Source organism: Ceratotherium simum, chromosome 33 (assembly GCF_057802395.1).
Source record: "Ceratotherium simum simum isolate JZ-2026a chromosome 33, ASM5780239v1, whole genome shotgun sequence".
NCBI classification, from domain to species: domain Eukaryota; kingdom Metazoa; phylum Chordata; class Mammalia; order Perissodactyla; family Rhinocerotidae; genus Ceratotherium; species Ceratotherium simum.
In genome coordinates, this window is record NC_141932.1 from 17535510 (window position 1) to 17607598 (window position 72089).

Consider the following 72089-nt stretch of genomic DNA (forward strand, 5'->3'; position numbering starts at 1 on the left):
CTTTCGTGAAATTGGTATCTTTGAAGAATACAGGCTAGTTAGTAGAATATCCCTAAAATTTGGGTTTGATGCCTCATGACTAGAGTCAAGTTAAATGTTTGTGGCATGAGTACTACATGAATGATGCATACTTCTCAGTGCCTTACAGCGGGAAACATGATGGATTTGTTTCATCTGTGATGTTACCTTCGATCGCTTGGATAAACTGGTGACTCCTCAGTTTCTCCACTATAAAACTGCTGTTTTGCCTTTGAAATTAATAACTAATTTGTGGGGAGATCTTTCGGCTATGTAATAACTACCCCATTATAATCTTTCACTTACTAGTTTTAGTGTTCATTGGCATTTGTGTCTGAATCAGTTCTTTACAGTGATGATTGCAAAGCGATGGCTTTCTTACTCCATCGTTCCCTCTGTGTTTAGCAGTTGGCATGCTACTGTGAGAAGGGCCTTCCCTTCTCCCCTTTCTCTTTTCTCTCTCTACCTGTCTATCATCAGTATGAACCCTTGTTATCTAGTATAATAAGATAACAGGTTTATCGTGTATAGTCTGCTCCACCTAGAGTCTATAAAGCCCTGATTCCTTTGAGTGGGGAATGGTATTTAGGAACCAACAGCTGGGTGCTATGTTCTCATTATTATTGGGATGTCAATCCTTCGTGTATATATGTGTGTGTGTACAATACTGATAACCTTCAATTTCAAATGTCCGTTTGTTTTTCTAGTCTCCCTAGCCCATGTTTACTTCTTTCTCCAGTACTCAGAAATTGGCTCCCAGTATCATCAATTTGTTAGCTCATTTGTTCAGTCCTCCAACACACAGCATGTAGTATGAGTTGATAAATAACATAGCTGTGAAAACTAAACCTGGTTGTATTCAGGATCTGTTTACAGGTCTGTTTCTCTTTAGGCCAAGTGTATATAGACAAAGTACTTTGTTTAAAAGTTACTTTGCCTAGTTCCTTTGTATCTCCATTCAATCCAATTATGTTACTCATTTGAAATAAAGTTAGATTCTTTTTTTATGTTTATATTCTCTTTCAGGATCCCCTCTCCCCATCTTTTGACTTATAAAAAAATGGGAATTGGATAAACTTAAGATCAAACTATAATTCCACAATTAGCCTAATATATTTTCATTTGTATTGATTTCCTTATAGACATTTACCTCCTTAGAAATATACAATAAGTTGTTTTATCTGTTCCACATCCTTCATGAAATTAATCCTTAATGACTGCATTATATTCCTTTGTGTAGGTATGCCACATCAATGGAGAGATTATAATACATGGTGGAAATTGGGTGGATTTACAAAAGCTAGGCGACTTGTAAATGGATATTTGTTAAATTCTTTGTATTTTTCTTTATATTTGAAATATGCCAGGAATTTAAAATATATATAAAATCTAAAGAGAAAGAGCTAGTGAGTATAGATGTCTAGGGTCAGAGACAGTTTACCACCAAGCTCTGCAGTTGATGTAGTTGCTTTGAGACTTGGACAATTTATTTCTACCTGTAAATGAGGCATTCTTAACTACTATGAAATTGCAATGAAGAAAGTTGTTTTTTTCTCCTTTAAGAACTCAAACTCTTTCAAATGTCTCCTGTTTTCTCTCTCACACTCCTTGTACCACTAGGCTTGGACATGGGGTAGGTGTCTTTCTTGTTTATTTCCTCTTCCAAACTATTATCTCTCGTCTCCCTAAAATCTCCCTCACCCACATTAATTTTTGTGTCATCAAACTACCCATGATTCCTTCTTCATACAGTCATCTAGTAGTATCTGTTCATTCTTCCTTGTTCTTTGAGGATTTTATCTCCAGAACCAGCCTTATTCCTCTGTCACTACTCTTGTCACACTACTTGCAGAGTATTGTATCCACTTCTAAAACCTGGCCTCCCAATTCCTTGACCCCTATGCCACCAATTACCTTGTCTTCCACACTACCTCAGCCCCTGGCTCCAATGGGAACATCTTACTACCAGTAAACTGAAACCCATCTATAATCTCAAGTTCAAACACTCTAATCACCAAGTCTTATTTTTCCAGGTTTTACCCTCATTGTTGTCACTTTACTAATGCTTTGAACTCACAAGGACCTCAAGTCCATTGCTCCTACCACCTTTTCACTCTCCTTGACCTCTTCATGTCCTCTTTGCCAGTCAAGGTATTTCCCCTATGTCTGGAAAGGAGAGCAGACTTCCACTTATGTCCCGTTGCCCAGAACTGTACCTCGTGTCAACCTCTAACAGCAAGGAATACTGAGAGAGTGTTGATTGTCCCCAGTCTTTGTAGAAGAGGCAGGCAAGAGCAGATTTGATTAGGGATATGTGCTGGAAGAAGCAGTCTGCATTGTGTGGTTCAGATAGGCTGTGGCTTAAGTGAATTTTAGCATACTAGCTCCAACTCCAATTTCTGCCTTCCGCTTAGGAAAAACATTGCAGTTCTGGTGAGACTAGGGCTGTTATAGTAATAATGCCAATACTCTTCAGATTTTTAAAAAATAATTTTAGACTTTGGAAGCTGATCAATTGCTAGAACAAGTTATCTGTGAAACATTTCATGAGTTGTCATGATTTAGTTGGGAAACACTGCTTTAGAGGTCCATTGCTTAGTGGGATAGACATGTAAACAACCATATATGAAGAATGCAAAAATGATAGAAGTATTTTAAATCTGCTGACCAAGTAGTTCCTATTGCACCAAAACTCCAACAGATAGCAAGCATAAATTCTAGACCAAATATTTAAAAAACTATCCAAAGGTAGTGGAGAGTGAACAAAATCAGGCAGATCCTGGGGATAGGTCAACGTTTGGAAGAACAAAATGACACAGTCGGTTTTCTACTTTTTATGGCTTTTACCCTGAGAGCAAATCCAAGTCTGCACTATTTAGGGCAGCTAAGACTCTGATGGAAAAACCACAGGCTTTCCAAGAAGAGAGTTCAAGGCCTATACAACTGCTGTTGGAAAATGAGGTGTGCAGGGTATCCTGGAATAAGAGAGCCAGAGAGGGGAAGCCACAAATTCTGTATGTAAGCACTTCCCAAATGTCTGGCTGACTCCTCAACTATATAGGGCAGAGGAGACTTACAGCAACTAAGCCAATACTAACAACTGAATTGAAATTTGAGCTGCCACCCACAGAAAAGAAAGAATTTTAGGTTTGAGTCCAGCTAAATTAACTGCTTGCTTAATAAAAATGTAAACAAAAAAAATCAATACTCTTTGGAGAAACATAATGGAATCCAGAGTTTCCTCAAAACAGTCATTTGTCACTTAATAATGGGGATACATTCTGAGAAATGTGTTGTTAGGCGATTTTTTCATTGTGTGAACATCATAGAGTGTACTTACGCAAATCCAGATGGTATAGCCTACTACACACCTAGGCTCTATGGTACTAATCTTATGGGACCACCATTGTATATGCAGTTTGTCATTGACTGAAATCTTGTTATGCAGCACATGACTGCATATTAATCACAATGTCCAGGATACAATCCAAAATTACTAGATATATGAAAAAACAGGAAAACAGGGCCCATTCTCAAGAAAAAAAGAGATCAATGGAGATAAGCCTGAGATGATCCAGATGTTGGAATTAGTCATTTTTAAAAGCTATTATAACTGTGCTTAAAATGTAAAGGAAAAGATGCTCACTGTGAAGGAAGAGATAAGAAATCTCAGCTGAGAAACAAACTCAAAAAAGGACCAAATGAAAATTCTAGAACTAAAAAATACAATATCTGAAATTACAAATTCACTAGATCACTGTAACAGCAGGATGGAAATGACAGAGAAAAGTGTCAGTGAACTTGAAAATAACTTGGATGAAATGGGCCAATTCCCTGAAAGACACAATCTACCAAAACTCACACAAGAAAATATAGACAATCTGAATAGGCCTATCTCTATTAAAGAAATTGAACCAGCAAGTAACCATGTTCCAAAAAAGAGTGCACCAGGCCCAGAGGGTTTCACTCGTGAAATCTACCAAACATTTAAGGAAGAGATTGTAGAGAATTGGTATTATCTCTTCCAGAAAATAGAAGCAGAGGGAACATTCTATGAGACCAGTATTACCGTAATAGCAAAACCAGATAAAGGCATTACAAGAAAAAAAAACTGCGGGCAAATCTCTCTCATGAACACAGATGTAAAAATCCTCAACAAAATATTAGCAAATTGAATCCAACAATGTATGAAAAGAATTATACACCACAAGCAAGTGGGCTTTATTTCAGGTATGCAAGGCTGGTTCAATATTTGAACATTAAAGTAATCCATCACATCAACAGGCCAAAGAAGAAAAATCATGCAGTCATCTTAATAGATGAAGAAAAAGCATTTGACAAAATCTAACACCCATTCATGATAAAAACTCAGTAAACTAGGAATAGAGGGGAACTTCCTGAACTTGATAAAGAACATTACACAAAAACCTACAGCAATATAACACTTAGTTGTGGGAAATTAGATGCTTTCTCTCAAAGATCAGAGACAAGGCAAGGATGTTGACTTACACCTTTTCTATTGAACATTGTACTGGAAGTCCTAGCAAATGCAGTAAGACAAGAAATGGAAATAAAAGGGCTGCATCGGGGCTGGCCCCGTGGCTTAGCGGTTAAGTGCGCGTGCTCCGCGGCTGGCGGCCCGGGTTCGGATCCCGGGCGCGCACCGATGCACCACTTCTCTGGCCAGGCTGAGGCCGCGTCTCACATACAGCAACTAGAAGGATGTGCAGCTATGACATACAACTATCTACTGGGGCTTTGGGGGAAAAAATAAATAAATAAAATTATATTAAAAAAAAAAAGATGCATCTTGGGAAGGAAGCAATTAAACTGTCTATTCACAGATAACATGATAGTTTATGTAGGAAAGTCCAAACAACTGATGGAAAAAAACCTCCTGGAATTAGTAAATGATTATGGCAAGGTACAGGATACAACATACAAAAGTCAGTTGCTTCCCTATATTCATTGCTATGAAAAATTGGAATTTGAATTAAAAACAAAATACCAATTATGGTAATAACTCCAAAAGTGAGAAATACTTAGGTATAAATCTAACAAAATATGTACAAGATTCATATGAGGAAAACTATAAAACCCTGATGAAAGAAATCAAGTACCTAGATAAACATATTTCATGTTCATGGACAGGAGGACGCAATATTTTCAAGATGTCAGTTCTACCAATTTATAGATTCAATGCAATCCCACCCAAAATCCCAGTATGTTATTTTATTGACAAATAAATATTGGCAAGTGAATTCTAAAGTTTATATGAAGAGGCAAAAGACCCAGAGCAAACAACAAGAGAAGAATAACGCAGAAGATTGACATTCTTTGATTGTAAAACTTACTACAAAGGTACAGTAATCTAGATGGTGTGGTACTGGCAAAAAAATAGACAAATAGATCAATGGCAGAGAATAGAGAGCCCAGAGATAGTCCCACACAAATATAGTCAACTAATCTTTGACAAAAGAGCAAAGGCAATAATATGGAGCAAAAAATAGTCTTTTCAACAAACGGTGCTGAACAACTGGACATCTCCATGTCACACACACACAAAAATCTAGACACAGACCTTATACCTTTCACAAAAATTTACTCAAAATGGATCACAAACCTAAATGTAAAATGCAAAACTATGACTTCTAGAAGACAAGAGAAGAGAAAATCTAGATGACCTTGGGTTTGGCAATGAGTTTTTAGATACAACACCAAAACCACAATCTATGAAAGAAAAATAAATGTTAGACTTCTTTAAAATGGAAAATTTCTGTTCTGCAGAAGACACTGTTAAGAGAATGAAAAGACAAGCCACAAACTCAGAGAAAATATTTGTAAAACATGTACCTAGTAAAAGATATGCATCCAACATATACAAAGAACTCTTAAAAGTCAACAAGAACAAACCAACCAACTTAAAAATGGGCAAAAGATTTGAACAGACATCTTACCAAAGAAGATATACAGAAAGAAAATAAGCATATGAAAAGATCTTCAACAGCATGTCATTAGGGAATTGCAAAGTGAAACAATGAGATACCACTACACACCTTTTAGAGTAGCTAAAATCCAAAAAACTGGCAACACCAAATGCTGGTGAGAATGTGGAGCAGCAGGAATGATTTTTCATTGCTGGTGGGAAAGCAAAATGGTACCAGCCTCTTTGAAAGACAGTTTGGCAGTTTCTTATCAAGCTAAACATAGTCTTACCGTATCATCCAGCAGTCATGCTTCTAGGAACCTACCCAATTGGGTTGAAAACTTATGTATACTCAAAAACCTGCACACAAATGTTTACTGCAACTTTATTCATAATTGCAAATAACTGGAGGCAAGTAAGATATCCTTCAGTAGGTGAGTGGGTGTACAATACATGGTACACATACAATGGAATAATACTCAATGATAAAAAAAGAAACGAGCTATCAAGCCACCAAAAGACATAAGAGAACCTTAAAAGCATACTGCTAAGTAAAAGAAGCCAGTCTGAACAGGCTACATAATGTATGATTCCAACTATATGACATTCTGGAAAAGGCAAAACTCTAGAGACCATAGAAAGATCAGGGGTTTGAGGGAAGCAAGGGGAAGGATGAGTAAGTAGGAACAGAGAGGAGTTTTAGTTCCGTGAAACTATTCTGTATGATACTGTAATGAGAGATACACGCCATCATACATTTGTCAAAACCCATAGACACCCCTGTGCGGCAGGAAGAGTAGACTCCCGTAGTTAATAATAATGGGTCAATATTGGTTCATCAGTTGTAACAAATACACCACACTAATGCAAGATGTTGATAATAGGAGAAATAGGTGGGAAGGAGGGAGGAGGGAGGGTGTATGGGAACTTTCTACTATCTACTCTATTTTCCTGTAAACATTCTAAAAAAATGAAATTAATTAAAAATACAATAACAAATAAATTCAATAGATTACTATAACAGCAGAATGAAAATAACAGAAAAAAAGTGTCAGTGACTTTGAAGATAGATTAATAGAAATTATCAAATCTGAAGAACACAGAGAAAAAAGATAGTCAAAAAATTGAAAAGAGCCTCTGAGACCAGAAGGATAATCAAAAAGCGTAACTTATGTGTATTTACAGTTCCAGAAGGAGGGGTGCGGGGAGTAAGGCAGAAAAGAATTTAAAAAAATAAAGACCAAAAATTTGCTAAATTTGGTGAAAGATATAAATTTACAGATTCAAGAAGCTTCTTGGATATGTAAGGACAGGAAAACCAGACCTACATACATTGTAGTCAAACTAATGAAAAATCGAATCATCAAAGCAGCTAAAGAAAAATGATATTGCAGAGAGAAACCAGGATTCCAATGATAGGTGACACTTCAAAAAATGTCACATTACAAAAAATCTAGGGCAGAAAAGAGAGCAATATCTTTAAACTGCTAGAAGAAGAAAAATCAACACAATTCTATATTCAAAGAAAATGTCCTTTCAGAATAAAGGCAAAACAAAGATTTTCAGATAAAGGAAAACAGAGAATTCACCGCCAGCAGAACTGCACTAGAAGAAATGCTCAAGGAGTTCTTCAGGCTGAACAGAAATGACACCAGAAACAGATCCCCAGAAGTAAGGAGGAGCACCAGAAATGGTAAATATGTGGATAAATATGAAATACTATTTTTCTTCCTAATATACATATGACTGATGATGCAAAATATATAATGTATATAGATGCAATACATATAAAAATACATTATTCATTTTACCTGAAATGACACAATATTAACTCTAAGATGACTGTGAAAAGTTAAGGAAAAACATTATAATCATTAAAACAACTTTTAGTTACATAATGTAAAGAGATACTGCTAAAAATGCCAACAGATAATTAAAATCGAATGCTTAAAAATATTTAATTAGTCCAAAAGATATCAGGAAAGGAGGGTCAGAGGAACAAAACACAGGGGAAAAGGTAACAAATAGTAAAATGGTAGCCCTAAATATAACCACATAAAAATTACATTAAATGTTAATTGACTTTACAAAGGCAAAGACTGAATGAATTAAAAAGTAACTATGCTCTCTTCAGGAAACATACCTTAAACATCGAGAGAGGTAGGTTCAAGTCCATGGATGGAAAAGTCCACATGAACAAGAGAAAGCTAGAGCAGTTATGTTAATATTAGATAAAGTAGACTTCCTCACAAAGACTTTTATAGAGCTAAAACAGAGAATTTTTACAATGATAGATCAATACAGCAGTAACACATAATTTTTAAGTGTTTACGTGACAAATCACAAAGTTTTAAAAAACATGAAGCAAAACTTATAAAATTAAAGGGAAAAAATAGGAAAATCCACAATCAGAGGTCAAGATTTTAACCTCTGTCTCAGAAACTGTTAGCATTACTAGGCAAAATCAGTGAAGAGAGATACGAACAACATCAACCACCTTGAACTAATATTTATAGAACATCACACCCAAGAACAACAGAACACACTGTTGACTGTTAATGGAGGGTTTAACAGAATAACTTTGTGACAAAAAAGGAAACTCTATTAATCTGGGCATGAATTACCTGAGTCATTTGACATAAAAAGACCCAAATTGTAGTTATAGTCCTTTGGCACATTATTCATGTAATAATTTGAAGATTAATAACGTTTGTTTCTTTTAAATCATTTTGACAGTTTATCTTGACTAGATATTCCCAGAGTGTGTGAATTGCAACTGAACGATATTTTTGATAATCAATCTCAAAAGTTTCACAAGAGAGGGGGAAAAAAAGAGGAAATGGAACAAAAATAGGGAGGGGGGTGTTCCAGCTTCAGACAATTATGCAATTATACTGTAAAAGGCTAATAATGTTCTCTCTGAGAGGAGAGGGAAGAAAGTTTAGATGTAGAAAAAGATTTGGACATAGACCCACTCAAAAGAGGGTGACATACAGCTGGTTTTGAGAAAGCACAGGCCCCTGATAATTTTGTCAATCCATACAATGAAAAAGCTAGCAATTATTAATTTCTGAAATACAGAAACAAAGGAGCAGATGTCTTCCACGTTAAACAAAATGCTCTCACTTCCAGGCAGAAAAATCTCATGAGTATATCTTTCCTTCACTTTGTTCTAAGGTGTCTCTCAAATGAACAATCTTATTCATGGTAAAAAGTTCCCCAAGGTGGCCACTGCAATTCCCAATTGTCCCTCATGAAATGGCGCCAGTTAGATGAGAGTACAAGTTAGCGTTATAGTGAGGAAACAATAGAGGGGGCAGGTGGTGAGCCTGGGTGAGCAAGTTTACATAGAAAAGACCCCATGAGATTTGACCAGTCTGTAAGCATGGTACTTATGTAACTTCGTGTCTCTGGAGCTTAGCCCGGGGCCAGTTACCACCAATCAGGGCAGATAAAATTAAACAAAGCAGTTCTCAGGGACACAAAGACCAGACAAAGGAAGAAGTTATTACAAGGTTGTGATGGAGTGACCTGAAGCAAAGTTTGTGTCCAAAGGACTTTGGTCTGAGACCTTCTGAACTTCCCAGTCTCTAGCGCAGCTTGAGAAAATGTATTGGACCTGTGTTCATTCTCTGTGAACTAGCAGACAGACCACAGGAGCAGATGTTAGAAGAGTAGAAAATTTCAGCAAGGAACAATTCCAATGTTATCAGATAACTACAGCAAAAAACCCCAAGGGACCTTAATCCTAGAAAAGCAAAATAGACCCAATGCAAAGGGTCAATGAAATCTCAGAGCCAAGTTCTGCATGAACTTGCCTTCCAGGCATAGAAAGGGCAGCACCTTGAACACCTAGGAAGAGACAAAAGGGGCTCATATACACACACTATTATTGAGTAAAGAGTCCTGGTCCAAGACAGTGGGGCTTCAGTGGAATTACAGTGACTCTCCATTTCTGTCAGTGCCCCCTAGCCAAAGACCACCAGGAACACTCTTGCTGTGTAGCTGAGCAAGTTAGTTTTATTGCTCACTGCAGCAACGTAGAGCAAACACCACAACCACAGGGTACCTCAGGAAGAGATGTGGATTTTGTTAGGTGATGTCGGGCAGGGGGTGTAATTCTTTGATTGGGTGTATTAATAAATCTTACGTAGAAGGAGGGAAAACTAGACCCAGGCTAACAGTGTAATTGGTAAAGAAGCCTTAGTCACTCAGATCAGCCAGGAGAGGGGGCTGGTTGGTCATTTGCGTTGCTGGGATAATCATGTTTTGTCCCTGTTGAGACATGATTGCAGAGTGGTCTTGTTTTTGCCTTGACGTGGCATGGTAACAAAGTGGCCTTGTACGATGTTGATTTTCTGTGAAACTGCTTACGTCCAAAAGATGGCAGGAAAATGCAAACAGAGGGAACAAACAGAAATAAAATGGTAGACCTAATTATAAACATGAAGGAAATCCCAAATATTTCAATAAATATAAACAGTCTAAAAACACAACAATTAAAAGACAGAGATTGCCAGAATCAATTTTTTTAAATGACACAACTATATGTTGTTTACAAGAGAAGCACTTGAATTATAATGATACAGGAAGGTTAAGGAAATGCAAATTAAAGCCATGACAAGACTCCTCTATACACCTAGCAGAATGTATAAAATGAAAAACACTGACAATATCAAGTGCTAATGAGGATGGGGAGGAACTGGATCTTTGATTAAAAGTTGCTGGCAGGAATGTAAAATGGTACAGTCACTCTAGAAAGGAGAGTTTGGCAGTTTCTTTAAAAACTAAACATACAACTACCACATGACCTGGAAATTATGCTCCTGGGAACTCATCCTGGAGAAATGAAAATGTATCCACATGAAACCCTAAATACAAATGTTCATAGAAGCTCTATTTATAATAGCCAAAATTCTACTAAGAGAGAACATATTAGGGGTTGGGGTTGGAGGCAGTGTCTGACTATAAGAGGATACCACAAGGTGGTTTTTTTTTTTTTTTTTTTTTTGCTGGGAAAGATTCACTCTGAGCTAACATCTGTTGCCAATCTCCCTCTCTTTTTTTTTTTTTCTCCCCAGAGCCCCAGTACATAGTTGTATATTTTTAGTTGTAAGTTCTTCTATGTGAGCTGCTGCCACAGCATGGCTACTGACAGACAGGTGGTGGTGTTCCATGCCTGGGAACCAAACCCAGGCCACCAAAGTGGAGCGCACCAAACTTTAACCACTAGGCCATCAGGGCTGGCTCCAGTTCTGTATTCTGCTTGTGGTGGTGGTTACCAAAATCTATACATGGTGTAAAATTTCATAGTAACACACACACACGGTGCATGCAAACACTGATGAAAATATGCAACTCCCATCTGACCCAGCAACTGCACTTCTGAGCATTTATCCCAGAGAAAATAAAACTTGTGTTCACACAAAAACCTGTATACAAATGCTCACAGTAGCTTTATTCATGATAGCCAAAAAATGTAGTGAGTGCCAATGTCCTTCAGCAGGTGAATGGCTAATCAAACTGTGGTATGTGCATACCATGGAATGCTGCTCAGTAATAAAATGGGTGAACTGCTAACACACACAACTTGGATGAATCTCGCAGGAATTTTGATGAGTGAAAAAAGCCAAATCCAAAAGGTTACATGCTGTAAGATTCTATTTATATCACATTCACAAAATGACCAAATTATAGAGATGGACAACAGATTAGTGGTTGTCAGAGGTTAGGGATGAGGTGAAGGAATGGGAGGAAGGTAAGTGTGGTTATAAAAGGGGAAGAATTGTCAATATCTTGACTATAGTGGTGGATACATGAATCTACACAGGTAATAGAAATGTGTAGCACTTAATTCACACACAAATGAGTACAAGTAAAATTGAGGAAATCTGATTAAGATCAATGGATTGTATCAATGTCACTATCTTTCTTGTAATTTATATAACACAGTTTTGCAAAATGTTACCATTTGGGGAAAGTGGGCAAAGTGTACAAGGAATCTGTCTATATTATTTTCTACAACTGAAACTCAATAGAAGTTTCAATTAAAAAATAGATGAAAACCAAAAAAAGGTCTGTAGTTTAGTTAATAATATTGTATCAATTCCAATTTCCTGGTTTTAAAGCCAGGAAAGTACAATGGTTATATAAGATGTTATCATCATGAAAAGCTGTGTGAAGTGTACTTGGGAACACCTTTTATTCAATTTCTTGTGTCAAAGTATTACAAAATTAAAAGTTTCAAAAATTATGAAAATTCAAAGTGATAATATCAATATAAGACACACTAGACTTCAGAGTAAATTACCAAGGATAGAAAGGGACATTATGTAGAATAAAAGGATCAATTCATTAAGTAAACATAATCCTAAATATATAAGCATCTCACAGTAGAATTTCAAAATACTTAAAGAAAAAGCTGACATAACTGAAATAGATAAATCTACAGTTATATATACAGGCCTCAGTATTCTTCATTCAGTAATAGATAGAATTACTAGACAGAAAATCAGCAAAGATACAGAAGAACTGAACAATGCCATCAACCAACTGGATATAATCCATATTTGTGGAACACTCCAGCCGAAGACAACAACAGAGCAGATATTCTTTTGAAGGATGCATGGAACTTTCACCAAGATAGATCATATTCTTGGGTCATAAACAAATCTTAATAAATTTAAAATAATTGAAATCATACAAAATATATTCTCAGACCATAAAGGAATTAAACTAGAAACAAATAATGGAAAGAAAACAGAAACATGTCCAAAAGTTGGAAATGAAACAATATGCCTCTAAATAATCCATGGGTTAAAGAAGACTCCAGAGAAATTAGAAAATGTTTGAATATTTTAAATATTTATGCAATGCAGCTAAGCAGTGGCTTATAGCATTAGATGCTTATATTATAAAACAAGAAAGGTCTCAAGAAAAATCAATAAAACCAAAAGATGTTTTTTCAAAAAGATCAGTGAACTTGATAAACCTCTAGCAAGAATGACACAGAAAAACAGAAAACGAAAATAAATACCAGGAATGAAAGAGAGGCTATCATAACAAACACTGCAGACATTCAAAGGATAATAATGTAATAATATGAAAAAATCCACACACATAAATCAATGACTTAGATTAAAGGGATCAATTCCTCCAAAACCACAAACCAAAATCTACCCAAGATGAAACAGGTAATCTAAATATCCCTATAAGTATGAAATAAATTGAAATCATAGTTTTAAAAAGACTCTTCCAAAAAAGAAATATGCATGCTCAGATGATTTTACCGGGAAACTCTACGAAACACTTAAATAAGAAATAACACTAATTCTATACAATCTTTTCCTGAAAATAGAAGAGGACACTTCCCAATTCATTTTATGAGGCCAGCATTAGCCTGATACCAAAATCAGACAATGACAGTATAAAAACTAAACTGCAGATCAATATCCCTCATGAACAAAATTAGTAAATCAAATCCAGCAATATATAAAAATCATAATATACCATAACCAACTAGGGCTTATCTTGTGAATGCAAGGCTAGTTCAATATTTGGAAATCAGGGCCGGCCCCGTGGCTTAGCGGTTAAGTGCGTGCGCTCCACTGCTGGCAGCCCGGGTTCGGATCCCGGGCGCGCACCGACGCACCGCTTCTCCGGCCATGCTGAGGCCGCGTCCCACATACAGCAACTAGAAGGATGTGCAGCTATGACATACAACCATCTACTGGGGCTTTGGGGGAAGAAATAAATAAAATTAAAAAAAAAAAGAAAAAAAATATTTGGAAATCAATCAATTTACTAGTCCACTATATTAATAGTCTAAAGCTGGAGTTGGCAAACTATAGCCTGTTGACCAAATTCAGTCAACTGTTTCTTTAATGCCTGCAGGCGCTCTTTGAGGGGTCTGACACTCTGAGCCATGGAGACCGAGCCAGGGCATCTTTCTCCATCCTTGTCCTCTCTACTCCCAGAGCCTGCCTCCCTGATTGGCAGTTGTGCCTCAGCAATTCCCAAGGCCTGTGCTGTTCACCGTCTACACATCAGGGACTCGGCTGTTTTCAGTGACTAAGTACAGAGCAGTGGAGTCACAGTCTAGGAGTCAGAGACAAAGTGAGGTGCCTTGCCTCCAGTCAGCCACCCAAGTTGAGATGGCTGGGTTCTCTGGTAAGAAAGAAGGGAATGAAAAAATCTGGACGTCACTGGGGCAGAAAGTGAAACTGACTCCAGTCGCTGCCCAGCCAGGCCCCTTCTTCTCAGGCCAGATGCTCTACATCCTGATCATGTCTCCAACTGACCTCAACTAGGCACAAAGTGTGCCCCCTACCTGGGAAGCCCACCCAGGCAAATAGGGTGGGTTAAGGCAGCAATTTTCTTGTTTGTTATTTAAGTACTTGCATAATATCTTCCATTTTGCCTCTTGACCCTAAAATGTTTACTATCTGGTCCTTTTCAGAAAAAGTTTTCTAATACTGGTCTAAAGAAGAAAAAACACTTTATCATATTGTGTCAATGGATACAGAAAAAGCATTTGCAAAAATAAAACATCCGGTAATGATAAAAACTCTCAGTAAACTAGGAAAGGAGGAGAACTTCCTCTACTTGATAAAAAGCACCTACTGAAAACCATCAGGTAATATCATAGTAAAGACTGAATCCTTTCCCCATGTGACTGGGAACAAAGCAAGGGTGTCCACTCTCACCACTTCTATTCGAAATTGTACTGGAAGTCTTAGCCAGTGCACCAAGGCAAGCAAAAGAAATAAAAGGTATACAGATTGCAAAGGGAGAAATAATTATCTACCCAGAAAATTCTAAGGCATCTACAAAAACCTAGAATTTGTAAGTAGATTATCAAGGTCATTCAATATAAGGTCAACACACAAAAAAATCAATATTTCTATATCCTAAGCAATGTAGTAATGTACAGTATTTCTATGCTCTAGCAATGTACAAAATTTAAAAACAATGTCATTTACCATCTCTCCAAAGAATGAAATGCTCAGATATAAATCTAACAACATGTATAGAATTTGTGTGCCAAACATTACGAAGTATTGATAGCAAGAAACCAAAGAACACCTAAATAACTGAAGAGACATACACTGTTCATGAATTAGAATATTCACAGTAAATATGTCAATTATCCCCAAACTGATTTACAGATTTAATGCAATATTAATCAAAGTTCTAGCAGTATTTTTGTAGACATAGACTAGCTCATTCTAAAATTTAAATGGAAAAGCAAAAAATTTAAATAGACCAAAATTTTATTTTAAAAGAATAAATTGGAAGAATCATACTGCTTGATGTTAAGAGATACTCTAAAGCTACAGTAATCAAGAATATGGTAATAGTGAAGGGACAGACAAATAGACTGATGGAACACAATAGAAAGTCCAGAAATGTGTGCATATAAATATGGCAAATTGATTTTGACAAAGATGCAAAAGTAATTCAATGGAGGAAGGGCATTCTTTCAACAAATGGTGTTTGAACAATTGGCCATCTGTGTGCAAAAGAATGAGCCTCAACCTAAACATAACACCTTATGCAAAAATTAATAATGATTTATAGATCTGACTACAAAATGTAAAACAAGAAAATTTTAAAAAGAAAACATAAGAGAAAATCTTCGTGACCTGGAGTTAAGCAAAAAGTTCTTAGACTTGACACGAAAAGCACAATCCTCAGAAAAATACATTAATAAATTGGACCTTATCAAATTTAAAAACTTCTGTTCTGTAAAAGACAATGTTAAGAGAATAAAAAGATGAGCTATAGACTGGAAGAAAACATTTGCAAATCACATATTCAAAAAATAACTTTTTTCCATAATATATAAAGAACTTTCAAAATTCAACAATAAGAACATTAAAGTTCACCAATAACAAATGACCCAATTAAAAAAGACATCAACAGACACTTCACCAATGCAGATATGATGATGGCAAATAAGCACGTGAAAATATGTACATCATTAGCAATTAAGGAAATGAAAACTTAAACCACAATTAGACTCCACTGTGCCCCTATTAAAATGGCTTAAATAAGAAATAGGGAGAATATCAAGTTCTCATGAGGTCCCAGAGCAACTGGAACTCTCATATATTGCTGGGGGGAATGCAAGAGTACAGACACTTTGGTGGAAAACAATTTAAAATTTTATAACAACATTAAAAATACTCTTGTATACTCTTCTCAGCAGTCGTCCCTAAAAAAATGAGAACTTATGCTCCACTAAAACCTGTACACGAATGTTTATACCAGACCTATTCATAATTGTCAATAAGTGCAAACAACTCAAATGCTCTTCAGTGGGCGAATGGATAAGAAAACTGCAGTACATTCACACAATGGAATACCACACAGCAATAAAAAGGAACCAATTATTGCTATACACGACAACTTTGATGAATCTTAAAGGCATTATCTTAAATGAAAGAAGCCAGCCACATAACGTTATGTACTATATGATTTCACTTATATGGCATTCTCGAAAAGACAATACTATAGTAATAGAGAACATATTGGTTTCCACTGTGGTGAAGGTGACCATAAAGAGATAGCCTAAGGAAGTTTTTTGATGTGAAGGAACTGTTTTGTATCCTGAGTATGTATACATGTGTTAAAATTCACAGAATTAGACACCAAAATAAAAAAGGTCATTTTCATTATATTATAATTTTTAAGTAAGCCTTGAAGGGATAAATTGACTATTTGAAGCACAAATATTTTCTGAAGTTTATTACATATGTAGAGTAAAATGTATAATGATAGCACAAAGGACAGAAGGGAGGAGCCAGAAGTGTACTGTTGTTAATAATCTGACACTACACTTAAAGCCATATAGTATTACTTTAAGGTAGATTATGATATTGGATATTGTAATGGTTATTATAAAAGCAAAAGAAAGGGGTACAGCTAATAAGTCAGTAATGGAGATAAAATGGAATAAAAAAATACTCAATCCAACCTAGCAGGAGAAGAGGAATAAAGAACATATGAAACATAAAACAAATAGGAAGATGCTAGCTTTTAATCCAAACGTGTCAATAGTCATATTAAGTGTAACTGGTCTAAACATCTGAATTAAAAGGCAGAGATGCTAATATTGTATTTAAAAAGTAAGACCCAACTATATGTTATATACAAAAACCTATTTTAAATATAAAAATACAGATAGGAAAAATAAAAGGATGGAAAGAGATATATCATGTAAAAACTAGTCAAAAGAAAGCTAGAGTGTCTACATTATTATGAGGAAAAGTAGGCTTTAGAACAAGAAATATTAACCGGCATAAATGAAGACATCCTACAGTGATAAAGGGGTAGATTTATCAAGAAGATATAACAATTGTAAATGTGTGTACATCTGATTAAGGTGCTTCAAACTATGTGAAACATGGCCAAGTTGAAATCACAGCCATGCTACCACCTGGTCAGATAACTTTGGTTTAAGTTCATTCTGTCTTCTGCAAATTGAAGACAATAGCGCCCACCTCATAGGGTAGTTGTGAGGATTAAACATGTGGGTAGAAGAAAAGCTGTGATAACTCTCCCAGGGGTAGGGAGACCCCATTTCCTGGCAGCTGCAGAGAAGTGGATGCTGTTCTGCATCATAAAGCCATCGTCACAAAGGTGCTCGTGAGGCAGCCAAACATCAGAGACTCTAATCTTTGAAAAGTGTGACATTCTGGCTGGCAGCCTTACTCACTTGTTGCCTAGTAATTTTTTTAACATTCATATTGGGTTTTATAAAAAGGAATCATTGCTGGTGAATTTTCTTCCTGAAGCCAGAAGAAGCTCAAAGGCACATCCCTCTTCTCCTATGTCCATGGACTAAGGAAAGCTGTGACTTTTCTTAATTCGTCACGTTAAATGAGAACTTTGTGAGTCTCTGTTTCATTTAACAATACGTGAGTAGTGATGACAAAACCCAACCCAGAGAGCTGTTTTGGGGATTTTGTGAGCATCTCCATGTCAGGCCACAGCACAGGGCCTGGGACATTAGGTAAATTCTCAACAAATAACGATGATTACGGTGACTGTTGCTCCCGTTTAACAGATAGGAAGGCTGAGGCTCAGTGAGAATAAGTAAGTTACCTGGTCAGAGAGCTGGCAAGCGGCAGTGGATGGACCTGAATCCAGCTCTGACTCTAGGGCCATGCACTTCATTTTGTCACTGGGCTGCTCTAATGACAAACACAGATGGGGGGAGGATTCTCGTGGGATCATGAAATGACCGTCAAGGAGTGTGTTAGTTTCCTATGGCTGCTGTGAAAAATTAGCACCAACTTAGCTTAAAACAACACCGATTTATTCTCTTACAGTTCTGGAGGTCAGAAGGCCAAAGCCAGACCTACAGGGCTAAAATTAAGTTGTCAGCAGAGCTGATTCCTTCTGGAGGTTCTGGGGGGAAATCCCCTCCTTGCCTCCTCCAGCTTCTGGAGGCTGCTCGTGGCCTCTGCCTCCACCTTCAGAGCCAGCTGCAGAGCATCTTCTCTTCTCTCCACCCTGCTGCCTCCCTCTTATAAGACCCTGTGATTCCATTGTGCCCACCTGGATAATCCAGGATGCTCTCTCCAGCTCAAGAGCCTTAACTTCATCACACCTGCAAAGTCCCTTTTGCCAGAGAAGGGAACGTATTCACAGGTTCTGGCGACAAGGACATGGACATCTTTGGAGGGGCACACTTCACCCCACACAAGGAGTAAAGGAGGGACACAGAAAAGAGGGAGAAGGCTCCTGTTGCCCAATGATCTGCTGGCGAGATAACGTCAGGTGGGGAAGGGTGTGGTTTCTGGGGCTGCATCTCTGTGGTTCTCACGCTGACTTGCTCCCTCTCTGTGCCTCATCGCCTTGTCTATGTAAAAGGAATGTAATCGTAACTTCCTCACAGGGTTGTTGTGAGTCTTAATGCAGTCAATACCCATAAACCCCACAGGACGGTGCCAGGCACACGGTCAGCATTCGAGACATGTTACCTGTTACTATTAGCTTCTCTTCCCGCTTGGAGAAGCGTCCCCTCACAGCCCCTCGGTTCCTCTCTCTGGCCCCAGCGTCGTCAGATGCCCTCTGCTCCGTAACCAGGAGTTGCACGGAGATCTGACAATCCCAGGGGTTCAGTGGGAAACACCCACTGATCAAATAAGGGCTGGTGCGCCGGGCTCGGTTGTGTCTGTGACATCCAGCAGGGTCCGTTTTCTAGACCCGACTTGGCAGACGCGGCTTTTGCTGAGCCCTCAAGTCCTCTCACCCTTGTTCAGGCCTCTGCCTCCACCCGGAAGACCCTCTTTCCCTGTATCTTCCTGGATGACTGCCACGTGCCCTTCAAAACCCTACTCGGTCTTGCCTCTGGGAAGCCTTCCATTCCCCCTCCCTGGATAGTTCATTAATTAACCTGCTGTGTTGCCTGAGAGGCGGTTAATTCTTACTCAGCTTCACGTGGCCACTCCCTGAAACATATGAAGGGCGAAACACACCATGAAGGAACCCACAGTTGGACGGGGGAGGTGTGGACGAGGCCATAGTTGAGGTTCCCGGGTCAGGGGATTTGAGAGCAGCAGTTTCATCGTCCGGGGGCATCTTCTGGGTCTCTCACCCTATCCACTGTTCTCCAGCATCTCGAGGACATCTGTGGCATGTCTTTGAAGACATTAAACATTTCCTGTCAGAGCCTTGATTTGGCCACCTGCTCATGCCCTCCTTCTCCCCGACGCTGTTCCCGCCAGCCCTTCTTACCCCACCTTATCAGAGAAAAGCCCTTTTCTGTTTAAATTTGAGACACTTGCAGATTCCTGAAATTGGAGCATTCTCCCCATTGCACGTCTTTTTTTTAACAACTGAAGCAATTTATTATTATTATTATTATTTTATTATTTGAGGAAGATTGGCCCAGAATTAACATCTGTTGCCAATCTTCCTCCTTTTTCCCTTTTTTCTCCCCAAAGCCCCAGTAGATAGTTGTATGTCATAGTTGTACATCCTTCTAGTTGCTCTATGTGGGGCGCTGCCTCAGCGTGGCTTGATGAGCAGTGCGTAGGTCCACGCCCAGGATCCGAACCGGTGAACCCCCAGCCGCCAAAGTGGAGCACTGTGAACTTAACTGCTGCTCCACCAGGCCGGCCCCTTGCAAGTCTTTTTGAATGAAATCTCTCCTTGTTGAAGTCCAGATGTGTTTCCATCTGACAGACAGGGTTCACGGTCAGGAATGCACTCAGTCTCTGCATTAGACAGAGAGTCCATCAGCAGCTTGGTTTCAGATGGTCCCATCAGACAATAAGCCCTTTTCTGGGAGCGTTTCCATGTGTCCCAGAGGGTCCAGCAGCATCCATGATGGGTTTTTTTCACCTTTTTTTTGTTGAGATGTATTGTACGTACAACGTTGTGTAAGTTTAAGGTGCACAGCATACTGACTTGAAACATTTACATTGCAATATGATTGCCATCATAGTGTTAGTTAACACCTCTATCGTGTCACATGATTATCACTTCTTCTAGTGTTGGGAAAAATTAAGATCTAGTCTCTTAGCAAGTTTAATGTTTATAGTGCAGTTTTGTGGTCTATAATCACTATACTGTGCATTAGATCTCCAGAACTTATTTATCTACTAGTTGCGAGAAAGGACTCTTAAACAACATCTCTCCCATTCCCCAACTTCCAGCCCCTGGTAACCACTGCTTTGACTCTGCTTTCACGATTTCAGTTTTTTTAGATTCCACATATCAGAGATAATCATACAGTATTTGTCTTTCTCTGACTTATCTCACTTAGCATAACGTGCTCAAGCTCCATGTTGTCCCAAATGGCAGGATGTGCTTCTTTCTCATGGCTGAGTAATATTCCACTGTGTACATGTACCACATCTCCTTTATCCATTCATGCACTGATGGACACTCAGGTTGTTTCCGTAACTTGGCCGTTGTGAATAATGCTGCAATAAGCATGGGAGTGCATGTGTCTCTTCAGCAACCTGTTTTCATTATTTCCTTTGGATATATACCCGGAAGTGGGAGCACCCAGGATGTTTTGTCACAGTTTAGGGTCCCCCTAGAAGGGCGTCTTGAGTCTGCAATAGTCGCGTGCTTTCTTGATGGAAGCAGTTCCATCCCATTTCAATTCCGCGCAGCACGTGCCGGGGCTGAAAGAGCTCAAGCAGACAGTATCAGGTTTCAGCTCAGAGCCAGATCCAAGTAATTAGGATCTGTGATTTCAGGATCCCAAAAGGCCAGCTGCGTTTCTTTGGCAGCAGCAAAGCTGAGACTCTACAGGGCCAGACGGCTGTGCTCCAAGTCCAGGGAAGGCCTTCTGCAGCCGTCTTCACCTTGTTATTCTCACGAGTCCACACTGACCCTCTCAAGACCCTGCACAGAAGCTGCAGAAGCATCAGCCTCTCAGGGTCAGACACCTGATTTCCCAAGAGCTCATTAGCAACTAAAAACTGCTTTTGAAAACTCCAAAATTGTATCTCCAGCTAGAGACTGCCTCTTTTCATGTCGTCTCCCTTTTTTTTCCCAGAGGGTCCAAGAGGCAAGACTCAGAGCAAAAATAACCAGTTATGGAGACTTGTTCTGTTCTCAGAGTTTAAATTTCAACCCACCCGCCGGCAGGTTGAATGAATAGATTAGAAATCCAGGTGTCTATATTGATACTAATAGATCAATTAATGAGGGTTTAATGAAGAGCAGATATTTACATGAACTCAAAGTGCCACTCCATAAAATTCTTCTTAATTATGGTGGAGATGATTGAATTTAAGGGCCTAGGCACTGATTAAAGTTCTTTTAATTCTGATTAATAAATCAGATTTATCAATCTGACAAATTCAAATCAAATAAGTCACCACACTTTTATTTACATTCTGAATACACTCTCTGATAACTTGTATGACCTTACTACATTTAGGTTATTTTTCTAATACGGTCTTTTTTTTTTTTTTTCCAAGATTTTATTTATTTATTTTTTCCCCCCAAAGCCCCAGCAGATTGTTGTATGTCATAGTTGCACATCCCTCCAGTCACTGCACGTGGGACGCGGCCTCAGCGTGGCCAGAGAAGCGGTGCATCGGTGCGCGCCCGGGATCCGAACCCGGGCCGCCAGCAGTGGAGCGCACACACTTAACCGCTAAGCCACAGGGCCGGCCCTAATACGGTCTTTTTAATAAATCTGAAGACTCATCCCAATTACGATTTTCTTCCTGCGTAGATGGTAGGATAGCAGTTTGAGCTCTGATGATAGCCATGGCTACAAGCATCACACTTATAGTTTTTGTTCTGCATAGATGTTTAATGATTGGGAAGACCAGAAGTACCACTGGAATCCTTGCCATTCATGACACCGATAGGGTCGATCAACTGTGTTGCAAATTAGTCTTCAAAGACACCAGTGCTAACTGTAGCCCTTCCTCCAGCATCACATATATGGATTGATCACAAATCAGCGTGGACTCTGGTGTTGACTAAGACTTGAGGTGCACATGAAGCCCTGACAGCACTATGCTCGACTGTCTGTTGTTGACTTGGCATCATCACTTCTTTGTGACTGGCTCTTCTAAGGTCTCCTGTGCTGGAAGAGAAGACAGGAACAGCATATCTCAGAATCCCCTTCCCCAGATGTCTCTTGGTTACAGTTAGCCGTTGAGAAGGTGCTCACACAGGATTCAGAAAGCATAAGAAGAGAGGGCGTTATTGTCTGAAGGCAATTGCAGGCAGAGGCATGGGCGGGCAAGAGCTTGGAGGCAGCGTCCAGGACAGCTTCTTGGTAATCACCCACCTTGGTGTCCATGACTGAGGTAGTTTGGGGGGCCTCCCCGATCTTCAGTAGCTTCAGAGAAAGCCCTGGAGTATCACCCACTTTGCTGCTGTAGCCTGAGCTTCTTGAGATTGGCAGAAGCTCCTAAGAAAGCTCTTGGGAATCCACTTTGGTGCCGCAGGCTGGCGTTTGCTTCAACGGTCACCATTCCCTTAGCCCTTCCAACAGCTGCATGTGCCTCTGCCTGCCTGTTCTGAAAGCATTCATACTGGAATATACAGAGCAGCTTCTGTTTCTGTACTGAGCTCTGAAAGGTCAAGTACTGACCATATTTATAGGATCTGTCCTCCTGTGCAGACTTTGATGAGAAGGTCTGAACTGTTATTGAAAACAATGAACTCTTCACATGTATATGGATTTCTCTTCTTCATTCATCTCTGATGAGCAAAAGGATGGGAGTTTCAATTGAAGTCCTTAATACCTTTTTTACGTTTATGGAGCCTTCTCTCCCATGTGGATTCTGAGATGAACACGAAGATCTGAATTTCCAAACGAAGCCCTTACTCCACTCCTCACATTCACGGTCTTTTTCATTCTTATCACCTTCGTTATAGCTATAGGATTGATCCCCTGAGAGAGCTCTCTGATGAGTGTGGAAAACTCGGCTGTATGCAAAATCCTTTCTAAATACACAGATTTGTAGGGCTTCTCTTCCTTGTGGACTCGAATGAATGTGAAGGTGTTTGCTCTCTCTCAAGCTTTTTCTACCCTTATTCACAGTAAGTCCTCTCTCCTGACTGCAAACTGAGTGGACTGAAGAATATCACTTCAACTGAAACACTTTCCCCTCTCACTGCATTTTAGGATTGCTCTCCAAGGTGCATCCTCTAGTGGACAAGATGGGCGCTCTGATTAAATCCCTCTCCACACTCTTACTTGTTTAGAATTTCTTTCCTATCCTCCCTGATGAACACAAAGAAGTGACCTAAAACCAAATCCCTCAGCATGTACATTATACCTGTAACACTATTCTTCCAGTGAGAATTCAGTGATGGCTGTAAGAGATGATTTCCTTCTAAATCCCTTACCATGTGTGATATTCATGTTGTTTTCTTCCTGAGGGAATAAATTGATGTCTGGGAATATATGAGCTGATCAAAATCATAACAAGTATGCTCTCTGACTGTAACGGAATTAAACTAGAAATGAAACTAAAAAACAAAACAAGTTAAAAAAAAAACACAGGAAAATCTCCAAACATTTGGAAATGGAATGAAAATGAAAATACAACATATTAAAATCAATGGGTACTGGGGCTGGCCCCATGGCTTAGCGGTCAAGTGCACATGCTCTGCTACTGACAGCCCAGGTTCAGAACCCCGGGCACGCACCGATGCACCACTTGTCTGGCCATGCTGAGGCAGCATCCCACATACAGCAACTAGAAGCATGTGCAACTATGACATACAATTATCTACTGGGGCTTTGGGGAGAAAAAGGGAAAAAAAGGAGGAGGATTGGCAATAGATGTTAGCTCAGGGCCGCTTTTCCTCAACAAAAAGAGGAGGATTGGCATGGATGTTAGCTCAGGGCTGATCTTCCTCACAAAAAAAAGGGGGGGTTACTGAGAGGGAAATTTATGCCACTAAATGCTTACATTAGAAAGAGGAAAGATCTCAGAACAATAATTGAAGCTCCCACTCAAGGAATTAGAAAAAGAAAAGCAAAATAAATTGAAAGCAAGCACAAGAAAGGAAATAATAGAGAGCAGAAATAAATGTAACTGAAAACAGAAAAATCAATGAAACTAAAAGCTGATTCTTTGAAAAGATCAGTAAAATTGATAAGCTTCTAGCAAGGCTGACAAAGATAAGACAGCACACATTACCAATATCAAGAATAAAATGGGGGATATAACTACAGATCCTACAGCTAATAAAAACACAATAAAAGAATTCTGTGAAAAACTCTACCCATGTAAATTCAACAACTTAAATGAAATGGACCAATTCTTGAAAACAAACTATCAAAATTCACCCAACATGAAATAATCTGAATAGTTCTATAACTATTAAAGAAATGTAATCCATAATTTAAAAGTTTCCAAAAAAGAAATCTCTAAGCCCAGATGTTTCACTCGAGAATTCTGCCAAACATTTGAAGAAGAATCAGCACCAATTATACACAATCTCTTTCAGAAAATAGAAGAGGCCAATATTATCCTGATACCAAAACCAGAGAAAGGCAATACCCCAAAAAAGAAAGAACAAAGAAAACTACAGACTAAATAAACTGTAAAGTGAAAATTTGAAGCAATCAAAGAAATTTGATTATTTATTATGTTAGGTATGATAATGGCCCTGTAGTTTTGTTAAAAAAAAAAATAGCCTGTAGTTAAGAGATGCCTATTGAAGTAGGTAGGTGTGAAATGATATGAGGGATTTGCTTTTAATTACATCAGCATATGAGGGAAAAAGGGATAGATTAAGCAAATGTGGCAAAATCTTGATCATTGTTGGATTTGGGTGATGAATATTGGGGGTCCATTACATTTTTTCTTTTTGAGTATTTTTGAAATTTTTCATAATTAAGAATTAAAATCTTGAATTTTGAGAACTGTTCAAATCCTGCTACTTGTGTGGACTAAGGCGATGGTTTTAACCTCCCTGAGCCATTTCCTCACGTTACAATGGGAATAACATCACTTACCTCCCTGAGGCTTAAACACACCAAGAATAGTGCCCCTGCAGTATCCCTTAATGGATGCTAAACTCCGTTCATAAGAAAGACATATCTATTCTCTGAGGATGAACAAGGTATTTAACAAAGAAAGGAAATCTCACTTCCCTGGAATTTGTTGAACTGCACCTTTTGGAACAGAAGGCAAAAATGACAGACAAGGATCCATAATACCAGGTCTGCCTGACCCTCCCCAGCCAGGATGGCATCAGTGGGGCTGAGTGGAGAGCGGAATTTCCACCTTCCCACCTCACCCCCACCACCAACAGAAATGAGTCCATCCCAGTCAGTGCTCCAATTCCCCCCACTAGGGTGGTGTCAGCAGACTGAACAGGGACGAGTGTTCATCCCCATCCAGCAGCGAGGAGGCAGTGCCAGTTGGCTCTCTGCATCTTATCCCCACCCCCTACACACACACACACACACACACACACACTGTGTCAAGGGGGCCCAGAGGACAGTTGAACTTCCACCCCACTTGGACCTATGTACAAAACCTAAACAGGGTGAACGCCTGCTAAAAAAGATTAAATGGAATCCAAAGTCTTGCAACATAATACCCAAAATACCCAGGAAACAATAAAACAAAAAAACCACTCACCATACCAAGAACCAGAACAATCACAACTTGAAGGAGACAATACACTCAACAGACATAAAGACCAAGATAACTTAGATGTTGGGATCATCTGACAGGGATTTTAAAGTAGTAATCCTCCTTTTTGTCTCAGCTGGTTTGAGTTGGGTTTTCTATTTCTTACAACTGAAGACATCCTAGCTGACATAAACAACCATGAGCTGTGGTACTCACCCTCACGTCTGGTAATGACAAAGCAGAGCATTATTGGCCCTGGATTTCTGACGGTAACATGAAACCTGAGATAACATGGAACTTGAGTATCCAGCGTTGTGGAAGGTAAGGTTAAGAAAAAAAATTGTGGGAAACTGCCCCCTACCTCCAGTCAATTTAGAGTAAACCAGTCAACCAAGCAAATCTGAAAACCACTGAGGCACCTGAGAAGCATGGGGTGGTCCAAGATGCTTGGTGCCTTAATCGCTTCGTTCAACATCCAAAATGCACATTATATGTTCCCTTCTTTGTTGTTGTTGTTGAGGAAGATTCGCCGAGTTAACATCTCTTTTTGTATGTGAGCCACTGCAACGGCATGGCAATTCACAGACGAGTGGTGTGGGTCTGTGCCTGGGAGCCAAACCCAGGCCACCAAAGTGGAGTGCACCAAACTTAACCACTACGCCACTGGGGCTGGCCCTGTTCCCTCTTTTTTGCACACTCTCTTCTCATGAAGCTTCATGGAATTAAAAATGTTTCTCAGGGCGGCCCCATGGCTTAGAGGTTGGGTGCGTGCACTCCACTGCTGGCGGCCCGGGTTCGGATCCCGGGCGCGCACCGACACACCGCTTCTCCAGCCATGCTGAGGCCGCGTCCCACGTACAGCAACTAGAAGGATGTGCAGCTATGCCATACAACTATCTACTGGGGCTTTGGGGAGAAATAAAATAAATAAAAATCCTTAGAAAAAAAATAAGTTTCTCTTTTTCCATTCAGTCTGTTCCTGTCACAAAAGACTCCCCCCTCCAAAAAAGATAGTAAAACTTATGTGACACACAATTGATGGTACACTGCACAGAGAAAGTCTTCAATGATAAGATAAGAACTTTAGCCCATGACTGCTTGAAAAAAGAAACTGAGCAGAGGACAGGATCTAACTGCAAAAACCTTACACTCAAACTGCAGATTGCCTGATTTTATATATTTTTATTAAATGATCATTTCCTTGAATTAAGTTTTAAGGCTTCTTACAAGAATCCTTTTCCTAGTACAATTTATTATGACTAACTGGGGTTGAGTTCACTAAAAATTTAAAATGTTTGTCCTATTTATAATAGGTTTTCCTCTCTATCAAGTTAGACAATTCCAGGGCACCTACTATTTGTTAGGCACTGGTTCAAGGACCTGGTCATACAGCAGTACACAGACTTCCTGCCCCCATGGAGCTCACATTCCAGGGGATACGGATTTTGTCACATCCATCATTATATTTTGCTAAAGTCCCACTCTTCCTGATCATTTTTAAGGCCTCCCTCCAGTGTAGATTCTATGGAATGTGGAGGTTCTGACAAACTTATTTTACCACTCTTGCAGGCTTTCTCTGTTGTGCATTCTCTTAAGAACTGTGACATTTTCAGCTCTGTCGGAAACAACCGCAAATAGGTTTCCTCCAATGGCATTCAGCTGACTGTAAAAAACTCAGCTCAGTCCTGAATTCTTAAAACACAACAATTTTATAAGTATTCTCTGCTATGTGGGTTTTCTGATGAAAATGAGAAGCCTAAGTTCTGAAGAACACCTTTATCACACTCATCAGGTGTATTGGATTTATCACCATTATGGACCCTCTGATGAACCTGAAGACACGAACTCTTACTAAAGCCCTTACCACAGTCAAAACATTTGTAGGGCTTCTCTCCAGTATGGACTCTCCGATGGGCTTGAAGATGTGAGGTCTGACTGAAGCTCTTCCCACACATGCCACATTTATAGGGTTTCTCCCCCGTGTGGATCCTCTGATGGACATGCAGATATGAGTTCCAGATGAAGCCTTTCCCACATTCTTCACATTTGTAGGGTTTCTCTCCTGTATGGACCCTCTGATGGGCTTGAAGGTGTGAGCTCCAACTGAAGCCCTTCCCACACACATCACATTTGTAGGGTTTCTCTCCAGTGTGGACTCGCTGATGGTCTTGAAGGTGTGAGCTCTGACTAAAGCCCTTCCCACAGGTCTCACATTTGTATGGCTTCTCTCCTGTGTGGACTCTCTGATGGGCCTGAAGATGGGAAACCTGACTGAAGTCCTTCCCACATATGTCACATTTGTAGGGTTTCTCTCCTGTGTGGACTCTCTGATGGGCCTGAAGATGGGAATTACGGCTGAAGGTCTTATTGCACACATCACATTTGTATGGTTTCTCTCCAGTGTGGATTCTCTGATGGGCTTGAAGATTTGAGGCCTTACTGAAGTCCTTACCACATACCTCACATTTATATGGTTTCTCTCCAGTGTGAACTCTCTGATGAGGGCCAGAATTCTGATTAAATATCCTGTCACAGGCCTCCCATTGGTAGGTTTTGTCTCTAGGCTGGGCACTCAGATGGGCTCGAAGTTGTGATTTCTGACTGAAGCCTTTATCACACATCTCACATTTCCAGGATTTCTCTCCAGTGTTGTCTACACAGTGAATGTTAAGATCTAAGCTAGGACTGGAGCCCTTCCCACACCTGTCACACCCATACAGATTCTCTCCTGGGGGAGTGGGCTCATGAGTGGGAAGAGGGGGGTTCTGATTGAAGTTCTCAACACACCCCTGACACATGTAGGCTTTCTCTCCTGGGTTGACTCTCTGATGAGTTTGCAGATGTGAGCTCTGGCTGAAGCCCACACCACACTCCTCATTCCTACTGCATTTCTCTCCTGTGTAAACACTCTGATGAATGCGAAGCACTGAGCTGTAACTGACGCCCTTCCCACACTCACTACATACATGGAGCTTCTCTCCTACATGCAATTGATGATGAAGTTCAAGATTAGAGCCAAGGCTGAAGCCTTTTCCATTCTCATCAGAGCTTTGCTCTCCTGCGTGGATTATACTCTGCTGAGACGATTTCTTCACAAACTCTTTTCCACAATTATTGTGGCTGTAAGCCTTCTCTCTTTTGGGTACTTCCTGATCATCATGGTGATGAGAGATCCTTCTCGTAACACAATGATCACATTTACACAGTTTATTTTTTATGTCAATTTGCTGACACCTACTCTGATAATTTTGTGACTCTCTCAGATACATTCTCTTCCAGAAATCCCAAGTGGTTTTAACTGGAAACTCTTGGTTTTTGATACTACTGGAACTCTCCCCTTGAAGCTTTATTCTGTACTTCTCATCTTCACAAACCTGAGTAGATTCTCCTGCCCACACCTGACAGAGGGAATCACCTTGTTTTGGCGACTTGGACTTCTTGCCTTGCCGATTTATTATAGAGTCTTGATTTCTGGTTAACTGACTTGTAAATTGTTCCCATATTTGCCAGAACATAAGATCTTCATGTAAAAGGTATCTTAATCCTACTTCTTGAAGAGTCTCTAGCTCATGGTGATTCTTGTGTCCTGGAAGGATAAAGAGAATTCAGAGATGAAAATGGGGACAAGTGAATGCTTCTTCAGAGAGAAAAATATTTCACAGGTCCACCACATTGGGAGACTTTATTTAATCAGTAGAGAGCTCAGCTTGACTTTACCATTGGTTTTTTTCATGCCTATGGAAACAGACGTGAAAAGTAGGCTCCTATCCACTAAGGGCTAATGACAGTCATTTAGAACTACACTAAGACTTACGTATGAGGTCAAAATTAGAAATACGAGGCTACAGAGCAGGGGACATTCTCAGCAAAAGTGAAAAAAATATATTTGCATAGGGAAGTATCTCCTCTGTCCTGATAATGAACTCATGAGATGATATCTTTATTACCTTAATTTAGCCAGTAAACACACATTAATAAACAAGCTAGATTTGAGAAAATTCCCCTTTATTTCAATGAAGTCCTAGTACATAATATTCAACGTAAACATTATAACTGGAAAAAAACCTAGAAAACTTATTCCTATAACTGACACAACTTACGGGAGTAAAAATCCTATGATAACTCTTGCCACGTAATTTGGCTCAATTTTCTGATGAACCTGAATGGCTAAAATTATCTTCCAGGTAGGTATGCATCTGTACATACTAAAAGGTACTGTGGTAGCCAGCACACAAGATGGTCCCGATGAGCCCTGCCTCCTGGCATCCACACCCCACTAAAGCCCCTCCCACCACGTAGCACGTTTGGTCTGGGAAGCCAATAAAATATGGCAGAAGTGATAGTAGGTCACTTCCAAGGTTAGGTCATAAAAGACACTGTGGTTTCTGTCTTCCACTCTCTTGGGTATAACCAGCTTGGGAAAACCAGCTGCCATGTTTTGAGGACGCTCAAGCAGCTCTAGGGAGAGGCCCACTTGGCAAGGATCTGAGGTTTCCTGCCAACACCCAGTGAAGGAGTCCATCTTGGAAGCAGGTCCTTCAGTCCCACCAAGCCTTCAGAGGCCTGCAGCTCTGGTGGAGGACTTGACAGCAACTTTATGATATCCTGACCCAGAATCACCAAGCTAAGCTGACTCTAGATTCCTCACAGAAACTGTAAATAAATGTTTCTCGTTTTAAGCCAAGTTTACGAGTAATTTGTTACACAGCAATAGATAACTAATAGAAATATACCATAGAAATTACACCATAACTAATTAATTTACCATAGAAATTATAATTAGGTTAGATATTCACCAGAAGATTAACAATGTTCTGAAATAATCCTTCAATCACACCAGCTTTTTCTCCACTTGTGAGCTATCTCCAGGAGGAGGGAAGACAGATACACTTAGCACCCTTCTTAGGGAGCTTCTGTTTGTAAGGATCCTCAAGGAAGAAGAAACCCTTTTGTTTGTGCTTCTGTGCAGTGAAAACAGGCCTCAAGGATATTCTTTGAGATGGAGCAGGGCACCTAGGTGCAAAACCCTGGGATATTCTGACATTTGCCAAAAGAACTTTTAATAAGGAAGTGGAAGGCAGAAGATGCTGTCAGATTTGTTCAGCTCTCTGAGGGGTGTGAGTTACAAAGGTGCGTCCATTTGTCAAAACTCATCAAATTGCATACTTAACATGTGCACATTTAAAGTTTACCTCAATATAGAGAGAACTGTAAAACAAATAAGAAGTCATTTTACACCTTGAAAATTCATGGAGCTGTACGTTTTATAATTTTGCTCAGTTGTCTGCATATAAGATATATTTCAATAAAAAGTCACCCAAAATTGAAAGCTAAAAATAAAGATTTGTTCAAGGAGGTAAAGCAGTTGAAGAGGTACCTATTAAGAAAAAAACAGACAATGGTAATAACTGGGATCAGAATTCCCAAGGTTAGGTTTGTACAGAAAATTACGGTAGCGAGTCAAATGGACCCAGCGCCCAACACGCCTGACTGCATGAAACCTTCACGCAGCAGGAAGGTACGAGAAAAGAAAGGATCAAAGGACTGGAAAGATTCCCCCCACTCCTCACAACAGCCAGGGCCTAATCCATCAGACTAGCAGCTAGACTGTCATGGGTTTTTTGTTGGTTTGTTTAGCTTTTAGTGCTTATATCCAGTAGGAATGACTGTAATTACTGTATTTTAGGCTGGGTTTACCTGAGGGATACACAAAGATAGATGAAGGAAGGAGGGAGTGAAGTAAAGGGGGACACGAAGGGAAGGCAGGAAGGAGAGGTGCAGGTAGGGCGGGGGGACATCACTGGGAATCTGGACGAGGAGGCACTTACCAATGGCCATGCAGACAACACAGGTTAGGACATGCTGTGAGGGAGCCTTAAATGGGACCACCTACCCATTCATCCATCTATCCATCCAGCCAGCCAGCCAGCCAGCCATGCATGCATCCATCCATCCATTCATCCATTCATTCACTCATTCATTGAACCAGTATTTAATGAACATATACTATGTGTCAAGTCTATTTCAGGCACTGAATATACAGCAATAAAGAAAACAGGTCCAATCCCTTCTCTTGTGAAGCTACACTCTAATGGGGAGAGAAAGACCACAAACAAGTAAACAAAATATAATACATTAATATGTCAGCTGATTAATGATTAGACAAGAAATAAGGCAGACGGGTATTTAAACAGGGTGGTCAGAGCAGGCTCTGTGATGAGAGGACATATGAGCAGACATGAGTGAAGTCAGGTGGGGAGCTGGGAGGATGGACGGGGAAAGAACATCCCAGGCAGATGGGAGAGCAAGAGAACAGCCGGGAGTTCTGCAGCAGCACGCTCGGCACGTCGAAGATACAGTCCCATGTGGCTGGAAGAACGAGCAAATGGCGAAGGAGAGGAAATTAATCCAGAGAGAGGGTGGTGGCCAGATCACGTAGGACCCTGGAGGTCTCTGTAAGGATTCTGGATTGTACTGAGGGAGATGGGAAGTCACGGGAGGGTGACCACAGGGGTGACGGGATCTGACTTACGTGATCTGGCTGCTGTGTGGAGAATGGACTGCAGGAGTGCAGAGGCAGGGAGGCAGTGATGAAGCTGTGGCAATAAAGCAGGGGACTCAGCTGGGGTGGCAGTCAGGGGGTGGCGGGAAGGAGGGCACCTGGGCTGTACCCTGCAAGGACTCAGAGCTGCAAGATGCTCACCTGAACACCCATCTCCTCGGGTTTCTGTCTCCATCACCCAAAGCTTCTCTTCCCTCCCCAACTGTGCTCTCACGTCTAATTTGAAGGGCTGATATCCTGTGAAAAAGAAATGGCACATGTATAAGGTGAACACATTCAAGGCAAAAATTTTAATTCCAATACTATAATCTTCATGTGCTCTAAGTAGTATTATTTCAAATTCTGATCCTGACCTGTTGCAATAAAGACCTTTCATGCTGTGACCCAGTACACAAACACACAGATGTACATCACTGAATCAGGTGATAAATGATCTGATCCTGCCCATTATCTACTTCTATCATGTCTTCTTTCCTATTTTTCACTCACAATTTTTGTTGTACTGTATGCAGTTCCTGAGAAGGAGATATGATATTTCTGTACTATTTTATTAAACACAATAATGATGTAACCCCCCAATTGATTTTAAATCCCACCAAGATGTCACAACTGCAATTTGAAAAAAACAGACAAGGTATGGACAAGATGTCCCACAGGAATTAGGAAATTCAGATCCCCAGGCTCAGGGAAGCATTTCAAGAGTCCCAAGTCTTAAACATTGGAAACCAAGACACTCTAGGGGCTGGCACTGAGTTAGAGAGGGCGCCTGTCCTCACCCACTGAGAGCAGGTTCCTGAAGTTCTCCAGCATCACGTCTCGGTACAGCTGCCTCTGGGTAGAATCCAGCAGCCCCAGCTCCTCCTCGGTGAAGGTCACAGTCACGTCCTTGAACGTCACTGCCTCCTACAACATCAAGCACGTGTGACCTCAATCTTATGACCAATGGGCACTGGGCGAGGGGCACCACTGAGTGGGTGGAGAGGATGAGTGGGAAGTTGTTCTTGATTCTGAGGGCCGGCAATCTACCTTACATAGTTTCCTCCTCTTCTCCATCCTGCATGTCAATTCCATACACTAATTTTCCACAGTCACATCAAAAGTACATGCAATTAAAACATAATCCCTGTATATTTAACTTGGTGTCATTTGTGATTATTCCTACAGTAACCACTCTAGAACTATAACTCTTGAATCTTGGGGTATATACATTTTATAATTTAATTGATACTACCAAATTGTCCCAGAAATCTCAGGTCAATTTAGTCCCAACAGGGTCTGATAGTCCTTGTCTTTCCTTTCTTACTCATACATTCATTAAGCCTGGGTACTGTCACTTTGTTACAATGTGACAAACCAACAGGTCACCCTTCCTGGGGAGCTATGAAATCGGTCCTCTGTGCTCTCAAGGCACTATGACAGCATCAATGACACTATGACAGCATTTGAAGTGTCAAAGTGCACAATTTTTCATGCCAGGGTACCTCAATTTAAATCTCAAAGCTCCGTCCGTCACAAGCTGCATGACCTTAGACACACAAATCTCTTAATTTATTTCCTCATCTGTGTGATGGTACCCATATCAGAAGATTCTTATATATATAAATGAATAAATATACATAAAGTTCTTGAACTGTACTGTCCAATTCAGTAGCCATTAGTCACATTGCTATGTAAAATTAATTTGAAATTACATAAAATTAAAAATTCACTCCCTCAGTTGTACTAACCACATGCCAAGTGCTCAAGAGCCACAGGTGGCTAGTGGCTACCATATTGAATAGCACAATACAGAACACTTCCATCATCACAAAAGTTCTACTGGACAGCAGTCTTAGAACAGATACACCTGGCAGATAGTAGGTCCTCAACGTATGTTAGCTTTTATCAATATCATTATGATTGGTATGGTTAAGTGTGTGATTACATTTTTATAGTAATTTAGTCACTCCTGCTTTCTTTTGATTAATGTTTGCATGGTATATCTCTCTCCATCCTTTTATTTTCAACCTGCCTGTACCATTATATTTGAAGTGAGTTTCTTATAGATTGCATATAGTTGGGTCATGTTTTTTAATCCACAGTACCAATCTCTGTAATTTAATTGGTGTATTTAGACCGTTTACATTTAATGAATTATTCATATATTAGGATTTAAGTCTGCCATTTTATTTTTTTTCTCATTTTTTGTTTCTGTTTCCCTGCTTTCCTGTGTGTTACTTCAACATTTTTAGAATTACATTTTGATTTTTCTATAGTGTCTTTGAGTGTATCTCTTTGTATAGTTTTTTAGTGGTTGCTGTAGGTATTACATTATATACACATAACTTATCAATCTACTGTTGTTGATAAGTTACCAGTTGGCATGAAATGTAGAAAGCTTTCCTCCCTTTAAGTCCCTTCACCCTACCCCATTTATAACCGTCTTAAATATTTCTTCTATATACATTTAGAACTACATCAGACAGTGTTATGATTTTTGCTGCAACCATTAAGCATAATAGAAAACTTGAGGAGAGAGAGATAGTCTATTATATTTATCCTTATTTTTACCCATTCCATTGTTCTTTCTTCCTCCCTGAAACCCCAAACCTTTTTCTATTTTCTTTCTTTTCTGTTTAGAGAACTTCCTTTAGCTATTCTTTTAGAGCAGGTCTGCTGGCTACAAATTCCCTTAGTTTCTTCCATCTGAGAATGTCTTGATTTTCCCTTCATTCCCAAAGGATATTCTTCCTGGATACAGAATTCTGAGTTGACAGTTCTTTTCTTTCAGAACTTGAAAAATAGTGTGTCACTTCTTTCTGGCCTCCGTGGTTTCTGATGAGAAAGCCACTGTCATTTGAATTGTTCTTCCCTTATAGCTAAAGTGTCAATTCTCTCTGACTACTTTCAAGATTTTTTCTTCATTGCCTTCATTTCTAGTTTTCAGAAGTTTAATGATAACATGTCTTGGTGTGATTTCTTTGGGTTTACACTGTTTGGGGTTCACTCAGTTTCTTGAATCTGTAGGTTTATGTTTCTTGCCAAATTTGGGAAATATTCAACCATATTTTTTCAAATACTTCTTCAGTCCTATCCTCTTCCTCCTCTCCTCCTGGGAGCCCGATGACATGTACATTAGATATTTTGTTATATTCCCATGGGTCCCTGAGGCTCTCTTTTTTTGTCCAGTCTATTTTTTCTCTTTTAATCATGTTAAATAATTTCTATTATTTTATCTTCAAGTTCTTTCCTCTGTCCCTTCATTCTGCTGTTGAGTCCACCCATTGAGGGTATTTTTTAAATTTCATTTACTGTATTTTTCAGTTCTAAAATCTCCATTTGGTTCTACTTTATATCTTCTATTTCTTTGCTAAGATTTTCTATTTTTTCTTCGGTTTCTAGCATGTCTATAATTGCTTATTGAAATATTTTTATGATAGCTGCTTTAAAATTCTTGTCAGATGGATGAATCTTGAAGACATTATGCTAAGTGAAATAAGCCAGTCACAAAAGGATTACATATTATGTATATGATTGTACTTATAAGAGGTACCAAGAGCAGTCAAATACATAGAGACAGAAAGTAAAATGGTTGCTAGAGACTAGAGGGAGGGGAGAGTAGGGAGTTACTGTTTAACAGGTACAGAGTTTCAGTTTGGGAAGATGATAAAAGTTGTGGAGATGTGTGGTGGTGATGGTCGCACAACATTGTGAATGTACTTAACGCCATTGAATGGTACACTTAAAAATGGTTAAAATGGCAAACTTTATGTTATGTATCTTTTACCACAATAAAAAAAGTCCTTGTCAGATAACTAACCTCTGTTTCATCTCACTGTGTCTGTTGATTGTCTTTCATATAAGTTGAGATTTTCCTGGTTCTTGTATAACAAGTGATTTTCCATTGAAACTTGGACATTTTGGGTATTATGTTATGAGGCTTGGGATTTCATTTAAATCTTCTGTTTTACTAGGTCTCCTCTGACACCTGTCTGGAAGGGGAAGGGAGGCAGAGCTTTGTTACTGTCAGCTGGGGGAGGGAAGTCCAGATTCCCTGTTTGGCCTTGCAGACACTTGGTGGGGTGAGGAGTTCCTTACTCCTGGGCAGGGGGGTGGAGTTATGGCTCTTTACTAGGTCTATGCAGATATTACCCTGGCCAGAAGTGGCAGAGGTGGTTTGTTACTGGTCCCCATTTGGCTTCTACTGACATGGGGAATGGGGGTTTGGCCTCAATTCCACTGGGCAGTGATGGAAGTCTTCATTTTCCACTAGGCCCCCTCTGACACGCCCAAGATGGAAAAGGAGAGGTGGCTCATTGCCACCAGGTGGGGGTGGGAGTCCAGGCTCCCACATTGTCTCCACTGACACCGTAGTGGTGGGGGATGCTCATTACCCCCCAGCAGGGAGATTGAGTGGCTGGTTACCACCTGGCGAGGCAGGAAGTCTAGGCTCATTACAGCCTGGCAGGGGTGGGGGTAGGGCTGCAGGGTTTTTTGTGGTATTTGACTGGAGAAGAGCAGTTACTGTCTAAAAGTTTTCTGTCTTGCTAGGCTGCCCCTTTCCTGGCCTTCTGACTAGACAGAGAAGGCTTTTTTTGGTCTGCACCCATTGGTATGTCCATGTTGCTGTCTTCTCCAGCACTCAGTCTGGGATATATGAGGCAAAAAGAAAACTCAGTAACTCATCGCCTTGTCATTCCTTGAGTCTTGAGGTCCCTGGCCAGTCTGCCTTCTCTCCATCTTTCAAGTTTGTTTTATATGCAACGTCCAGGATTTCTACTATACTTAGCAGGAAGACTAGGGAAAAGTACACCTCCTCCATCTTTCCAGAAGTGGCAGTCTCCAGAATTGCTTTTTGGGAACAGAGCTTATACGTAATAAAACTGTTCTGGCAATGTTCTCTAAAACGTTAAAAAAAAATCTTAAAGTACCTAAATGTCTAGGAAAAGGGAATTTTTTAAAGGAACATCAATTCATTGAAATATGATATAGTTGTTAAAACCGCAGGTGATAGGGACTGGCCTGGTGGCATAGTGGTTAAGTTAACACACTCTGCTTCGGCGGCCTGGGGTTCATGAGTTCGGATTCCGGGCGTGGACCTACACCACTCATAAAGCCATGCTGTGGTGGAGACTCACGTACAAAATAGAGGAAGATGGGCACAGATGTTAGTTTAGGGTGAATCTTCCTTGCCAAAAAAAAAAAAATGCAGGTCATAAAGCTTCTGGCTGTAATAGAGTAACTGGTATGAGCAGGCCCTCCTACCATAAACAAGTAGGAAAATAGAGACAAAATATATGTAACAACTGTTTTCAGACACTGAAAGCATAATACTTTGATCCCTGAAATGAAGGAAACAAATGAGATGAGCCCTATGATCACCCTAGATTTCTGCCTATAGATAATTTTTGAACTGCAGGTGCAGAAGGGGGAACCCAAACAGAGTCTTGCTGAGCTGAGGAGACAGAAATCAGAGAGTGGGGAGGCTGAAGTAGTTGGAAACTGCAGGGCAGAGCTCCAGCAAGAAGAGAGTTATGCAGAAGAAGAGCACTGGGAATCTGCCCAGGCATCCCTTTGCGTCTACTGATGGAAACTCACCTGTGCATGTAGAGGATGAAACTCCCCGGGCCAGGCAGAGAGCGGCTGGGGAACTGTGGGCTGAATGGTTCCCAGAGCTGAGCAGGACTTAGAGGCATTTGACTTCCAAACAGCCAAAGTGGAAAGCCCTCACTGATCACTAGGGACGTTTGGTAGCAACCAAAGGGCCATGCTTTATCAGAAGGGCCAAACCATCTCCAGAACAGAGTTTCTCAACAGCGGCACTGTTGACAATTTACACCAGGTAATTCTTTGTTGTGGGGGCTAGTCTGCGCATTATAGGATGTTTAGCAGCATCCCTGGCTTCTGCCCAGTAGTTGTCAGTGGTACTCACCCCTCTAGTCATGACAGTCTAAAATGACATTGCCAAATGTCCCACACTCAGGCAAAACTGCCCTCAATTGAGAACCACTGCTCTGGAATAAAGGTTACTCTAGACCTACCCTAACAAAGATTAAAAACAAGGCTCAAAAGAATCAAACTGAACCAAAGGAACATAGGACTATCTGAGTATAAAAACTCTGAGTAAAGTAGGAGTAGAAGGGAACTTCCTCAACCCCGATGAAGGACATCTACAAAAAGCCCACCAGGTAATGGTGAAAGACTGAAGGATTTCTCCCTAAGATTTGGAACAAGCAAGGATGGATATGGTCAGTACTTCTATTCAAAATTATTCTAGCAGTCCTAGCCAGTGCAATAAGAGAAGAAAAAGAAGTCAACAGAACAGGGATGGGAATGGAAGAAGTACAGCTCCTTATTTACTGACGACCATCTATGTAGAAAATCCTGAGAGGTAGGAAAATGAACTAATATGCAAATTTAGCAAAGTCAAGATACAAAAATCAATTATATCTCTGTATTCTAGCAACAAACAAATAGAAATTGAATTTCAAAAACAATACCATGCAGAATAGCACCACAAAAACATCAAGCACTTAGGGATAACTGTAACAAAATATGTGTAAGAAACTTATAAATTGAAAACTATAAAATGTGACTGAGAAAAATGGAATAGGACCCAAATAAATGGAAGAAGATGTAAATGAAAGAAGATCTAAATGTTCATGGGTCAGAAGGACTTGTATCCAAAAAATAAAAAGAACTATTAAAATTCAATAATAAGAACACAATTTAATTTAAAAATTGAGCAAAAGAGTTGAACAAACACTTCCACAACAAGACATACAAATGGTCAAGAAGCAGAGGAAAAGATATTCAACATCCTTAGGCATCAGGGAAATGCAAATTAAACCAACAATGATATACCACTATACTATGTCATTAGAATGGCTAAAATTTAAGAGTTTCTTTTTTTTTTTTTTGTGAGGAATATCAGCCCTGAGCTAACATCCAGGCCAATCCTCCTCTTTTTGCTGAGGAAGATTGGCCTTGAGCTAATATTTGTGCCGATCTTCCTCCACTTTATACGGGACGCCGCCACAGCATGGCCTGACAAGCGGTGCGTCGGTGGGCACCCAGGATCTGAACCCGGGTCGCCAGCAGCGGAGTGCGCGCACTTAACCACTACGCCACAGGGCCAGCCCCCAGAATGGCTAAAATTTAAAAGACTGAAAATAACAAATGTTGGAAAGGATATGGAACCACCTGAAACTCTAACACATTGCTGGTGGGAATTTAAAATATACAACCACAATGGAAAAGGATTTGGCATTCTCTTAAAAAGTCAAGCATATGACCCAGAGATTGTCCTCCTAATTATTTACCCAAAAAAAGAGAAAACCTGTGGTCATCCAAAATCTAGTACACAAAGGCTTATAGAAGTTTATTTACAATAGCCAAAAACTAGAAACAACTCAAATGCCCATCAACAGGTGAATGGATAACCACACTGTGGTATACCCATACAGTGACATACTATGCAGCAGTAAAAAGGAACAAACTATTGATATGTGTTCAAAAATATGATGATGAACAAATGAAGCCAGACACAAAAAGAGCCCATACTGTATAATTTCATTTATATGAAACTCAAGAAAAGACTAATCTAATCTACAGTACTATAAAGTAAACAGCTGTTGCCCACAGCCAGAGGTGTGGGATTGGGATGAACTCGGAGGGGGCACAAGAGAGCCTTTCATGGTGATGGAAATGGTCTACAACTAGATTGTGGTGATGGTCACATGGGGATGAATATTTGTCAAAACTGATTGAATGCATTTATTATATGTAAATTATATGTAAATTACAACTCAAAAAATGATTTTAAAAGACACAATTAACAGACAAACCACAGAATGGAAAAAAATTATTCACAGTATATATATCTGACAAAGGACTTGAACTCAGAATACATAAAGAACACCTTGATTAATGATAAGAAGTAGAAGCCAGTTTTTTATAATTTTTATTTATTTATTTTTTCCCCCAAAGCCCCAGTAGATAGCTGTATGTCATAGCTGCACATCCTTCTAGTTGCTGTATGTGGGACGCGGCCTCAGCATGGCCGGAGAAGCGGTGCATCGGTGCGCACCCGGGATCCGAACCCGGGCCACCAGTAGCGGAGTGCACGCACTTAACCGCTAAGCCACAGAGCCGGCCCGAGAAGCCAGTTTTTTAAACGGGCAAATGATTTCAACAAACTTTTCCTAACGGTTATACAAACGGTGAAAAAGCACATGAAAAAGCATTCAACATGATTTATCATGAGAGAAATACAATCACAGTGAGATGTCATTTCATGAGAACGGCTAAAATAAAAAAGGTTTACAATACCAAATGAGGGCAAAGATGCAGAGCAACTGAAGCTCTGACACACTGCTGGTGGGCTCGTGAAATGGTACAACCACTATGGGAAACAATTCATATTCATCTACCCTGCAAACCCAGTTATTCCACCCCTGCATGTTTACCTAAGAGATAGGAAAACATGCGTCCACAAGAAGACCTGCACAAGAATGTTCACAGGAGCCTTATGGCTAACGATCAAAAGCCGGAAAGAACCCAAACGGCCTTCCAAAGGAGCATTTTGTTTATCCTTTAAAAGGATAAACTGTGATATATTCATAAAAAGGAATAAAAAGGAATGAAGTACTGATACGTGCAGCAACGTAGATGGATCTCAAAAACATTAGGCTGAGTGAAAGAAGCCAGACACAAGAGTATATGCTTCCATCAATTACATTAACTTTTAAAACAAGCAAATCTAATCATATGATGATAGATGTAATCTATGCAGAAATAGAAGTATAATGATGTACACCTGAAATTTATACAATGTTATAAACCAATGTTACTGCAATAAGTAAAAATTAAAAAAAAAATAAAATAAGAATTAAATGAAAAAAAAAAACAAACAAAACAGTGGGTGCCTCTCTGGGGTTGGGAACCGACTCGAAAGAGAAATGAGGGAACTTTGTGGGGTAATATAAATGTTCTGTACCTTGTCTTGGGGGTGGCTGATGCAATTATACAACTTGCAAAGTGAGGTCTACAACTGTCATTGACCTGACACTTAAGATCTAATTTTTGTAAGTAAATCATATTTCATTTTTAAAAGCCCCATACACAAAGTGTTACAAATCACAACAAAGTTTATTCAGAGGCACAGCAGTGTGTCCATTTGCTTGTAGCTTCTGAAAGTTCAGACAAAAAATGAAAACCCTTCTGAGAAAACTACATAAAGGAATCATAAGAAACTCAAGCGATAACATTAAGTGAAAAAACAAGACTGAAAATTGCACAAATATTGTGATTGTAATTGTGTAAAATACAGCATGGAGAAAACGGCTGATTTATAAGCAGTGTAGTAACGTGGGGCTTTTATTTTTTGATATCTATGAATTTCTGCACTATTTGTGAAATAAAAATGATGATAAAATAAAACAAACCAAAACTAAAAACAGAACAAAAACTAGGGGCCGGCCCCGTGGCGTAGTGGTTAAGTTTATGCACTCTGCTTCTGTGGCCCAGGGTTTACAGGTTCAGATCCCTGGTGTGGACCTACACCGCTCATCAAGCCACGCTGGCAGCATCCCACATACAAAGTAGAGGAAGACTGGCACAGGTGTTAGCTCAGGGCCACTCTTCCTCACCAAAAAAAAAAACCAGAACAAAAATTAAAGACCAAAACGAAAAATTGAATCAATACACAAGCAAGTAACTAGTGCATAATGAGGACATTTTCCTCCTTTATCCTTCCCCTGGAAGACAAAAAAAAGATGTGTCTAATCTTTGAGATGTAATTTTAAGGGATAAAAATCAAAACTCAACTCACCTGAAACTTGGTCATTTTCTCCTGCTCCTTCTGGGGAAGGGCAGAGTCCTGGGAAGGCAGGGCTGACAAAGGAGAAAGAAGCCATGAGACACAAGCCCTGGCTCCTGGGCTGCTCTGTGTGAATTTTAAAAAGTGACCCCTGGTTTGGCACACAGCACTAGCCCCTCAGCCAGGGGCCCTTGTGCAGTGAACAACCTGCCCAACTGTAAGCAGCAGGGCTAACCTAAGAGTCCCTTGCAGCTCCCAGGGTTATCTACTCACCCTGGGTATCATGGAAATGGCAGTAGAATGTACTGGCTAAGCGAACTCTGGGGCCAAAGGTCTGGGACGAAATCCTGGTACTGCTACTCAGTCTGTTTAACTTTATTAACCTCCCTGTGCCTCAAATCTGTCACCTGCAAAATGAGAATAATAGTGCTTCCCTTACAGGATTGCTGTGAGTGTCAATCGTGTGAGCAGATGGACACTCATCATTGATCTCAGGCAGCTGCAGAAACGCAGGTGGTATTATGCGTCGTCAAGCTCTCCTTGCAAATATCTTTTGCCATCATTTCCAAAAAGGGAGTCTTCTATGACATCCAGATTTCAGAGACTGTAAACACTTTGTCTCAAGAAATTCACCTTTATCTCTGAAAAGTCCATAATTCTGATTAGCTATATTACTTAATAATCTGTTGTCCTATAAGGATATTTCATTGAAATTAGTATCTGGTTTTGTAAAAGGTACAGTCATGCATCGCTTAACGACGGGGATACATTCTGAGAAATGCGTCACTAGGCAATTATGTCATGATGCGAACATCACAGACTGTACTTACACAAACCTAGATGGTATAGGCTACTACACACCTAGGCTCTATGGTACTCATCTTATGGGACCACCATCGTATATGCAGTCTGTCGTTGACTGAAATGTCATTATGTGGTGCATGACTATAAATACTCGTGAATTTTCTTCACATAGCCAGAAGAGTCTCAATGGTATATCCCCATTCTCCCATGCTCACTGTAGTGAAGAAAAACTAATTAAAAATATGACTGCTAGGGGCTGGCCCAGTGGTGTAGTAGTTAAGTTCACGTGCTCCACTTCAGCAGCCCAGGGTTCACAGGTTCAGATCCCAGGTGCAGACCTACCCACAGCAAGCCATGCTGTGGCAGGCGTCCCGCGTGCAAAATAGAGGAAGACTGGCACAGATGTTAGCTCAGGGTGAATCTTTCTCAGCAAAAAAAAAAAATGACTGCTAGTTTTTTTCATCTTAAACAAAACTTTGACTGTCTCTTCTCATTTAAATGAACAATACTATAGCAGTATAACAGATCCTAATTTATAACGCTGCTTTGGGGATTGAGTGAGTCCAGTAAGCCCGGCTAGGCAAATCCACAGAGACAGAAACTAAATGCGTGGTCACCAGGGGCTGGGCGGGGGTGGGGAGTGCGGGGTGATGCAAATGTTCTGGAATTAGACAGTGGGGATGGTTGTACAACCTGTGGATATACTAAAAACCAGTGAATTGCATATTTTAAAAGAGTGAATCGTATGATACGTAAATTACATCTCAATTTTAAAAAGAGGGAAGAAAAAAAGGCCTTGGCTCAGTGCCTGGCCCATTATGTAAACTCTCAGTAAGTGGTGATATGATTGTTCTTCCCATTTAATGGATGAGGAAGCTAAGGATTGGTGAGATTAAGTCACCGAAGGTCACAGAGCTGGGGAGAGGCGAGACTGCACCTGACTCCAGCTCTGACTCCAGAGCCCTGCTCTTTTTTTTTTTTTCTTTTGTGAGGAAGATTGGCCCTGAGCTAACATCTGTGCCAATCTTCCTCTATTTTGTATGTGGGATGCCGCCACAGCATGGCTTGCCGATCGGCGTGTGGGTCCACGCCCAGGATCTGATCCCACGAACCCTGGTCCGCCAAAGTGGTGCACACGAACTTAACCACTACGCCACCAGGCCGGCCCCCAGAGCCCCTGCTCTTAATCTGGTCTCCACATCTCTAATCATAAACTCAAAGAGATGGGAGGGGCATCCTCAGGGATGAAAGGAAGGGAGTGGGAGGGTACAGACTCGGCTGAAAGTGATCAGCCGGGAGACGCTGGCGCCAGATCATCAGTATTCCACTATTGACTCTTCCGACTTACTACCTCTTTGTGCCTAGTTCCACACTGACAAAATGGGGATGATAATATCTAGCTCATAGGGCTGCTGAGAGGTTTTGGTGAATACTTATAAATAAGCCTTCAATCCATGATAGCTACTCACAGTCCTCCTACTTGAGACAGAAGCAATCTAGTATGGACAAGAGCCACGTATCCACTTCTCAAAGCTGGGAAGAAGTATCGGTTCTTAACATCCAGTTCCCTTGCCCTGGCCCTGTATCTACTGCACTCTCCTGCTCTGTGCAGTAACAGGGTTTTGCAAGGAGATTTGACATCTCACAGTATTTAGCGGGAGAAAGCAAGTGGGGTCTGGGGTGTCTGGCTTGGCTCTGCTGGCGACCTGCTCGCTACTCACCCTTCAGATCCCTGCTCCGAGAAGCCTTCCATCATCTAGGGGCAGCTGGAGGATAATGAGCTGCTAATTATCTATTTTGCCTATGAGATGATCAACACAGCTTTTTATCCCCAGCACCCAGAACACTGCGAGTACTCAGAACACATGGAGTCAGAGAATGACTGCAGATACACTCGCGCAAGGACATAGGGCTAATCGACCTCCGAGCTTCCTTTGAGCTGTAAAATTCTGAGGCTGTTCCTCATTGGGAGGAGGAGAGGATGAACTGTATCTTCCAACTTCTTCCTCTGGGTTCCTTATGTTATTTGCTTTGCTCAAGCAACATGAAGGTCACTCTTAAAAGTGAAATATTCATAAAAGGGTCAATCATGGGCTCTGGATAAGGCAAACCCTATCTATCTATCTATCTATCTATCTATCTATCTATCTATCTATCTATCTATCTCTCTAACTAACACCATCAGGTATTTACACAAATGTCATTCTCCTCAAAGAGTTCTTCTACGGATGTGCTTTATATAATTGAAATCTCTCACCCCACCACTTGCCTTCTGCTCCCATTCACTCCCCTTTTATATTCTAATATATTAATGTATGGTTTAGTTATTGATCTTGCTTATATCTATCCACTTTTTAGACTGTAAGCCCCATTGTTTTGGTCACTACTCTTTCTCCAGTGCCTAGAACAGTTCATGGCATGTAGCAGGCACTCAATACAGATTTGTCAGAAAAAACCCCACATGAATGACTGAATGAACAGTTGTACTTTTTTGTGTGTGTGTGAGGAAGATCAGCCCTGTGCTAACATCTGATGCCAATCCTCCTCTTTTTGCTGAGGAAGACTGGCCCTGGGCTAACATCCGTGCCCATCTTCCTCTGCTTTATATGGGGCGCCGCCACAGCATGGCTCGATAAGCAGCACGTCAGTGCGCGCCCGGGATCCGACCCGGCGAACTCCGAGCCACCACAGCGGAGCGCGCGCACTTAACCGCTTGCGCCACCAGGCCGGCCCCTGAATGAACAGTTGATAAAATACACCCTGTATTATTAGCTGAGAGCCTCATTACCTCTCCCCAGGATCATTCATTCATTCAACAAATACTTATAGAGCATCCAGCACGTGCCAGGCACAATTTTGTTTATTAAAGATACAGCAGTGCATAAAGTCCCTTCTCTCGTGAAGCTGATGTTACAGGAGAGGTGACAGGTAATAAACCAACCAACAGAGAAGTATATAATGTGTTAGCCGGTGACAGATACTGTTAAGAAAAATTTGGGGGAAAAGGGAAGAAAGAGAAATGGGGAGGTGCTATTTTACAAAGGATGGTTTCAACTCTAGCGCTGGAGATCCTTGCTGAGTGACCTTTCGTGTATCAATTATCCTCTTATGCCTCATCTGTAACACGGGAATAGTAACAGGGTTCTTTTGAGGAATAAATGAGTTAATGACTCATAACAAGCTCCCAATAAATACTAGTTATTGTTAGTACCACTTTCGTTATTCTGACCTGGTGATGAATGCAGAAATGAAGCATTGGTTTTGGTTTGTTCCTAAGCAAATTTGTTTTAGGACATGAGAGTATTATCAGTAACTATACATCAACTTTTGAATACACTGGGCAAGCTGTGGTTTCTGTATACAGCCAAGAGTGAGTGAGACAAAGTACAAGAAATATCCACATGGGTCGTTTTTATTGTTTGGTCACCTAATCCGTTTTCAGGAATTCAAAAAGCGGTCTCTCAGTGCTGCAGGCCCTGGTATCCAGCAGCCAGCTGGACACCTGCACCAGCCACAATCACTTAACTGAATAACTTCTCTCTGTAACCTTGTCCCAGTGCTGGGCATGCTGGAAAGAGGACACAATTCCCACAACACAGGGATCTGCAGCCTGGGAGGAGAGACCGATTGGAAACCTAGAGCAAATTAAATTCTGAATGAGCAAATAAAGTTCATCACCTGTTTTCCTTAACCGCACCTCTTTTGGGGGCTGTACCTTTCTCTCTAACCACCGTTCTCCTAGTTACCACGTGCAAACTTTGGAATTGTGAATGTCCTCTCTCCCTTGACCTCCATATATTCATGATAATCTCGTATAAATCCTCTTGACTCAATGCCTGGATTTTGCGTTAAAATACTCAAGCCAAAAAAAAAAGGGGGGGAGGATTACATGGCAAGAATGACAAAAAGTTGACAGCAGTTGAAAGTTGACAAGGGTTGATGGCTATGTGAGAATTCATTATATTATTTTCTCTACATTTGTGTTTGAAAATGTTCATAATCACAAGTTACCACATATAAAAGTACTACAAGTAGGGGCTGGCCCCATGGCGTAGTGGTTAAGTTCAAGTGCTCCGCTTCAGCAGCCTGAGTTCGCAGGTTTGGACCCCAGGCATGGACCTACACCACCCATCAGCCACGCTGTAGCAGCGACCCACATACAAAGTCAAGGAAGATTGGCACAGATGTTAGCCAGGGCTAATCTTCCTCAAGCAAAAAATGAAGATTGGCAACAGATGTTAGCTCAGGGCAAATCTTTCTCTCACACACACACAAAATACTACAAATATGATACAATTTTTGAGAAGCACAGAAAAATATACATCCATACAAACAACTAAAGAGAAATACATTAACATGTTTACAGGTATCTCTACATCCTGGCATTATGGATAATTTTTGGCTTTTCATCTATTTCTCAAATTCTCTATGATGAGTACAAATTACTTCTATAATCAGAATATGAACACAATGTCACATAAAATAACAAGAAATTAATTAAATGAGCATAGCCTTCAGGTCCTCTAAGGTCCCAAATTATGACCCTCCCTCCTTCAGTCATTGGCATACAGGTCAAGAACCCAGGCTGCCTGGGCTCAAATTCCCAGTTCTGTCTCTTCCCTGCTGTTTGACTTTGGGAAAATTACTTAAATTCTTCACTTTTCAACATTCTCATCTGTAAAATACAGATAACAAGAGTATCTTTGCCTGTTATGAGGATTAAGCTAATTAACGCATATAAAGCATATAGAAGACTACCTGGCACTCAAGTTAACCAATTAGTATTACTCATTCATCAACACACGTCTCATCCAACCTCCCATTTGTTCTATAAACATGTGAACACTTGACCAGTAGAAAAAATTTGCTAACGAGCAAAAGAAGTCTGTTCCCCACTGAGAGCAGAAATGCCATGGCGTGTTAAATTCTCTCCGGTTGGGACAATGTTACCAGGAGCCCAGAAGTCACTCCCTCCTCCCCTCTGCACCCTCCTTGAGAAATCGGGGCGGAGAAAGGAAAGGAGGTTGGAAGATATCACAATTGTGTCTCTGGTCCAGGATAAATCCCAGCGGACATCCCCAGGCACCAGCTGGGGGTGAGACCACTCCTTCCTTTAAAAAAGCGGGGGAAGTGGGGCGTCATTAGGAATCCACGAACAGCCCCGCGGGCCGCAGGGGTCAGAGAAGCAGCCGGAGCTCAGAACCCACAGCCGCTTTCTGGGACGGAGGCTTCTCGGAAAGAAGTAACAGACTGGTAACAGCCGGCCACCTTGCCGCACGTGTCAGGCTCGGGTCTATGCGTTTTTACATCTATCACTTCACGTAAGGCTCACAACGCGCCTACTAGGGAGGTACTGCTATTAACTCCACTTTACAGAGGAGAAACCGGAATTTAGTAACTCGACGAAGATTACAGCGTGGGGGAGGCGAGGGAAACCGAGAGCCCGGGAGACCCTCAGACCCGGAGATCGCAACCCCCGCCCGCCCCCGACTCGGGGACGCGCGAGCCACCCTAACGCCGAGGTGAGCCACCCATCGCCCCTCCCCCGCGGCTTCCACTCCCCGAGGCCGAAGGCGGCACCTGCGGTTCCCCGGCCAGGCGAGCTCGGAAGAGACGCAGGGCTCTACACTGACTCACCTCCCAGACAGAGCTTATGACCGCGGCCTCGCCCTCCTGTAGCGGAAGTGCCCGGACCATACGCCGCTCCTGGACTACACTTCCCAGAATCCCCGAGAGGGGCAAGGGCTAGAGCTCTTCCCTTCAAAACCGGAAGTGACTCTGACTGGCCGGCACTCCTGGACTACACTTCCCAGAATCCTCGGCAAGGTAGCGCTTTCGCTAGGGTGCCGCTGGTTTTGTTTTGTTTTGTTTGTTTGTTTTTTTATAATGTATATAGGGTTCAGTTCAGTCCGTTCTCAAGCGCTATTAGCGCTTGACCTTTCTTTTCTTTTTCTTTTCCTTCTTTCCTTTTTCCTTTTTTTTAAAAAATTGCAGTACTAGTAAGTGTGACTGAAAGTAAATGTGGCTGTATAGGAGAGAAAGGCAAAGAGAGGATCCCAAACTTGGTTTGATGCTATTGCCTTCTTTACGCTACTTGTGCCTGGATGCATCTAGACCTGTGACAACGTTTACCTGGCATGATCTATCATTCCCAGATGCTAAAGAGTTACAAGAAGGAAAAGTAACCTCTGGTCAGCCCACAAAATGAATGTTTCCCACTTTTGTTGGTTTTAATTGCTCGTTTTGAAATGTGGGGTTTTTTAGCAAATGAAAGAAGATGCACTGGCAAGGAAGTGAGGGAAATACTGTAATTTGAGAAAGAAAAGCGGAGAATGTATCTTGAAAATGCTTCTTCTTTTAGTTCACCTTCAAACATCTTATCATCTGCATCTAGACTGCTCTTGATATCATAAATACAATAGTAGAATGTTTTATTTTTCTACAAGGTGGTTGAAATCAGTGAGTCATAATTATTCAAAAAGTAGGTGTGGAAATGGGGGATCCTGCTCAGATAACCGTAACAAATTCAACTCTTTTTTTTTTCGGCTTTATTGAGGTATAATTGACAAATAAAATTGTAATATATTTAAAGTGTATGTGATGAATTGATACACATATACATTGTAGAGGATACCCACAATCAAATTTTTTTTTTTTTATGGTGAGGAAGATCAGCCCTGAGCCAACATCTGATGCCAATCTTCCTCTTTTTTTTTTTTTCTGAAGAAGACTGGTCCTGGGCTAACATCCGTGCCCATCTTCCTCTACTTTATATGGGACACCGCCACAGCATGGCTCAACAAGCAGTGCGTCGGTGCGCGCCTGGGATCTGAACTGGGGAACCCCGGGCCGCTGCAGCGGAGCACACGCACTTAACTGCTTGCGCCACCGGGCCGGCCCCCCGACAATCAAATTAGTTAATATATCCATCACTTCACACTTTTTGTGTGTGTGAGGACCTTTAAGATCTACACTGATAGCAAATTTCAATTGAACAACACAGCATTATCAGCTATAGTCACCATGCTATACATTAGACCCTCAGACCTTATTCATCTTATAACAGAAAGTTGGTGTAAGCAACCTTTTCCCATTTTCCATACACCCCTAGCCCTAGGCAACCACTGCCATTCTATCATCTGTTTCTATGAGTTTGGTTTTTTTTCCCACTTAGATTCCACATATAATTGATACCGTTCAGTATTTGTGTTTCTCTGGCTTATTTCATTTAGCATAATGCCCTCTAGTTTTGTTACCACACAAAATTGGGGTTCTCTGCCCGATGTGCATAAACAAGCCAATTAATTATGGCACCAGCCTTTGAGGGGAGAAATCAGCTTTATTCTGCAAGATCGATCTCCAGGGAGACGGGGGTGTGTGCCCTCAGATCTGTCTCCCCGATTCAGGATTCGGGACAAAATTTAAGAGATTAAGGAGAACACGTTGGCACACGGAAACGTTGGTGGGACAGGTTTTGATTGGTGGGCTTCAGATATTTACAGTAAGGTTTTAAACATTTATGATGAGCTTCTAAACATTTATGATGAAGTTGGGAAGGAATTTTAACGCCAGATCTTCCTGAATGAGGGACCCCTTGCTTCTGATAAGAGTCTGCCTTTCAAGTTCTGCTCACGTCCCAGTCCTTGGGTTCCATAGAAGGAGGCTCTTTGGTTCCGAGGTAATTTCAGGTCATGATTTCTTCTTTTGCACATGCCCTAGCTACGTGACTTTGCAGTTTTTCTGAAAGACAATCCTTAGTCACTTTGTTGATAAGAGATAGGATCTGTTCGAACTGGCTCTAAATGGGCTCCTGGTTACAGTTTCATTCATGTTGTCACACATATTTCTCCATATATTCTGTATATGAATGGTTAGATTTAGAAGTTCAATTTGATTCAGGTTCATTTTTTTAGAAAGAACACTTCGTGGGTGATTCTCTTTGTATCTCCAATTACCCTTACCGGAAGCTGCCAAAACACCCTAAAAGAGAACAAAATGAGAAGATGTTCTCTACCAAATATCAAGATTCATTGCAAAGCTATGGTAACTAAAGCAGTGTAGTGTTGGTAAAATTATTGAAAAACAGACCAATCAAAGGGAATTGAGAGCCAAGACATACATCTAATTATATATAGATTCCTGATTTTCTTCAAAAGTAGCACTGCAAAGCAGTGGGGAATGAGGAAAACTTTCAGTAACTGGTATAGGAACAACTGGATATTCATATGGACAAAATTAAATTAGGTGACAGGCAATAGATACCTTTCTTTGAAGATTCTATAAGTTGATTTTAATTCTGTCACCTACCAAAAAATAAGTAAAAAGGAAATAGAGAGAAAGGGAGGGAGGGAGAGAGAGGGAGGGAAAGGGAAGTGGAGAGAGAGAATTAGAGGATTCAGTCAATTAGAAAAAATAAATTCTCTATCTATCCAGAGGTTTCAAAGAAAAGTGCAGTGACAATGGAGGTGGGTCTTCCCTGAACTTCCATTTATATGTGACTACAATCACATCACAATGACATCTGGGTCAATGCAGGACACTGGGGTGTGGCCAGAATGGGGGATGAGGTGGGGCAGAGCCAGTCCCAGGACAGCCAGGACCAAGCAGCGATGGTGGCCTGGAGGAGGGAGGCGGAGGATCAGTCACAGGAGCCACAGCAACAGCTGCCCCACCTCCCAGGCTGAGTCAATTTAAGGAAAGAAAGATGGATCAACCATCTTTTATGTGAAAAATACAGCCCTGAGAACTTTCCTTACCACTGTGGACCTATGTTTTCATCTCAAAATCTTTTCTAATTTCCCTGTGATTTTTTTCTTGCCCCATTGGCTTGCAGGGTGTGTTGTTTAATTTTTCAGTTTTCCTCTTGTTATTGATTCCAGTTTCATTCCATTGTGGTCAGAGAATAAGCTTTGTATGATTTCTATCTTTTAAAATTTATCGAGATCTGTTTTGTGGCCTAATAAATGGTCTGTCCTGTTCAATATTCCACATCCACTTGAGAAAAATGTGTATTCTACTAATTTTAGGTGGAGTGCATATATACGTGGATATATTTGTTATGTGTTTGGTTTATAGTGTTTTCAAGACCTCTATTTCCTTATTGATCTTCTATCTGGTTGTTGTATGCATTATTGAAAGTGGGATATTGAAGTCTCAAATATTGTTATAGAACTGTCTATTTTTCCCTTCATTTCTGTCAATTTTCACTTCATATATTTTGGGTTGCTAGGTGTGTAATGTTTATAACTGTTATATCTTCTTGAGGGAGTGACCCTTTTATCAATGTACAATATCCTCCTTTGTCTCTTGTAAAGTGTTTTACATAAAGTCTATTTTGTCTGATATTAGTCTAGCCACTCTGAGTCTTTTTTGGTTATAATTTGCATGGAGTATCTTTTCCCATCTTTTCACTCAATCTATTTGTATCTTTGGCTCTAGAGTGAGTCTCTTGTAGACAGCATATAGTTGGATCATGTTGTTTTATCCATTTTGCCAATCTCTGCCTTTAAATTGGAAAGTTTAACTTGTTCACATTTAAATTAATTCCTGATGAGGAAGATAACTTCTGCTATTTTGCTACTCATTTTCCATGTCTTATCTTTTTGTTCTCAATTCCTCCGTTAATTCCATATTTTGTGTATAATTGATTTTTTGTAATGTATCATTTTTATTTCCTTCTCATTTCCTTTTCTGTATGTTTTTAGTTATTTTATACTCTGAAGTTACAGTTAATCTCTTAGATGTATTACAATTTATTTTGAATTAATACCAACGTAGCTTCAATAGTATAGAAAAACTCTGCTCCCATACCCCTCTTTTTCCTTTTAGGTTTTTGTTGTCACAAATTACATCTTTATATATTGTATACCCATTAACATAGATTTATAATTATTGTTTTATGCATTTTATTTTAATGCATTTAAATCATATAGGAGTTATGAGCCAAAGATAAAGTAATACTGGCTTTTGTAGTATTTACCTATGTAGTTACTTTACCAGTGTTCTTTCTTCATTCATATGGCTTCAAGATACTATCTAGTGTCCTTTCTCTTCTACCTGAAGGACTCCTTTAAGTATTTCTTGTAGGGAAGGTCTAGTAGTGATGGACTCCTTCAGCATTTGTTTATCTGGGAATGTCTTAATTTCTCCTTCATTTTTGAAGGATTGTTTGGCCAGATGTAGGATACTCGGTTGACAGTAAACTCTTTTAAAAACTGTATTCTCTGTCTTGTGTGGTCTCTAAAGTCTCTGTTCTTTTAGTTTGTGTTGAGCTAATGTGTTAACAGAGGTTTCCTGGGGTTGGGGGCAGGGAGAGAGAGAGGGAGGGAGAGGAGGAGGGGTGGGGAGGAGGAGGGAGGAGGGGGAGGAGGAAAGGGAGACAGGGAGAAGGAAGGAGGAGAAAAAGAAGAAGAAAAGAAAAAACAAAGGAAAAAATCCTCTCCCTATCTTTGCATAATGGCTCTGTGTTGTCTTTTAATACTTAGCCAGGCCATTCACAATTCTGCCTTAGCCTTCACTCCCTGATTCACTCAGCCAAAGATCAGCCAGAGGAGGAAGGTTGGGGTCTTCTCAGGTCATTTCTGAAGTCATGTCCTACCCTGGACATGGGCATGGCTCTCTAAATTTCCCAGTATACATAGGGAGCTTTTCAATGCCTTACTTCCCCCACAGAATCTCTCTCTCCAGCTTTTCCTCCCAGGCTCTCAGCCTATCTATTGTTCACCTCAACTGTAATCTCTTCCCACAGATGGCAGTGGGTTGTCGATTTGCCTTTCAATATTTTCAAGGAATATCCTCCATTTAGCTGCTTTTCCACCATGAACAAGTTCCAAGTTAGGTGAAACAAAATCAAGCACCGTGCATCAGTCCTTCAGGTAGCCCCCAGACAGTTCAAAACAGACAAACACAATTCTTTGAGAACGAGATTCAGCTCTGCCTCCTCTGAAGCCAAGGATCAGGGTCCTACACTGGGAACGTAGGCTGTCACCTTCAAGACCATCACTGAGCTGGGGAGGAGGTGAAGCAAGGGCAAGTAAAAATGCCACAGAGCTCCCCTGCCATTTTTAAGTTGCTGTTTTCTCAAGTCAGCATTCGCTGGGTTGTCCTAAACGTTTGGTTATTTTCCAGCATTCCAATGAAGTTGATTCAAACAATTTTTTATCTGTTGTTCTTGTTTCTGTGGAGGCTGGGCCCTTGTAGGTACCTACTCCATCATTTTCACAGACATCACTCTGCAATTCTTAAAGCAGTTTACCTGGTTTAAAAATGGGAATATTTTCAAGTACAGTTGGATTGGAATGGGGAGCAGAATGTAGCAATAACTCCTGTAGTTTAAACACCTGGTGATATAGAGTTCTCTGTAACCCCAAGGAGGAGGGAATACAACTGAGTGCGGGGTGAGCATAGGCATGGACAAGTGAGCTAACGCTGGGGAGAAAAAAATGAACAAATGTCCTTGGTGTCAACTTCAAGTTAGTTCTAATAATGGGATTCAGGAAAAGAAACCATATCTTCACTGCTGTCCATTGTTAAGGCTGGAGTTAGTTAATAGTAGAGATGGGCTCTTTAAGAACTCTCATTCTGGATGAAAGCAGAACTAGGGAAACTGAGGCTTTGCTGAAATATAGTAATATTGGGCTAAGAGAAGAACTGTTGATGAGAATGAAAGGCACAGTAATCCCTCAGGGATGAAAGTATCATTTGGAGTAGCAGTGTATCAGACACATGGGGTCTGTAGATTGGATCTTGCTTAGGTTTTGAAATTGTGTTGTTAAATGTGTGTTTAATTTTTGCTCTTCCAGTGCGGAGTCAAAACATAAAGGCCAGTTAACAATACTGTTCTTGTGAAGTGAAGCTGTAGGGAAATGGAAATGTCTTTCTAAATTTGTGTAAATTTGAAAATATGCATGTATATCTGTCTTATAGGTTTTATAAAGGAGAGAATACTGAAACTCTAATCAAATAATTCAACTGTTCAAATGGAAAAACAAGCTCCAATATTGCAATTTTTGGAGAATTGTTTTTCTTTCCAGTTAATTTTTTTCTACACTAGGTAGTACAGTCATATGGTTCAAAATTAAAATGATATAAGCAATTCATATTGAGAATTCTTATCCCATCCAGACCCCAGGTTTACCTGTACCAAATGCCCAGGCATCACATGTAACACTTCTGTTAATTTTTGTGTGTGTGCTTCCAGTGTTTCTTCATGCACATAAAACAAATTCAAGAAATATTCATTTAAGTTAAAACTCAACTTTAAAGATTAAGCATACATGACTGTTCTATGTGAAAGTGTGAGTTATTTTTCTGAATTTGCTCTTTGGTTGTGAATTAAAGTAAAAGGGTTTAAAAATAAATGATATTATTGAGCTACAAAATATAACTAATGACAAAGGGTTTACAAACAAGGCTCTTCTAATGTAGTAAAATATACACCCTTCAGTCATTTGGTTTATTACATGAAAAGTCTTACTGGTAAGAGATAAAAAGAGTTTCTAAATGAATGAGTATTTTTCTGTAGTTTTCCATAGTTGTATTTGTAGTTTTACAAATAAAAAAGGTTAAAAAAAAACCACACAGCTAGACACATCATATTCAAACCACAGAAAATTCAACATCAAGAGAAAATTTTGAAGACAGCCAAAGAGGTGGGGAAAGACACAAACATACAAAGGAACAGAGATAAGAATTACAGAACACTTCTCATCAGAAACAATGCAAACCAGAAGACAATGGAGTATAGAAAGAGAAAAAGAAAACTGTCAACCAAGAATTCCATATCCAGCAAAAATACCTTTCAAAAATGAAGGAGGGGGACGGGGCCGGCCCGGTGGCGCAAGCGGTTAAGTGCGCGCGCTCCGCTGCGGCGGCCCGGGGTTCGCTGGTTCGGATCCCGGGTGCGCACCGACGCACTGTTTGGCAAGCCGTGCTGTGGCAGCGTCCCATATAAAGTGGAGGAAGATGGGCACAGATGTTAGCCCAGGGCAGTCTTCCTCAGCAAAAAAAGAGGAGGATTGGCGGATGTTAGCACAGGGCTGATCTCCTCACAAAAAAAAAAAAAAAAAAAAATGAAGGAGGCGGACATCCTGGTGGTGTAATGGTTAAGTTTGCACACTCCACTTTGGCAGCCTGGGGTTTGCAGATTTGGATCCTGGGCATGGACCTACACACCGCTCATCAAGCCATGCTGTGGTGGCATCCCACATACAAAATAGGGGAAGATTGGCACAGATGTTAGCTCAGGGCCAATCTTCCTCAAGCCAAAAAAAAAAAAAAAAACAGGACATCCAATTAAATTTTAATTTCAAATATAAAACAAATAGTTTTAAAAATGAAGGAGGAATAAAGACTTAAGACAAACAAAAACTGAGAGAATCCATTAGCAGCAGATGAGCAATACATGAAATATTAAAGGAAGTTCTTCAGGCAGAAAGAATAAGATACTATACAGAGATTTGAACCTACACACAAAGAAATGAAGATTTCCAGAAACAGTTAAAATTTTAATTTAATTTGTATTTTTAATTGCTCTGAAAGATAATTAACTGTCTAAAGCAAAAACAGTAGCAATGTATTGTAGCTTTATAGGACAGGCAAAAGAAAAATGTTTGATAACAAGTGCACGAGTTTGGAGGAAAGAATTGGTATATGATTGTATAAATAAAGTAATATACATTATTTTTTTTTTTTTGAGGAAGATTGGCCCTGAGTTAACAGCTGTGGCCAATCTTCATCTTTTTTCCTTTTTTTCTCCCCACAGCCCCAGTACATAGTTGTACATATTAGTTGTAGGTCCTTCTAGTTCTTCTATGTGGGACGCTGTCTCAGCATGGCTTGATGAGCAGTGAGTAGGTCTGCGCCCAGGATCCGAACTGGTAAACCCCAGGCTGCTGAAGCAGAATACGTGAACTTAACCACTACAGCACCGGGCCAGCCCCAAGTACACATTATCTGAAGAAAGACTGTGATTAGTTAAAGATATATATTGTAAATCCTATGGTAATCACTAAAAGAATTATAAAAAGAGATATAAATAATAGGCCAATTGTAGACATAATATGAAATCATAAAAATTTCTCAAATTAATCAGTAAAAAGCTATAACATGAGAAAAAGAAAAAAACAATAGATAATTAGAAATGTAGATTTTATCCAAGCATATCAATAATTGTATGAAATATAAATTACATAAACACACCAATTACAAGATAGAAATTGTTGGATTGGAGAATAAAGCAACAATAATCAAAAGAAAACTGGAATGGCTATATTATATCAGGCAAACACTAATTTTAAAAAAAGATAGAGTGGTGGTATTAAAAGCAAAAAAGTAGACATCAAAACAAAGAATATTACACCAAGGAAAAAAGGGACGTTGCATGATGATAGAGGGGTAGTTTCACCGTGAAGACATAAAATGTGTATGCACAAAGAAACAGCTTCAAAATGTATGAAGCAAATGAAAGACTAAACATCTCCACAGTTACAGTTGGAAACTTCACCACTCTCATTAATCAACAAGCAGAAAGAAAATCAGTGAGGATACGGAAGAGCTTGACAACATTATTAATCAACTTCACTTAACTGACATTTATAGAATACTCTACCCAACAATAGCAGAATACACTCTCTTTTCAAGGGCATAGGAACATACACCAAGATGGATCATATTCTGGGTCATATAACTAACTGCAATAAATTTAGAAGAATTGAAACCACAAAGTATGTTCTCAGACCACAACAAAATTAAGAGAATCAGTAACAAAAAAGAAAATCTCAGGAAAATTCCCAAATATCTGGAAGTTAACTCATGGGTCAAAAAGGAAGTCACAAGGGGAAATGGAAAATAATTTAAATCAAATCAAAATATAAAGATAACATATCAGAACTTGTGGGATGCAGTTAAGGCAGTGCTTAGAGGGAAATTTAGAGCATTAAATGCTTATATTGGAAGAGAAAAAAGGATCTTAAATCAATTATTTAAGCTGCTACCTTAAGAAACTAAAAAAAGAAGAGAAAATTTAACTCGCAACAAGCAGAAGAAAGAAAATAATAAAAGAGGAAAACAGAAATCAATGAAACTGAAAGAGGAAAAATAATAGGAAAAAGCAATAAACTCTGAACATAACTACAAGAAAGAAGAAATTACTAATTGCAGGACTGAAAGATGGATGTGATTACAGATCCTAAAGACATTAAAAGGATAATAAGAGAATATTATACAGAGCGTAGTACCTTATGTGACAACTTAGGTGAAATGGACAAATTCCATAAAAAAAGACACAAACTTACCAAAATTTATTCAGGAAGAAATAGACAACCAGAGTATTCCTGTATCCATTAATGACATGGAATTCAAGACTAAAAATCTTCTAAAACAACAACAACAAAACCAGGCCTAGACTGCTTATATCTGCCAACATTTCAGGAAAAAAATTTCAATTCTACAAAAACATTTTGAGAAAGTAGAATAGGAGAGAACACATCCCAGCTCATTTTATGAGCCCAACATTACATTACCAAAACAAGAAAAAGGCATTACGTGAAGTAAGACTACAAGCCATTATCCCTCATGAATGTAAAAGTCCTCAACAAATATTATTAACAAGTAGAATACAATAGTATTTGAAAAGAATAATACATCATGACCAAGTGAGTTTATCTCAGGAATGCAGTCTTGTTCCAACATTTGATAACTAATGTAATTTACCATGTTAATAGACTAAAGAAGAAAAACTATACAGTCACGTGTCACTTAACGATGGGGATACGTTCTGAGAAATGCATCGTTAGGCAATTTCATCATTGTGTGAACATCCTAGAGTGTTCTGAAGGGGAACAAAACTTGCTACCCCAAAATGTGTCTTTAACATGAGGATGATTTTGGGGCTGATTACTTTTAAGAAACAAGAGACTCAGAAAGTTTTTCTTGATACTTCCCCTTTAACTGCCTAAAAGAATTCAGATTAAAAAACCTGTCTCAGGAAGCAAGCTATCACCTTAGCATAACATGAACTAGGTGGCAGTCAGGGAGCAACCTAGAACCTGTTTGTTGGGACCCCCTCTGCGTTCTTCTGTTTCTGTGTGGCCAAACACATGTTTTACAAATGTTTTCTCCTTTTCACCTACCTGTGAATTGCCTTCCTTTCCTTCAAGTCCTTGACTCTCCCCATCCCCAACATTTTCTTTTGTCTTTAGCTGAGAATGGGGTTTAGATGAGGGCTTCAGCCATTTGGGCGAGTTACTCAGTTTTCCTGGGTTTCTCCCATGTATACATGTTATTAAACTTTTGTTTGTTTTTCTCCTGTTAATTTGTCTCATATCAATTTAATTCTTAGATCAGCCAGAAGAAGTTAGAAGGGTAGAGGAAAAGTTCTTCCTCTCCTACAGTACTTAAACAAACCTAGATGGTATAGCCTTCTATACACGTAGGCTACATTGTACTAATCTTATGGACTATTGTCATATGTTTGGTCCACCCTTGACTGAAATGTTGTTATGTGGTGCATGACTGTATGACCACCTTAAAAGATGCAGAAAAAGCACTTGAGAAAATTTAACATCCACTCATGATGAAAAACTTTCAGCAAACTAGGGATAGAAGGATTTTTCCTTAACTTCATAAAGGCATCTACAAAAACCTACAGTTAATATAACACTTAAAAGACTAAATGCTTCCCCCTAAGACGAAGAAAACAGCAAAGATGTCTGCTCTCAACACTCTCATTCAACACCTTTCTGGAGGGTCCAGATAGTGCGATAAGGAAAAAACACACAAACAAAAAACCAGATTGGAAAAGAAGAAGTTACTGCCTCTGTTTACAGACCACATATTATAAAGAAGCCACAAGTAACAAAAATTTCAGGAAATACTTAAGCAGAGATCTAACAAAACACAGGCAACATTTGTTTTCTGAAAACCAAAAATCGCTGATGAAATAAAAGACCAAAATAGACAGCTATGCCATGTCCATGGACTGGAAGACTTAAATTAAGATATCAAATCTTCCAACACACTTGCCATCAAAGTCCCAGCAAATATTTTTTTTTCTTTAGAAATCAACAAGTTGATTCTACAACTTATATGCAAAAGCAAAAGAACTAGAATAGCTAAAGCAACTTTGAAAAAGCAAAGTTGTAAGACTCATGCTACCTGATTTAGAGACTTAATATAAAGCTACAATAATCAAGTCAAGCGGTATTGATGAAAGAATAAATACAAAGATCAATGGCACAGAATAGAGAGTCCAGAAATAGACCCAGTCATATATGGTCAATTGCTTTCCCATAGAGGTGCAAAGAAAATTCAATGGAGAAAGGTTAGCCTCTTGAACAAATGGCGTTGGAATAACTGGGCATCCACATTTTTAAATGAACCTAAACACGTCTTGTACCACACACAGGTATCAAAAATGATCAAAATGGATCATAGACCTAAATATAAAACCTACTTATAAAACTTCTGGAAGAAAACATAGGAGAAAATCTTGGTGACCTTGGATTAGGCAAAGATTTCTTTGATATGACACCAAAAGCATGAATATAAAAGAACAATTTGATAAATTGGACTTCATAAATATTTAAAACTACTGCTTAAGCACAAACTTGGTGAAAATCTTTGCAAATCACATACTTGATAAAGAATTCGTATCAAGAATATACAAAGAATCCACAAAACTCAGTAGTAACAAGCAACCCAATAAAAAATGGGCAAAATATTTGAACAGACTTCACCAAATATATGCTAATGGCAGATCCATTTGTGACAACATGGATGGACATTGAGGGTATTATGCTAAGCGAAATAAGTCAGAGAGAGAAGGTCAAATACCGTATGATCTCACTCATAAGTAGAAGATAAAAACAACAACAACACACACACATAGAGACAGAAATTGGATTGGTGGTTACCAGAGGGGAGGAGGGGATGGAGGAGGGCAAAAGGGGTGATTAGACACATGTGTGTGGTGATGGATTGTAATTAGTATTTGGGTGGTGAACATGATGTAATCAATGCAGAAATAGACGTATAATGATGTACGCCTGAAATTTATACAATGTTACAAAACAATAAAAAATTTTTAAAAAGCATCATATGTTTAGGGAAATGCAAATTAAAACCACATTGAGATACCACTACATACCTGCTAAAATGGATAAAATTAAGACGGACCATTACAAATGTTGACAAGGATGTGGAGGAAACTCATACACTGCTGGTGGGGGATGTAAAATAGTAAAACCACTTTGGAAAACAGTGTGACATTTTCTTTAAAAAATCATATATCTACTTATGATCCAGCTAATCCATTCTAGCTATATATCCAAGATGAAAGAATATATTTCTCCATACAAAGTCTTCTACACAAATAAATGTTCGCAGCAGGTTAATTTGTAATAGCCAAAAGCTTGAAAAACAATCCAAATGCCCATCAACAGGTGAATGGATTTTTAAAACCTTGTGGTCTATCCATGCAATTGAAATACTACTCAACAATAAAGAATGAATCTCCCTCTGCAAGAAGTCGGGGGGGGGGGAGAGTATACTATATTATACGGTTTCATTTGTTAGAATTCTAGAAAATGCAACTAGAGTGACAGAAAGCAGATCAGTGGTTGCTTGGGTATGGAGGAGGAGCAGGATGGAGGTATTTTAAAAGGGGATATTAGACGACTTTCGGGAATGATGGATATGTTTGTTATCTTGATTGTGGTGATGATTTCAAGGATACATTCATATATTAAAACTTTAAAAATTGAACACTTTAAAAAAATGAACACTTTAAGTATTTGCAGTTTATTGTATGTCAATTATACAATAATAACAAAAATAAGCCAAACAGCAGGGATGTGGGTCTGAAGTGCTAAAAGATTTAGCAATTTAGAACTTTCAAGTGGAAAGTTACCTGACAGCTGCATATTTTTAAAGAAACCTCATTTTGTGGGGGGAGCTACCAAGTAAACAATTCTAGATAAGTCCTTCTAAAAAGGATTACCAAAGTCACAAATTTCCAGTTCTGAGAGGCATATTCAGTTAGGTTACAACTGCTAAGTTAAAGCTTTAAACATGGCTGTTCTTTTTCAAAGTTTGAGTTAATTTTCAGAATTGGCTCGTCGGTCATCAAACAAAAAAGGTTTGGAAATTAATTGCATTAATGAGGTCAGAAACGTAATCAAGGAAATATAAAATCTATCCCTTATTGATTTATTATAAGTAAAGCCCACACAGAAATGGGACAAAAGGCTTCCTAGGTAAATTTGGTATTTTTCTACGGATTTCCCATTCTTATATTTTTGATTGATTCACGTCGGACAGGGTGAATGTTCTATAGATGCAATTTTAGTGGTTCTGGCCTTGCAATTAACTCATACAGATGGCAGTTAAGAGTAGCTTTGAAGTCAGTCAGACAGACCTGAGTTCAAACTCTGGCTGTGCTATTTATTACCCACTGTCTTGGGGAAGGTACTTAACCTCTTGCAGCCAAAATTTTCTTACATACAAAAATGAAGAATTTTTAGGATTTTAGGATGTGGATTAACTAGACATTAATAACAGCATAATAGCATATTGCTTCATATATGGTCAGAACTTTGCATGAGAAGTGTGGTTGTGTTTTCTGATGTTGATTGGAGCATTTTTTAAAACCTCCAAAAGATTAAAAGTGGTAAAAGTTTAAGTCCTGCAGTTTAAGTGCTAAATTGAGATAATACATATTTGTATTATCATGTATTATGTGTATATCTCAGAAGCAAGGGTTTTTGAGAAACTGAAGTTTGCTTAGACCAGGGGATGGCAAACTTCCTATAAAGGGCCAGACAGTAAATGTTGTAGGCTTTGCATTCCACATACAGTCTCTGTAGCATATTCTTTGCTTTTTTTCCTTACAATTCTTTAAAAATGTGAAATTTTAGCTCTCAGGCCATACAAAAATAGGATACAGGCCAGATTTGACTAGCAGGCTATAGTTTACTGATCTCTAGGTTAGAATTTTATAATATAAAAATATACTAATAATGACATCTACGTTGAAAATAATAGCTAACACTGTATGGCTCTTACTGTATGCGAGGCATATAGTTTTAACCCTCACAACAGAACTAAGAGATATTATCATCATCCACAGTGACACACAAGCAAATTGAGCAACAGAGAGGTTAAGCTTCTTGTCTTTGGTTACCCAGCTAGCAAATGGATGAACTGAACAAGAAAGTCTAATTCCAAAGTCTCCTTTTTAATCATTACACTATACTGCTCTGCAACCAATATTCTAGTTTGGTCTCTTTAACATGAGTTTCTCCTAAAATGCTTTAGTTCTCTCCAGAAGCAATGGAAAGATGTGGTCCTTGATGGTCTGAGAACTTTGTCAAACTCCCTCTGAGAAGTATAAGGCGGGATGAGGGGTAAATAGATGAAGCAATGCAGGGCTCATCAATGGCATCAGCTGTGCCCACAGACCAGGACTCCTCCCCAACCTACACTTCACAAGGAGCCATTCCTTCACACCAGCTGCACTAGTATCTGCAAGGAATCCTGAATTGCAGGGTTCTCACCCAGATATGCCCATCTTTGGATTTATTTTTCTACCAGGTACTTTTCTTCATGGTCTACTAGGATATTTTATTTGGTTTAAAGAGTCAACGCCCTGAGAATGGGAAAAGTTATAATATTGGGAAGACTATGCCATTCAAATACCATCTCTGGCGTTAGTTGTCCAAAACTCCAGTCTTTACTTCTGTGAACAACAGAGCCCCCAAGTTCTAGCTTGGTGCATGTCCACATCCTCCAGTAAATATGTGGACAATATTGGGAGCCAATTTTCTGATTCTTGGAGAACGAAGATGCAATTTGGAATGGGGGAAGGCTAGGAAGAAATTAGGATGTTGAATTAACAATTGGTGGTAAAAGTATGAACTCCCGACTCATTCTTTCTATCTATGTACCTCCCTACCTACATCCCTATCTACCTACCTATCTACCCGCCTATCATCTCCATCCTCTCAGTAGTCAAAGAGCACATCTATTACCCAGATCTTGATTTCTAAGCACCATTCCCCACTACGAGGCACCAGGGATCCTGAAGAAATAGCCAATTCCACAGCTGGGGCAGAGGAGTACAAGATGAGTATGGAGCATCGTACCATGCCAGAGAGTAAGGATGTGCTCAAATTTATGGAAAGTAAATGATGGGCAAACACGACAGGTTTTTGTTAACAAATATTGAGGGAATGATGCAGGTAGAAGCAATGGATGCTAAAACTGGTGGGGGAAAGTTTGTTGAGAAACAAGCTATTTACAGAACCAGAAAATATCTCCCCACAAATTATTACAAAGGTAATTAACACAATAGTAATTACACAGTGGAAAAAAACCCAGCTCACATTGACCTTAATCAAGTTAACCTCACCTACAATGGGACAAACATATCACGTTTCCTTAGGTGATGCTCCAAGGACACATCACTTATGGAATCCTTGTGCCAAAAAAATGCCTGATTTAAATCAAATAATGAGAAAACCTCAGACAAATCCAAATGAAGAGACACTCAAAAATATTAAGATCATTAAAAGGAAGAATGAGGTAGTGATCCAGATTAACAGAGTCTAAATGCAATGTATAATCCTTGACTGGATTCTAGACCAGCAAAAATGTGAAAATATATTATCAGGAGAACTGATAAAATTGGAATAAGGTCTATAGGTTAGATAATGTTATGTATCAATATTAAATTTTCCTGAATGTTATACTTGTACTGTAACTGTGTAAAACGTCTGTAACATACTCAGGGTTAAAAAAATGTGTACACGTAGGTATTAATATGTGTGTGTACACACACATTCACATACATGGAGAGAATAATGTTCAAACATGTTAACTGTGAATCTGAGTAAAGGGTATATGAGAGATTTTATATAATTTTTACAACTTCCTATTTTTCCTAAACAAAATAGGAAGTTTAAAGAAATGTAAAAATAAACATGAAGCAAAATCTCATCATTTAGAGTTAACCAGATATAAATACCTACCTAGTCATCTATACCTTTCTTTTAAATAAGATGACACAAAAATCTCATGCTTTGTGTTTTTTCCAGGTTAATATATTCTGGACTTCTTCCAATATCCATAACTACAAATTTACCTTCTCCCATTTGATGTTTGCATAGTGTTCCACTGGATCAATAAATCATAAAATACTTTGGCAAGCTAATGGATTATGTCTATATTTGCTATTATAAACAACAATGCAATGAACATTCTTTTATACACATCTGCAGCAGATACACATTTGCTGTTTTTCTTTTTTGTGTGTGTGAGGAAGATCAGCCCTGAGCTAACATTCATGCCAATCCTCCTCTTTTTGCTGAGGAAGACCGGCCCTGGGCTAACATCTGTGCCCATCTTTCTCTACTTTATATGGGACACTGCCACAGCATGGCTTGACAAGCGGTGTATCGGTGCCCACCAGGAATCTGAACCCTGGCCACCAGCAGTGGAGCACGCGCAGAGCACGCGCACCTAACTGCTACGCCACGGGGCCAGCCCCAAATTTACTTCTGAAGATCAAAGATTCACCTCTGGAGATCTATTCCTTAATATTAATCCAATATACCACATGAAATAAAGCAATCATATTATGAGTTCTTGGCTACAGGAAACTTTTAGTCAGTAATTTTATTCATTTCATTTTTAATAGCTTTACAGCTTTAGTAAAAATGATGGTCACTGTAAATAAGTCTAAAATGGAAGCTAAAGAAAAGGAAAAATAATCCAAAACCCTCCCTGACCCCCAAAAAACTAGCTAGTATATGGCAAATATCCTTTTCACACATTATCTTTAGGCATATATTCACTTTGAAAGATCATTTATATCAACTGGATCTTACCAAGAGGGTAACAGCCTATCTCCCCTGAATATGAGTTCTATTCCTGTTACTACGGTTCTACATCATCGTTTTGAGTGAGGATTTGTTAGAAAGATTCCATCTGAAGAAATCCCTTTCCACTCTCAATAACTTTATAGAGTTTATCACCAGCACGGACTCTCCAAAAACTTAGGATGTGCATCCTCACTGAAGCCATGAACACATTTATCATTTCTAAAGATTCTTGCTGGTGTGGACTTTCTGATGGTACGTAAGACGTGAACGGTGACTGAAGTCCTTACCACACACATCACATTTGTATGGTTTTTCTCCAGTGTGGACTCGCTGATGGGCTTGAAGACGTGAACTCTGACTGAAGCCCTTCCCACACTCCTCACACTTAAACAGTTTCTCCCTAGTGTGAACACTCAGATGGACTCTGAGATTTGAGGGGAGACTGAAGGCCTTCCCACACTCCTCACATTTATGGGGCTTCTCTCCTGTGTGGACCCTCTGATGATGGCGAAGATTCAAGCTCCTCCCGAAGCCTTTCCCACACTCCTCACATTTGTAAGGTTTTTCTCCGGTGTGGCCTCTCTGATGGTATATAAACTGTGAACTGTATCTGAAGCCCTTTCCACACACATCACATCTGTATGGCTTCTCCCCAGTGTGGACTCTCTGATGGGACTGAAGACCAGAGGACTGACTGAAGCCTTTACCACACTCCCCACATTTGTATGGTTTCTCTCCAGTGTGGACTCTCTGATGTACCCGAAAATCTATGGCCTGACTGAAACTCTTATCACACTCCTCACATTTATAGGGTTTCTCTCCTGAGTGGACTCTCTGATGAGCATGAAGATTTGATCTCCAACTGAAGCCCTTCCCGCACTCCTCACATTTATATGGCTTTTCTCCAGTGTGAATAACTTGATGCAGTTTCAGATTTGAACTATAACTGAAGTCCTTCCCACACACATCACATTTGTAGGGTTTCTCTCCAGTGTGGACTCTCTGATGGGTCTGCAGCTTTGATGACTGACTAAAGCCCTTCCCACACGTTTCACATTTGAATCGTCTCTCCCCAGTGTGGACATTCTGATGGACTTGAAGATTTGAAGCCTGACTGAAGCCCTTCCCACACTCCTTACATTTGTAGGGTTTCTCTCCTGTGTGAACTCTGAAATGGATATGAAGATCTGTGTTACGGGTAAAGCCTTTCCCACAAGCCTCACATTTGTATGGTTTCTCTCCGGTGTGGACTCTCCGGTGGCATATTAACGGTGAATTGTGACTGAAGCCCTTCCCACAGACGTCGCATTTGTAAGGTTTCTCCCCCGTATGGATCCTCTGATGGATGTGATAATGTGCAGCCTGCGTGAAGCCCTTCCCACACTCTGCACATTTATAGGGTTTCTCACCCCTGTGGACCCTCTGATGAACACGAAGATTAACACTCCAGCCAAAGCCCTTCCCACACTCTTCACATTTGTATGGTTTTTCTTCAGTGTGGACTCTCTGATGGCACTGAAAGTTTGAGCTCTGACTAAAGCATTTCCCACACTCTTCACATTTGTAAGGCTTCTCCCCAGTGTGAGTTCTATAATGAATGATGAGACCTGTGCTGCTACTGAAGCCCTTGCCACAACTGTCACATCGATAGGCCTTCTCTCCTGTGTGATGAGACTGATGAGAGTGAAAAGAGCTCTTGTTGAAGCAATCACCAGCGTCGTGACATTTATCGAGATTCTCTCCTGGGTAAGCTCTCTGAAGAGTCTGCAGATGTGTGCTCTGACTGGAACATCTCTCTCCTGGGTGGACATGCTGATGAACTGGAAGCACCGGGCTGTAACTGAAGCCCTTCCCGCCCTCACTACATGGATGGAGTTTCTCTCCTACAGGTAAATGCTGTCTGAAGCCATCACTAATGCTTTTGCCACATTCATTACATTTGTAGGGTTTCTGTTCTGTGTCAGTTTTAATATGATCACTAAGTGACCATTTCTTCATGAAGGCTTCACATACATATGGGTTATTCTTCATGTTGATTTGCTTACCTCTACTCCGATTCTGTGACTCACTCAGATATATATTCCCCCAAGAATCCTGGGTTCTCAAAATGGAAAACTCTTGGTTTTCAATGTAACTGGAGCTATCTCCTTTATGGTTTATTGTATCGTTCCCGTTTTCAGAAACCTGAATAGAGTTGCCTTGTAGTAACTGAGACCTCTTCCTCTGAAGACACCTGGTTAAATCACTTGCAACCTGTTTCCAGATTTGCCAGCAGGATAGCTCTTCATGCGAAAAGTATTTTAATGCAACTTTTTGAAGAGTCTCCATCTCATTTTGATTCTTGCTGCCTATCAGGAAAAGCAATATTCAGAGATGAGGACAAGTAAATGCTCTGTTCAGAAATATCAGGGTTTCACACTGAGGCCTTAATAAATCAGGGGATGGGTCATGTCTAGACATCATTTATCCTTTTCTTATGTTTTCCAGCAAGCGGAAGCAAAGAATGGGGTCAACAGGCTCTTATCCACTAAGTGTAAATGTGACCCATTTAGAACCACAAGTCTAACAGTTTAATATGAGAGCCGTTAGTCTGAAATCAGATGGCTGCAGGGCAATGAAGTCAATCCACATTCCAACCTACAGTGGCATCAATTAAAAACCTACTCACCTTTTCCTCAGTGGGCTTATGATGAGTGGGATTCTACCCAATTAGGTTGCAAAAGCTCAGAGTGTAGGCAGAAAATAGTGTTCTAGGTCCTGATAGAAATTACCTTCCACGAGTAAATTTGGGAAGCTGCTGGAATGATAACATTCACTGTTCTAAACCTGGTAGTAATTCAGGTCTCTGTAAAAAGAGGTGGAAAAGGGAAAACTAATCCTGTACAACTGAGAAAGAACATGGGAGAAGGAAACAGAACATAGTGCAGACTTTCAAAGACAACGCTGAAGAGGAAGAGGGAGGGTTATACACAGTGTGGAAAGCTTTCTCCCCAAAAGCTGTGCAGCCTGCCTTCTCTGTCATTCCCTTCAGGTCTCTGCTCAAATGTCACTCAATTGGGTGATGCCTTCCTTATCACTCAATATGAAATAACTCCTCCCCACCCCCACACACCTGTGATTCTTCCCATCTGCCTTTTCCTGCTTTATTTCCTGCCTTTTCCCCACAGCACTTATTATTTGATTTACTAGCTACTTCCTAATTTTTTCTTGTCTTTTTATACCCACTAGAACGTAAGTCATGAGGAAAACATGCACTTTGTTCTCTTCATGGCTTTATGCCCACTGTGACAGAATTTTTCAAATTGTTGGGATATATTAGTGAACTCTGAAAGCAATTCCATAAATTGTGACAAATATTAAAAACAAGAAGAAACAGGATAAAAACATGAGAAGTGTATCACAAGCAGTAAGGGTACCACTCTATGAAATGCTTATTTCAGCTGTAGACATGCACATACATTCTATTTGTGCTGGGTCAAGATGTGAAATATGTCTTATTGACAGTCATGGTTAAAAATGTATGGAAGCCACTGGCTTAAAATGTTTAAGGGGATTATCAAGTCCTTAATAATTAATTTGCTTAAATGGAAAGTTATTCTAATAATACAAACTGAAAAAGTCTCAACAGGTATGTACACATTTCTGGGTACAGTAGGCAAATCGAACGGCCCCCTAAAGACGTCCATGTCTTAATCCCTGGAATCTGCGAATAGGTTAGTGTACGTGGCAAAAGCGGCTTTAGATTTGATTAAATTAAGGATCTTGTAATGGAGAGGTTATCCTGGATTATCTGGATGGGCCCAATGTAATTATAAAGGTCCTTAGGAGAGAGAGGTGGGAGAGAACTCTCCAGATCTCACCCTATGCATCTCTCCCTCTTGCTGGTTCCAATTTGTAACCTTCCTGCTTAAGTATAGCATTTTCCTGAGTTCTGTGAGTCATTCTAGTGAATTATCATGGGAACTCCCAAATGTGTAGCCAGCTGGTCTGAAGTGAGGGTGGCCCTGGGAACCCCAGCTGGTGTCTGGTCTTGGCGGGCAGTCTTGTGGAGGACTGTGCCCTTAACCTGTGAAGTCAGGGCTAACTTTGGGCACTTGGTACCAGAACTCACTGCCACATGTAAAAGGCCCCTCACATTGCCTGTGATATCAGCTAGTTAATACAATTAGGATGCAAATACACTGGAAAACTTATTTAGAAAATCTGTAATTTTCTTTCCTTATCATGACTCTCTTCATCTCCACAGTATGCCAGTGCCTTTTGATTTCTGGAAATGTGCAGCCTGAAACCACTAAACAACTACCATATATAGGTCATATGATGGTTTAGGTATCAGAGGCAGGGGATGGTGGTTAAGTGGGAAGCTAGTGTATGGATGAGGCAGTTTTCACTCATATGTAGCCAACTTGAAACTGTTACATGAGAACTGATAAACTGTAATGCCTAGCACACTGGTATTGATAATTTTTGGTAATCATACATTCTGATAATTGTGAATAGCTCTTATTTTCTAAGGTTAATAAGTATAATCTCTACATATTCAAAGACATCTAAGAAATTAGTATGTTACACATTCACTGGCAGATAAGGTTCCAAAATAATCCATCAGTCACACTGGTGTGCTCCAAGCCTCTGAGCCATCTCTAGGAGTAATAGAGACGTGAGGTCCACTTGTCTCCATTATCTGTAAGCTTTTTGTGTTTAAGAATCCCTATAAAAACAAGCCCTTTAATTTGTGCTCCTATGACCTATAAAGAGCATTTTAGGATAGTATTTGTACATGGATCATGGTTGCAAAATCCTGAAACACGCTGATGTTGAAAACGTCAAAACAAACTTTGGGAAAGGGTGGCAGAAAGTGCTACAAGGTTTATTAAGAGAGAGACTTGGGCTATTACGCAAAACTGAAAGGTGACAATACTTAGGATCATAATTCCTGAGGTTAAGTTTGCATAGGAAAATGAGACTCAGCACAGGGAGGCAAGTATCTAATGTTCCTGAATGGCTCGAATGTGAGGCAACATGTAGACATAAGAAGGAAGATGGACGAAAGAAGACGGGTGACATCCATCAGTTACTCACAGAATTCAGGGCCTAATCTATGATGTTTGTAGACAAGCTTCTCTGTTTTGTTTTTCAGGTTGAGGGAGAGTATAAAAATTTACATTCCCTAGCAATATCTAATTTTTAATTTTTAAATAGGTACAACTGAGGAATATGCAAATTAAAGGAAAAGGAAAGATAGGAGAGAAAGGAAAGGAGGTCAAAAAAGAAGGGCAAAGTGAAGAAGTGAGAGGGAGCAGGAGAAAGGAGGGTAGCGAGAGGCCAGGTGGGGAGGGAGACGGCCGGCTGGGGACATGGAAGAGGACTCTGCACGGATGGGAAAGGCTTCGACCAGAGGTTGGGAGAACCCGCGAGAAGCTCACTTCTATTCAAAGGAACAGTAATTATTTAAATAATTTATTCATTCAACAAGTATGTACTGAGCACCTATTGTGCAGAAGGCCCACTGGAGGCTCTGAGTAGACAGAGCAAATAAAACTGCCAAAACTCCTCCTTTCGTGGGGAGATAGCTGATGAACAAGTAAATAATATGTTACTAGGTCAGGAGGTGATCAGAGCTCAGACACAAAATAAGGCAGGGGAAATTTTAAATAGGGCAGACACAGAAGGCCTGTCTGATGAGATGAAACCTGAGCAGAGACCTGAGTGAGGAAGAGAGTGGTTGGGGGATTCCACATGGAGACAGAGAGGAGAACTAGTCAAAGGCCATGGCATAGAAGAGAACACTTCAAAGGGGCCAAGATGGCAGGAATGATCTAGGCAAGGGTAAAAGGATAGATCAACAAGAAACAGGGGGAGGAGGCCGGATCAGGTAGGGTCTTGTGTCCACTGTAATGACTCGAGTGAAATGGCAAGGCTTTGGAGGGTTTTGAGTGGAGGAATGGCATGATCTTACTTGCTTTCTAAAGAATCACTCTGGCTACCAAGCAGAGAATAGATGATAGAAGTG

The 72089-nt window shown here is 39.9% G+C and overlaps 2 protein-coding genes across 6 annotated transcripts in view; both read right to left on the reverse strand.

The window, feature by feature from the left end:
* Nucleotides 1-22052: 22052 nt before the first annotated feature.
* ZNF233 (zinc finger protein 233) lies at nt 22053-48874 on the reverse strand. Of its 3 annotated transcripts, XM_087421618.1 has the most exons (5): nt 48837-48874; nt 42408-42469; nt 33373-33499; nt 32738-32833; nt 22053-29620 (listed from the first exon to the last, which is right to left on the reverse strand). In XM_087421618.1, the coding sequence occupies exons 2-5, from the start codon at nt 42420-42422 to the stop codon at nt 27744-27746; spliced, it is 2115 nt and encodes a 704-aa protein (XP_087277744.1). In that variant the 5' UTR covers nt 42423-42469; nt 48837-48874; the 3' UTR covers nt 22053-27743. The 3 variants fall into 3 exon arrangements, with proteins under 3 accessions (XP_087277744.1, XP_087277746.1, XP_087277745.1); XM_087421620.1 differs by lacking the exons at nt 42408-42469; nt 48837-48874 and adding an exon at nt 32567-32630 and having other exon boundaries at nt 33373-33397; XM_087421619.1 differs by lacking the exons at nt 33373-33499; nt 48837-48874 and having other exon boundaries at nt 42408-43904.
* A 16320-nt stretch (nt 48875-65194) lies between these two features.
* The window catches only part of ZNF227 (zinc finger protein 227), a 12984-nt gene continuing 6089 nt past the window's right edge, over nt 65195-72089 (reverse strand). For all 3 annotated transcript variants that reach the window (XM_087421613.1, XM_087421614.1, XM_014795056.2), the window contains one exon: nt 65195-68424. In XM_087421613.1, the coding sequence (XP_087277739.1) occupies nt 66296-68424 (2129 nt within the window). In that variant the 3' untranslated portion in view covers nt 65195-66295. The remainder of the gene's footprint in view (nt 68425-72089) is intronic.

What these genes read in the sequence shown, in the direction of transcription:
- ZNF233 (XM_087421618.1), bottom strand. An exon ending in CAGGAACCTGCTCTCAGTGG is followed by an intron (nt 32,834 to 33,372) that starts GTGAGGACAGGC and finishes TCTTTTTCACAG; the next exon opens with GATATCAGCCCTTCAAATTA. An exon ending in CCGAGGAGATGGGTGTTCAG is followed by an intron (nt 29,621 to 32,737) that starts GTGAGCATCTTG and finishes TTATCCTTCCAG; the next exon opens with GACACAAGAATCACCATGAG.